This window comes from Hemicordylus capensis, chromosome 6 (assembly GCF_027244095.1).
Source record: "Hemicordylus capensis ecotype Gifberg chromosome 6, rHemCap1.1.pri, whole genome shotgun sequence".
Classification (NCBI taxonomy): Eukaryota; Metazoa; Chordata; class Lepidosauria; order Squamata; family Cordylidae; genus Hemicordylus; species Hemicordylus capensis.
Genome location: NC_069662.1, coordinates 73,253,997 through 73,325,668, shown reverse-complemented (window position 1 = coordinate 73,325,668; position 71,672 = coordinate 73,253,997). Strand labels below are relative to the sequence as shown.

Below are 71,672 nucleotides of genomic sequence, written 5' to 3'. Positions count from 1 at the left end.
GGGTTTGCACGTGTCTTTAGACATTGTAGCTGTTGTGAAGTATCACTAATCACGGCCATTTCTTTACGTATGATGCGTTTTGCTTGCTCAAGGTGTTGCTCAGCTTCGGCCTTGCGTTCAAAAGCCACAGCCCTAGTCCTTATCAATGTCTCTATGTGTTCTGTAACACGTGCCATGCTGGCCAAGAACTCGTTATCTTGGAAATTCAGCTCTTGGACATCACGGAGCCCCGGTTCATGTTCTGAAACAGATAGATCGGGGGGGGGCAGGGGGTCACCATGTATGTCTGGAGTAAATCACCCACAGCTAGTAGGTTTGAACGTGTGTGTGTGTGTGTGTGTGTGTTGTGCCATGGGGGGGGGTAGACTTACCAGGCTTCTGAAAGGGTCTCTGGGTGTCTTGTGGTTTTGCCCGCTCCTAGGGCCTCCGGGTCAGCTGTCGTCAGGTAGTAGAGGGAACGTCTTCAGGAATCCACGCAGACAAGGGGGGGGGGTCCTCCCCAACATGACACATAGGTGTGTGCATGATGTGTGAGCGTGTTTGTGTCATGCGGTGCAGAAATGTCTTACCCCCATGGTACAAACATGTGTGTTACTTAAGTATGTAGCTGTTTGTGTCAGGCAGTGTGGAAATGTCTTACCAGGTTCCAGGATAGCCCTTCTGGATTTTTTGTAGGCTGGCTGCACCTCCACGTTGGAGTCCCTGGGCGCCATGTGTCCGGGTTGATGCTGTTCATGGGATACTACATCTGCAGACAAGGGAATCATACGGTTTTATCAATAAAAGCTATACATAAATAAAATAGTTAAAACATTTCATTCTTTCTTTCTCCTACCCTTACTCTTTGCTTTTCTCTTCAATCTGCTTAGACGTGTGGGGGCTGGTTCAGGTTCTTCTGTAGGGGAAAAAAGGGGGGGCATGTTAGATAGAATTAGTCTGAGGTTTCCACACGGCGTATACATTTGCAGGGATGCTTTTAAAATAAAGCTATTTTACCCTCTAGAGCACTCTCAGTCAGATTCCGCAACCCGTCCTGGGTATTTGTCAGGTCCACTGTGAACAACATAGGCATGTGTTAACCATAATTATTAATAATTCTATTTGTATCCCCCCCCCCGGCCTTCCAAAATAAATAAATAATAAAAATGGCTCAGGGCTGTTTACACAGAGAAATAATACACAATTTGTTGAATTTTAGAATGAGATATTACAGAGAGATTGGGGGGGGGGGCTGTTCTTACCTATGTTATCATCACTTCTCTGCCCTATGCCATCTACAATAAAGAGAGAGAGAGAGACAGAGACAGAGAGAGAGAGAGAGAGAGAGAGTTGGTCTTACTCAGAAAACCCTTCAAAACAGTACTCATCTAGAATTTATTTTAAATTTTTAAAATGTAATTTACCAGATACTGTGTTTCTAACAGCCTGTGATGTGAGAACCTCATCCTTTGGGATGAGATATGGGTCCGAACCCTTTGAGAGCGAAAAAGTGGCTCTCCCAGACCGAGGGGCTTGAACAACATTTTCTGTAGAACATCAAATATAAATCAGTCATGTATATATCTTCATAACAGTTTAAAACAATCTAAAAAAAGGAGGGGGTTTGGGGAGAGTAGAATATAGCCATACCCATATCTTGAGGGATATTGAGAAGATTGCTCATTTCATCATCCCTTATGGTCATCTTCTTTGGTGGTGTTTTTCTTTCTTTGTTTTGCTGAGTGCTGTTGAATATATACAAAAATACCCAACCAGGGACATGCTCAGACATATCCTCCCCAAACAGAACCTAAACGGGCACCAAGATGGAATATCGGCATGTTTACTCTCTTGCTGTGGGCTGTATCCGGCAGGCCTGTGGAAAACCAGAAGCGGTGGGGATAGGCCCCTTGCTGCTTAAAATGGAGGCCGAACTAAGACCCCACATGGACTCTCTTCACCCTAACAGCTTGCTAGATACTGAGAACTATTTCACATCTGTGATGGCTGCAGAATTTGCAGATGGGAAAATCAATAAGGGCAGATTTTTAACTATTTTTCTGTTCGGTGGTTTGCTTACAAAAAGTCTTACAAAGCGTCTATGTCCTGTGGTGAGCCAGCAAATCATGGACAAGATGGCCATTTTTATTACAGATTACATTGTGAGGAGTGGCTGGTATGAACACGTGTGCTGGGTGAGTTTATTTAATTTAAACCATTTACAGGATTGTGAGTTGTGCATGCATAACCCTGTTTTATTTATTTGTTGCAGGAGAGCTGTTTTGCAGAGAACAGAAACTGCCCTTGGAATACTAGATTTCTACAGATGTTGAGGCGTACATCAAAAATGCTGTATATAATACTGCCTGTGTAAATATAGGTTTTAAGAATAAAAATTTAAAAATAACAAGGGTCAGGGTTCTCATTAAAAAAAAAAAAAGGCCCTGTGGGTAAGATTCAAATCATTCCTGACCCTAAAACATGCTCTCCAGATATAAAAATAGACATTTACTAAGGAAGCATGCAGATTCAAAAACAGGCCGCATGGCGTAGAGAGGAAAAAATGAAAGAGAAGGGGGGTAAATTACTAAAGTTACATGCACTTTTAAACCATACAAGGCCCTGAAAACAGGCTCTCCATATATAAAATAAGCATTTGCTAAGGATTCAGGCAGATTCAAAATCAGGCCGCATGGCTTAGAGAAAAAATGAGAGAAAAAGGGGTAAACTGCTAAAGAATCATGCATTTTAAACCAATCCTGGCCCCTAAAACAGGCTCTCCATATATAAAATAAGCATTTACTAAGGATTCAGGCAGATTCAAAATCAGGCCGCATGGCGTAGAGAGGAAAAAATGAGAGAAAAGGGGGTAAATTACTAAAGTTACATGCACTTTTAAACCATACAAGGCCCTGAAAACAGGCTCTCCATATATAAAATAATAGCATACTAAAATATCAAAAGATTCCAAAGATATCAAACAGATTCAAAACCAGGCCCAGCAGCATATTTTAGAAAAAAGCAAGTTATAAAATGGTGGGTAGCCATACCTCAGACTTCTTTCTCTGCAGGGTCCTGCTTCTGGGGAGTGCTTCTGGGTGAAAGAGAAAGACTTCCTGCTTCAAACTAGTTTTATCAACGTGAGTTTTATGCCAACATGGTCTTGCAAGACCTTTCTGATTGGATGTCCACCAGCATACTGGTTAGGGGAGTGGTAAAAGATTCATGATGGCTGATGGGATTATCCCCCAACCTACTACAGAACCCATTGTCTGATGAACGCATCCTCTTGTCGGACCCCAACCTACTACAGAACCCTCAGGGCTGGTGAAGTTCCTTGTAAATATATCTGTAATAGGGTATCCCCAGCAAAAATAAAGCAGTCATTTGTTTAGAGCCAGGGTTATTTTATTTATTTATGAATTGATACATAATAATATAGTATTTTAATAGACATACAAAAACAGTCAGTATTCTAGGAAGAATGTATTAACAACAACAAAAAAAAGCAAAAAACACACACCACTAGAGGGCAGTCGTGTACAACAGTTCCATTAGACTTTTGCGAGGGAATTTATTCAGGTATCTCTGGAACAAGAAACTGTCTGTATCCCCTTTTTTCGAGGACACAGTTCACAAAAGAGAGCATTCTGGAATCGTTCTGTTGTGGGATAGCTTCTAACACAGCCTGCGGGTCATCAGAACCCTTAACCCTGCTGATGAGGTTTAGAGTCTGATTCACGGTATCACTAGATAGCAATAACATTTTCAAGCTGTAAGCAATTATAATAATTATGTGGAGCACTGCTTTCACACACATCCTTGATGACAATGTTCTAATAAATCTGGAAACATTTCTATCGGTCCAAGTAACACATTCATGGGAGTCTTGCCCCCCTGCTTGAACCATACACCCGTAGCATGAATCATACATGTAATTCTTCAGGCAGTATTTTAAAATTCCATATACCCCCGCTCTGACAAGGCCTTTCATAGCAGAACGTCTTTTCCTTGCTGGTATGTAATCTGAATCATCCACTTGTAGTCCTAGGAAATTCTGCATAGTCACATGGCTGGGTTGATGCGTTCTCACAGCGGGAGGATTCTGTAGGATGGGGAAGGTATGCTGTTATTACTATTTCTTTCTATCTTTCTTTTAAAAGAGATATTCCCACCCCTAAATTCTCCATACGCACCCTGATATGCATGTTCCCGGGCTCTGTATAGTTCCATATTGCTAGAGGCAGTGTGTCAAGGCCGCGGTCCTCACCCTCCTGGGAAAACATTAAAGAACACAGTTTTTATGTTGCAGCCCTGGGAACTCTCACATACTCCCCAAGTCTGTAACACCAACAGTGTTTATTTACCTGAGCTCCAAAAGATTCTGCCGCTGCATCTTCCAAGATTCCCTGCCAGATTTCATAAAGTTCTTGGTCTTCTTCTTCGGGACGCTTAGCTGGTGGGAATTTCTCATCATCAGAACTTGTACTAATATACCGCTTTCTCGGGGTAGGGTTTACAATTGTTTCTTGTACAATATCCTCCAAGTATCTCTCTGGGGAACCCATGATCGCTCAAACCGTGGGTCTGCAAAAACAAAGTGGCTCAGAGAGAAACGGGGTATTCCTACTGAATCAGAATGGCCAGACGTGTTCGTAGAGAGCTCACTTGACCCCGATACGGTCAATAAAGTTGCACAAAATGGCCGCCCGACCATTATCACGCCTGCGCACTCGGACCGTTCCGGAGCCTGAAACCTATTCCTATTGGTCCAGGCTGACTAGGCGTGTTCGTAGAGGGGTCACATGTCCACCTTCGGACATGTCTGGACATATTCTGGGGTAGGGGTGGTAGGGTGGGTGCCAGACTTCCGGGGTGAGGGCGTTCCCCTACTTCTGGCCCTTCCCGACCACGTGGGGTCTCCTCTGGGCCTTTTCGACCAATAAAGTTGCACAAAATGCCCGCCCAACCATTATCACACCCGCTCACCCGGACCTTTCCGGAGCCTGAAACCTGTTCCTATTGGTCCAGGGTGGCTAGGCGTGTTCGTAGAGGGGTCACTTGTCCACCTTCGGACATGTCTGGACATATTCTGGGGTAGGGGTGGTAGGGTGGGGGCCAGACTTCCGGGGTGAGGGCGTTCCCCTACTTCTGACCCTTTCCGACCACGTGGGGTCTCCTCTGGGCCTTTTCGACCAATAAAGTTGCACAAAATGGGCACCCGACCATTATCACACCCGCTGACTCGGGCCTCTCCGGAGCCTGAAACCTGTTCCTATTGGTCCAGGGTGGCTAGGCGTGTTCGTAGAGGGGTCACATGCCCACCTTCGGACATGTCTGGACATATTCTGGGGTAGCTATGTTAGGGTAGGTGCCAGACTTCTGGGGGTAAGGGCGTCCCCCACTTCTGACCCTTTCCGGTCACGTGGGGGTCTCCTCAGCCCCTTCTGATGATGTATTTCCGGTGACGTAAGCACATTTTGACAGCTGCAAGCCCCCGCCCCCCGTGACGTCACTGTGTCGTCATCCTCCAGCCACGTGCTTTTGTTTGTAAACAAAAGCACATGGTTTTTGACAGCAGGTATGCCCCTATACTACTAGCCTGGGTAAACTGCTGGGCATGCGAGCTGGGTAGGAAGGCACTCTCTGGCTCAGCTCCTCTCCCCCAGAAATCACTTCTCTCTCTCCAGCCTTTCCCTTGCACACAATCCTAAAACAGGAGCATTGTGTGAACTGCCTTTATATCTCAAGGTTTTGCAGGTCACCATGAGTGACTAGGAATATTTCCGGCAACAATACTGTAGGCGAGCACAAAATGAGAGACTCCTCTCAACTCCTGAGTTCTCCACACACTGGGAATTTGGAGGGAGGAGGAGTCTGGCTTTGTGCTGGGCAAGCAGACATCCCTGGGGAGGAAGTTGGCAACTATGAAGAGCTGGCTACCAAAGCCAATCCACATCCGTAGACCCAATACATTTACAGTGGACAGCTGCTTACATATTAGATCAAACTAGTTCATCACTTTTCCGAGGTAGTGAATTCGCAGACCATTTGGTTATAGAAGTGATTAGCAATTGGCAGACTTCTGTCTACACTCAGCACACAATGAGCTACTGGCTTGCTCTCTCACCTACCCATGAAGGGAAGTCATGACACTTAAATGAAGCATACCTGCAGACTTGGTATGAAAGCTTCTTTTCACTGAAATGACAGTGAAAACAGCAGGTCATCCTTACTGTGATGAGGCAACTAGACCAGCCATTGAAGCCAAGATAGTGACTGGTTACATTTTGCCATTTGTAGCTGTGCAGACTTGCTGTGGAAAGGGCCTCTATCTGGTACAGATGGAGACCTGGATATGAATTAAAAAAGAACTCTCTGTATATAGAACAGGGGTTCCCAACAGGGGGTACTAGTACCCCTAGTGGTACTTGAAGGGCTCTCGGGGCTATGCAGAGACCTCCTGCCACGCGATGTGTTCCTCATCTGAGGACTGCCGGCTGGAAGCCAACATGTTCACAGCGATGTATCTATTGTAGAAGGGGAGGGAGGAGGGTGAAGCCTCTCTCCCTGTGCTTCTGACTGGCTGGCGACGTGCGGAAGCTCAGCGTACTCCTTCCCTCATCCTGACCGACGGAATATTAGTGCCAAGTTTTAATGCTACAGTCATGAGGTAGGCTACTCCAGCCACAGACCTACATCCAGAGAAAGTTAGTCATCAGCAGTCTTCTTGAAATTAGTGGGACAAGTTGATTAATTTCAGTGGGAGTACTCTTGAGTAACTGAGTCTGGATGTAAGCCAGTGACTGGAGTAAGTTGTTTCATAACTGTAACCTTTAGATTTGTGTGTGCATAGATACACAATAAGCTGCGCTACACTGATGACACCACTCTGAGAGCTGAGAATGTGGCTCTAGTAATGAAAGTGAAGGAGCACAGTGAAAATATGGGGCTACAATTACATGTAAAGAAGACTAAACTAAAGACAAGAAAGGGGTACAGCAACCAGCCTCAGAATAGACACTGAAGACACTGAAGTGGTGGATAGCTTCTCCCTTTTAGGATGGACTGTCAACAGTAAAGGATCCAGCAGTCAAGAAATACGCCGCAGACAAGCACTTGGTAGGGTTGCAATGAAGGCCTCAGAAAGGATATTTAGATGCCGTGAGGAGTCTACACCTACAAAGATTAGAATCGTTTGGACAATGGTTTCCCCCATGACATTCTATGGATGTGAAAGGCGGTACTTTGAAGAAACAAGATAGAAAAAAGCATTGACGCTTTTGAACTTTGGTGCGGGAGTAGACTCTTCAGGACACCATGGTCAGCCAGGAAAACAAACCAATGGATCATAGAACAAATCAATCTAGAATTTTCACTCGAGGCACAAATGACGAGACTCAAACTATCGTACTTCAGACAGATTACGCGAAGACCCAGCTCCCTTGAGAAGTCTATAATTCTGGGTGGAGTTGAAGGAAAGAGAAGAGGACAACCAGCAACAAGGTGGATGGACTCGCTTATGACAGCAATGAATGCATCACTGAGAGACCTGAGAGATCACCCTGGAGAGAATCTATCTATGTGGTTGCTAAGAGTTGACGGCACTTAATCAATCAATCCATCCATCCATCCATCCATCAATACACACACACACACACACACAGACAATCATTACAGGGTATCTGAATTGAAGGACTGGTCTGTGAGCAGAAAAGGTATGCTTGTTTTTAAAAAGGTTGGGAATCCTGTATTAGATGATTTGCACAAAGTTCTTCTCCCAGGGGTAGGGATGGAAGGTGAGTCCTGCCTGAAACATGGCATGGATGTGGGTGTGCTTGGGCACACCCATCTGAGATGCTTTGCTTGCATGATTGGAGCTACTGGAGTGTGGCTCCATCTTGTGCTACAGAGGTCATATGAGGCATTACATCAAAGCTGTGTTTGGATCCAGCAGGCCAACCACTCCTCTGCCAGAAGTCTATGTGCTCCCTGATTCTACCGTTGCATTGCACAAGCACAGTATTTTGAAAGAAATTCAATGTCCTGAGACGTTTTCTTCTAAAAGAAGATCTACTGTTCTCAAGGCTGTAATGATGGTCTTGAAAGGTGTGTCTAGTACCTGGTGAAATCTCAGAAGTGTGGGGAGGAAACTGGGGGTGCTGAATAGTAGAGGCTGGCAGGGATGCTGGGTGTTATTTCTGTTTTTAAGTGCTTTTGTTTTGCATCTGAAGATTGGATTGTAGATTAAATTTTCTGTAATTTGAAATTGTAGACTAGGTAGAGAGGCAGGTGGCCAAATGATAAAGAGACCATTTTCATCATCTTAACACAAATGTAAGAATTGCTCTGCTGGGTTGCATAGATGCATCTAGTCCAGCATCCTGTTTCCAACAGTGATCAGCCAGATGATTCATGAAAGCCCACAAGCAGGACATTAAGACCGCAGGCCTGCCCTGTAGTTTGTCCCCAGGACTTGCTATTCAGACTCATGCGGGGAGATATTACTCAATGGCTTTCACTCTTATACAGTTGGAGCTGTACCTGGGGCAGGCTGTGGCAGATGCAAAGGTGGCCTGGGTGTGCTTGTTGCTACCTCTCTACACACATCCTCGAAGCTGCTTCCACCACTCAAACAATATGCTATGGCAGTTTTGATTCAATTTGGCTGCTGCAGTCTGCTGAAAATTAACATCTATCTCTCTCCGATACGGAGGAAGCCTCAGGCTTCCAGTCCCGAGGCAGACGGGCTCCCTCTTATCCGTCTTTCAAAGGACCAAAGCTCAAGTTATGCAGGTCTCTGCTTGAGTCTAATGACCACCAGACTTAATCTCTTCATTCTGAAGGACTCGCTTGAAAATGACCATCTTTCCAACTTCACTTATCTGGTTGGCTCTGGGATGTGTCTGATTGACTACTTTATCGCCTCAGGGAACCTTCTCCCTCTGGTGGAGGGTTTTGAGGGTTGTCTCCAAATTTGACAGTGATCATCTCCCCATCTCGCTCCTTCTAAAGCCTTTCATCTATCAGTCCCTTATGGAGAACCATGATCATCCCACCATATCCTTGGCGGGAGGAGCATATTGCCGTGCTAAATGGTCTCCACAACTGGATCAAGCACTAAGTGAGCTATTCGCCTCTGACCACCTGCAGCGTATTCAATCATCCTCACTAACTAACGACCCTACTTCTCCACCTTTGGTGTCCTACAATGCCCTCGTCCAGGAATAACAGCAGCTCCTCTCTCGCAAGATCTGTCAGCTACGTGCACAGTGCCAACAGGCCTCCAAGCAGTGGTTGGATAAGGACTGTGCTAAAGCCCCAAAAGCCCATCCCTACACCTATCAAGTCTATAAAGCTAGTTCTGGACAGTTGGCCGCACAGAATCTCCTTCTGCAGAAAAGACAGCACAAACTTCTGCTGCTTCGTAAGAAAAGAGATGCCATGAAAGATGCCTGGATGGGTCTCATTCAGGCCATTAGAGCCAAAGATTCTGCCATGTTCTGGCATCTTTACAAAGCACTCTCCCACTTATGAACCAAATCACCTGGACTGTCATCTTCATCCAGAGATCAGGGAGAACTATTTTCATGACCTATACAAAGAGCCTGCTGCTGTTTGCAGAAACTCCACCTGTGCCATTGAAGACACTCCAGCGTGGGCACCAGTGTCAACCTCAAAGATTCACAGTCTAGTCACCCAGTTAAGACTGGGGAAGGCTCCAGGCGAGGACCGTATTCCACCAGTGGCCGTTAAAAATAAGCTAGACTGGTGGGCCCCTATCCTGGCTTCGCACTTCACCAATGTTGACACAAGTGGCCAAATTCCCAAGGACTGGGGGGGCAGTGATCATTGCCTTATATTTAAAAAGGGCAAGAAGGATGATCCGGCCAATTACAGACCCGTCACTTTGCTCAATACCATCAGCAAACCTAATGCGAGACACCTATCCGGGAAGCTTAAAGATGGATTGGAACAGGAAAATCTTCTTGCTGAGGAACAAGCGGGCTTCAGGGAAGGGCGTTCCACCATCGACCAGTGCCTAGTTCTACAGCACCTTATCGGGAAATACGCTTCCTGCCGGGTGACCTCCCTCTATGCCGCCTTCATCGACCTTAAGGCAGCATTCGACTCCATCTCACGAGTCAAATGAAGGGAGAAGCTGGAAGCCTCCTCCATTGACCGGCGCCTGCTATAACTTCATCGCACCCTGCACGCGAAAACATCACTCCAGGTGAGATGTAGCCCTCAAGGCCACCTCACAAGAGCTGAAGGGCATCAAACAAGGATGCATTCTGGCTCCACTCCCCTTCGACTTCTACATTAACTCTATGATGGGCCAGCTTAGCAACCCAGATTTCCACCCTCCAAAGCGCGCTGGGAGATACATTGCCATCCTGTTATACGTGGTTGATGCAGCCATCCTCTCAAGGACCCCCCATTGGCCTTAGAAGAAGACTGAGGGCCCTGACGCTGCACTGCAGGGAGAACTGCCTGGAAATCAATGATCACAAAACTAAAATGATGGCCTTTGTCAGGAGGCCCAAGATCCACTCTTGGCACATTGAGGGGCATAAGATTGAGCAAGCTGCACGCTTCAAAGACTTGGGAGTAGTTTTCCATTCTGGTGGCTCTAGGAAAGGCCATAAAGAACACCTGGCTTTAAATGTCCAGAGAAGTGCCTCTGCCATTCTCAAATGCCTGCCGACAAGAGGAGGCCATTATGTATCAGCGGCCCTTGAACTGTTCACAGCCCAGTCACTAGCTATCTGCTCGATGGTGCCCAATTGGTCCCCTTCCAAAACATTGTGCTCTGGAACTTGTACAATCTAAATTCCTGCAGGCAGAGCTCCAAGTACCGAGATGTGTCTCCAGTGCCACTCTGTTATGCTCAAGTTAGTCACTCAGCGGGCCAGAAACTGGGAAGAAACAAAGCCCTGGTAACAGACAGTCTATTACTGACTTGGCATGATGTAATCCTATCCAACTAGCACGAGAAAGCATGTTTCATGTTTAGCATGTGCCAGGCTCTCCTTTTGATCCTGTGGCAGCAGGGCAAGTCAAGGCATGGCGCTAGGGGATAACTCTGAGGGACAAATTACTCTGCCAGTGGTCAGAGGTGTTGTGAACAGTTGATACCTCTAAGGCAGACCTGCTCAACTTAGGCCCCCCAGCTGTTTTGGGATGACAACTCTCATAATCCCCAGGCACAGTAGCCAATACACAGGGATTATGGGAGTTGTAGCCAACATCTGCAGGAGGACCAGATTTGAGCATCCCTGATCTAAACTCAGCTTACTCTTCCGGGACTTTCTCCCTGCCAAGTAGGAGCAGACCCAGGTTCTTGCTCACCTGAGGAAAGCTATGACAGCCTCACACCCTCCACAGCATTTCAAGGGGCACAGGTTGAGGAGACTGTTTCCTAGTTGGCAGCCTTTTCTCATTACCTTGGCCACCTTTCTGTTGGAAGTGAAGGACTTTGCACAGTCTCTTGTCTCAAAGACAGTGGAGGACAAACTAGTGAGTCAGAGGGCTAGAGGGTCAAGACACTGGTCATCCCTTCTCTACCGCTCTGACACTATCCCATTGGAATGTAGATTGCTACTCTCAGGGACACTTCTTTCCTTCCAGCCACTTCCTTCCTCTCCCCCTTCTCTTCCTTTTCCTTCTACCTTGGAACATGTAAGCTCCTCTCCCTGCACCATGTGTGCAGAGATGCAGAATCCATCTGTATCCAGCTAGCTAGCTAGATTAGAGAGCCTAACTCCTCACTTTCCTATCTAGAATGCAGTTCTTTAATAAATGCCTTTTATATTGATTGGAAACTATGAACTGGCTCCAAGTTACTTTACTCTCAGCATACACGCATGCCTAACCAAATTCCGCTGTGTTGTGCCTCTGTGCACTCTGCTGTAATGAAAAAGGGATTCTCTTACCAGAGAGAATTCCCAACACTTTCAAGACTGGCAACTGGGGGCTGGGCAATGAGAAACTGCTTCCACCAAGCAGCCTCCTCCCCTTAAGCCCGTACACCAAAGCCTTTCACAAGTTACTACCAGAAGCAGTGTTTGGTGGGGTCAGCGGGGGGGGGGGGGGGCCTGCAGCAGAGGCAGCGAAAGGTGGGTGAGCAAGTCCTCAGGCGGATCTACCCCTGCTGCTGCTAGAGTTATGCTGCTAGAGTTATGATTGTCAGGTAACTGAGGGAAAGGAGTATTCTTCCTGCCCTAGAGGCACGCACAGTGCACAGGTGTCCCCATTTCAGAGCAGGAACCAGAATGCCCTACAAAACCTCCGAAGCTTCCAAATGTTGTTCTGTACATAAGCAGAACTCTTGCTGCAGAGACCATGGAGGAAAAGAAGAGGTGTGTCTTTCAGAATAATGTGTTTTTTAATTATAATAATAATCACAGTAAGAATAACAATAATAGTAATAATAATAATATACAAAAATAATCATATTTACAAAGATAACAAATGTTGGTGTTTCACAGATCACCTTCCTCCCTGCTCAGTAGCGCTTCTTCAATCTTCGCTTCCTCCCTCCTCGCTTCCTGCACCCGAACTTCTGAAAATATGAAGTAGATAAAATCATTAAATTAAAATGCACTCAGTAAATTGGGTTTCCCCCAGTGAATCTGGGAGACATTTCTTTGTTGCCATTACAATGGCAAACTAGAAACTGTGGGCTGGTTTTCACAATTGCTTTTCCATAACCTTCAAACCTTGCTTTGTGGTTTGCCAGCACAGCCCAATTCTGGCTCTCACAGATCTTTGACAGGATTGCAGCTACACAGACAAGGTGTCTTGCAGCATTCCCGCTCTAAACCTGGTCTCCTACGGACTGAAATTATTGCAAAACCGTAATTCCTCATAGTGGGCTGGTTTATACAATTCTAATTTGAGTACGAGACGTGCCACGCAGTCTTGTGCCTACAAGCAAGATCTGCTCATGAGCAATCCAAGGGTTTGCTGCCCAAGCCGTAGGGCTAGAGGCAGGAACTCTGGCCATGGACAGGAACTGTCTGTGACTTCCACTGCGCAATGAGAAGTCAAGACTTCCCCAGCCATGGTGCTCTGACTCTCAGACATGCTCTGAGCAAACTGCATGCTTGATCCAAAAGCTCTTGTCTCCAGCCAACAGCTTTTCTCCTTCAGCTGAAAGATCCAATGCTCTCAAGCCTCTGATCCTGGTAATATGCTGCCTCTACAAGCCTTGGATCCTCCCATCCTTTCCCCTTCTTCTCCTTTCCCCTCGTCCCTCTACTAATTCCTGATCTCCCCAAACCATGCCAGTCCTCAGCCTTCCTTAACCCCCCCCCCTTTTTCCATCTCTATCTGAGTTGTATTAGGCTCTAGGAAGATTTAATACACACACATGTGTTAGTTAGGCACACTGGGTGAATATTGTTGCTGGTTAGGGTTGAAATACTGTTAGTAATATTGATAGAATGTTCTGCTTTCTGTTCAGTTAGATTGATGTTGTTATTCTTTTATACTCAATAAAGCCCATTGAATCATTTAGGTTTGGTTTGATCTCCTTTCTTCCTTGCGTCCAGATCCTACATGGTCACTATATAAAAGAACTTGGTCACTTGGTGACACTATGAGACAGGCCTCATTTTGTATGCTAGCTAATTAGCATATTCAGTATATAAATCAGGCCTGGACCACAACAGGAGGAAGCAGAACACAGTGCTACAATCCAAAAGGAAAGAAGAAAGCATTGCAGAGCATCTATAAGTGTCAACAGTTGCACGCTGAGAACGGTTAGTTGCACTAACAGCACTACAGTGGAACAGTGAGGCAAATCAACATTATGCAATAGATGCAGGTACCAGTCACCGCAACTGTTTTGCTTTTTTAATTAAAATCAGCTAGTGAAAAACTATACGTCTGAGCAAAGGGACAAAAAGCAAAGGATCATGATATTTTCCCCCAGCAGTTATTTTTTTCCTCCTTAATGTTGCCCTCTCAAGGCTCCTTTTCCATCCATGTGAGAAAAAAGCAGCCAGAGGTAAAAAACACTCCACCCATTTCTCTGCTGAAACTCGCAACTGCCAGTGGCCATGTGTAATTCGAATCACAACCACCCACACCCGAGAGAGTATTACATGTGTCTGTTGTAGAAGGCACATCTTAGCCCTGAGACTGTTTCTACAGCTAATCTGTGGAATGAAGAAGAAAAAAGTCCTCTAGCATGTCACCATCAACTGTTGACTGTCTGGACACACACAGAAAACACCCAGTGCAAAAAACTAAATACAGTTTTATAATACATCACTAAAGATGAACCATGAACACTACTCGCATAAGAGTTATGCCTTCTACAAAATAATTCAAAGCAATTTATTTTTGCAAATCCCTATTCCACGAAAGCAGACAGCAAAGCTATTACCCATGAGCTGCTGGAAGGGCAAACCAGCACAGCTAAGTACCTACTCTCTTCCGCACCCCTCCCCTCTAACCCCCTCCAACAACAGAGCACAGAGAAAAGCCCAGCCAAAGAAAGGAAGATTGGATTTGAGCTGGATGGGGAGAGGGGTTGCCTGCAAAATTTTGTTTACTGAATAAGGAGCACACCTTGGAATGAAGAGGTGCTTTCACGCAGCAAGCCTACCCTGAAATGCGACAGAAGAGCTCCCTCCGGCTCTTTAGAGCTCTAGGCCACGCCCTTTTGCATGTGAAGTATCACATGATGACATCACATGCAAAGGGGTGTGGCCTTGAGCTCTAAAGAGTTGAAGAGAGCTCTTCAGTCTCATTTCAGGGCAGGCTTGCTGCCTGAAAGCATCTATTTTCCCCCTCTGGAGGAAGAGAAAGCGGAATAGATGCTTTAAGGCAGCAAACGCTCCCTAAAAATAATCGGAAAGTCAGTGCTCTGGGGGGGTAGGGGCAGGGGTGCAGGCTCTCCGCCGGGACTCAGATTTCTGTTGTGCGACTTGCGCGAATGCATGAGTGGGGGTGGCAGCAGGCACCCAGCAGGGGGGGATTTTCCAAAACAAAACAAACCAACCCTGAAAAAAACACACACAACTGTGGTGGTTGGGTGCGGGGCATGGCAAGCACTTGGCGCTCCCCTGCAACTGGCGCCTAGGGCACGTGCCCTGCCTGCCCCACCCTGATTACGTGTCTGCATGGCCCATTCAGTCGGCGAGTGCTTTCTGCGCTGGCCCAGTAGGGTTCTTCCTTCCTCTCCCTGTCAAGCAAGGCAAAGAAGCCCCCAGCTGGGCAAACACAGAATGCACTCTCCAGTTGGATGCGCCACACATGCTGCTCAGCCCCAGAAACGCCTCCTGCATTGGTGTCCTGACACAGGGTGGAAGGGGTATGGCCGGCCGGGGACAGCACAGCCGGGGACAAGCCTGCCATCAGAGGAGGAGGCAGCGGCAGTAGCAGTATGTGTGTAGGGAGACCCGGTGCTGGCAGAGGAGACCTCGTCGGGCGGCGGGGGAACAGGCCTGGCAGCATTGGCAGGAAAAGGGCAGGCGCCTCCCTGTCCAGTGTTGCTGCCAGCCATCCTACGCCCCGGAAAGAGACTGGGAGTGGGTGAAGTACTGAAAACAACTTTCTCTGGCCCACCTTTAACAAGCAGAGATTCCATTTCTTTTCTGACTATGTCTTAGTGGGAACTGATTCATTTGTGATTGTTTTAAGCCTAAGTATATTGCAATGCATGCAGAGCATCCTATATTAAGTCTGCTCAAAGGGGGAGTAGATGGTTCATGTAGGGTAGAGTAAACTGGTATGAGTAAAAGGTTGTGCAAATTAGCTACCTTGAAAAAAATGTATCTGACAATCGTACTTTGTACTAGGCTGTCTTACAGACCAGCTCTAAAATGACGAGGTTAATGAAAGGAAGAAGCAGGCCCAGATTACTCTACATTTACTTACCCCATTTAAAGGCGGAGGTGCAGATGGAGGTACGGCCTGATGTACGGATGGAAGTGCGGATGGAGGTGCAGATAGAGGTACAGGTGGAGGTGCAGATGGAGCTATAGAATGATGTACGGATGGAGGTGAGGATGGAGGTGCAGATGGAGGTACAGACTGATATACGGATGGAGGTGTGGATGGAGGTGCAGATGGAGGTTCAAACAGGGGTGGTGTTGTGGACCTGACAGAATGAAAACAGACATTAAAGAGAATCTACTGCATCTAGGCCAGCCTGAGCACATTTGCTTACAGCACTACACAAACCAACCAGATACACCTTTACTCCAAACAGTCTGTGCTCTATCAGAGGCAAAGGTGCACCTAGGTAATTTTGGAGCCTGGACCTAAAGGTTTCTGGAGCACCCCACCCTGCAAATTAAGCATCATGCCCCTACACACACATACACACATGCAATATTTTTAATACGTGGGTTCTTGAGGGCACAAACAGCAACTGAACTCACAAGAATGTAGGAATATAAAACAGATATACTTATGCAGATATGCACTAGCAGAAATGTTTCAACACACAACTTAACATATTCCCATCCCACATATCTCCCCCCACCACTCCCCCCTCTGTCTCTAAAGCACCTGAAACAGGTCACAGTTATACTTGAGTGCCTGGTCCATTGAGGGCCAGTGGAGACCACACCACCCAAAACAAACTAAAAAGGATTTGGGGGCCCCCAAGGGGTGTGGAGGCCAGTGTTGCCTCTAGCAGGGATTTCCAGATACTGTTCACTACAACTCCCAGCAATACCCTTTGGCTGCAATGGCCTTTGGCTGGGGATTCTGGGAGCTGTGGTCAACAACATCTGGGAATCCCTGTTAGAGAGAACACTGGTGGAGGCCCTGGACTTCGGCCCCAAAGTTCAAAGTGCCTAGCTTCATATGTCCCAACCAGGACCTTAAGTTCTTCTTCAGAGGCCCTCCTCTGAGTGCCCTTGCCAAAGGAGGTGAAGTGGGTGGCTACTAGGGAGAGGGCCTTTTGGGTGGTGACACCCCATTTATGGAATAGCTTCCTGAGTGAGCTTCGCCTGGCTTCCTCACTTTGTTCTTTTAGATGCCACCTAAAGACCTTTTTGTTCTGTCGGGCTTTTAAAATTTTGATTTTCAAATTTGATTTTTTAAAACTGATTTTAAAAGAGTTTTAAAATGTCTTTGTATTGCATTTTGTATTTCCTCTCCCCACCCCCACCCCTGCCCCTTTTGGTCTCTTATGATTTAATGTCTTGTATGTTTTCATTTCATGTTTTAATTTCATGTTGTCAGCCGTCCAGACAACAATTTGTTATGGGATAGCTAACAAAGTTGTTCATCACCATCATCGTTATCGTCATCATCATCATCATCATCATCATCATCATCATCATCGCCACCTTAAATTTATTACAGGCTGATATCCAGAGCAGCAACCAGAAAATCTGCTCCTAACTCAGCCAGATTGTTCCGGAGCGGAGGGCAGAGGCGGATCCAGGGTGGGGCAGCCAGGGCACGTGCTCTGGGCGCCCCCTGAAGGGGGCATAATTTCCATGCCCCACCATCACAAGATTCAACCAGCGGGCGCCGCTGGGGGGTCCCGGTATCTCCGGATCCCAGGTGGCCGGCGAGCGGACCAGTGGCACCCGAACCCCCCCCCACTCACTCGCACAGGCTGCAGCAGCACACTCACACGAGATCTCTGGGCAGCGTGGGATGGGGGCGGCAGGTGGGTGCTCCCATTGGATGGTGGAGAGCGCAGGCCAGGCCCGAGAGCTGTCTGGGCCACCCGCACCAAGCAGGGTCCACGTGGCAGGGAGACTCGCAGCAGCAACTGCTGGGTGTTTTCATGCTGCTGTTCCGTAGTTTGTGTGCTGCTGTTTGTTGCCCAGCAGGCCACACAGCGTCTGCCTGCCCTGCTGGCTGGCTGCATTCTTGCATCAACTGCATAGAGATTCGTCATAGGAAGGTAAAGAGCACTGATGGGGGCAGGAAAGAGCAGCCAGAATTGCTCCCCTCCCCCAGGGGCGTATCTAGGGCAAAGAGCGCCTAAGGCAAGCACTGGAATTGTGCCCCTGGGCTTGCCAGGAGTCAACACTGACTTGACGGCTCACTTTACTTCTCAGCAAGGTTCAGAAGTCACATGAGGGAGAGACATCCATGGATGGCAGAATGTCCATCAAGTGTTTTGAAATATGAATCTCAACGTTGAGACATACCTACAATCCGGAAAGTACATCCTTCCAGAAATCCCTCAGGGACCTCTTTTTGCAAGGCAACGGATACTGACAGAGGCAGGGAGAACAGTGAACATCGCTCCTCCCTCCTGCTGCATGCACACTCTGCTGCTTGGGAACGTTCTGGATGAGTTAGCAGCAGCCTCTTGCTGCTCGGGATGTCAGCCACTCTTTTCCATTCAATTGGCTGCGGTGCCTTCCCACTGCGCCCTCTCCTCCCTCTTAAAGAGAGGCCTAAACATAGTTACATAGGAAGTTGCCTTCCACTGAGTCAGACCATTGGTCCCTCTAGTTCAGAAACTTAATGGGGTTCGAGGCGGCATTCTTCTCCTCCCTCGTCATTTGGTCATCACTTGGCAATTACTTCTCAAAGACAGCAGCTTTTTCAAAGTCGCTCAGCTGTAGCGCTAGATCCAGTGTCAGCTCCAGTGCCGATGCTGCCCGAGGTGAGATCCATGCGCTGCTGGCCACACCCTTGACACTGACCGCAGCATCAGGGGACAAGGCCAGAACTGCCTCTTTCATGCACCCATTCCTCTTCACTGCCATGCGGAGGGACTTTGAACTGCAGATCAGCAGTGTGGGAGGAACCAGCTCCCTTTTCACCCTCCTCACTGCTGAACCTGCAGTTCAAAAACCCATCCCCAATGGGGAAGAGCGAAGGAGGTCATGGAGACAGGGAGGGAGGGTGGCGGGGAGCCAGCAGTGGCTGGCAGGTGAAGTGGCATCTGGCCGGCGAAGGGCAGGGCACTCAAGCGGGACTGTTATTCTGCAAGCAGAAGCCTTTGCTGTCATTATGCTTGAAATGCAGAACTGATTCCAAGTGTGTGAACAGGGCGCTTTCCAGATTACACGCTATCACACTGTCACAAAGGGTCCCTTAAGTGTGCTTCTGTGGAGCCTGTGTTTTGACATCACAGCCCCTGTGTTGTAAGGAAGGTGCCTTTCCTATTTCTGACACCGCCTTTTGGATTTTATTGCTGTGTCACAGCCCTATAATGTTGCATCTGCATTGCAAAAATAAAATAAAATAATAGCTGTGTCTGCCCGTTGTAGGAGGCTTTCCCCCTTATAATGGCTCTCTAATGTCGTTTGAATTTGGCACCACAAAACGTTGCAGTTTACACCGCTTTTTGCGGTGCACGGCTCACAATCTGGAAAGCACCCTGGTGACCAAATGATGGCCAACCTGCACATGACCTGAGAGCCATCATTAGAAGACAAGTGCAACCTGGAAGCAGACCCTTTGGACTCTCAGTCACAGGGGGCCCCAATCTGGGAATGTGTTGTGCAGCGAGGGGCAGAGTCAAGACTTTCCTACTGTGCTCTATCCATGTGAAAATTCGCCCCACCATACCAAAGCGGCCATTTGCCCCCAAAGTGGTGATTTGGCATTCAAAATGTATTCAAAATGGCATTCAAAAGGTAAAGAACAGGGGAGCAGTCTCACAAAAATAAAAGTAAAGTAAAGTGTGCCGTCAAGTCGATTTCGACTTCTGGAGTCCACAGTGTCCTGGGGTTTACTTTGGCTAAAATACAGGAGGGGTGTACCATTGCCTCCTACCACGCCGTATGAGATGATGGCTTTTCAGCAACTTCCTATATTGCTGCTGCCCCATATAGTACCTGCGGGGATTCGAACCAGCAACCTTCTGCTTGTTAGCAGGATGACCCACGCGAGTGTATGGAGGAATCCTGGGGAGACTCCCGGGATCAGAAGGCTTGTTTGAGCCTCCCGGCGGAGGTCTCCTGGTGTGTGGCTGTGGCACGGAGCCATGCCAAGGCGCCACACGATCAGAAAACCCGGGTTAGTGGAGCACTCACTCAGCTGGGTTGAAAGGAGGGCTACATTGGCGGGCTAGCTGCCAGAGAATCACTGGGCTCACCCGCAAGCCTGGTGGGTCTCACGAGGATGGAAAACAGGGCTGGGCTCCTTTCGCCCGGTTTTCCTCCATCATGAGAATAGCCTCATTGGATAGAATACAACCATTACTTACATTCTTCTTGAGCTGGGCCTTCTTGGAGGCGATTGTACTCCCGCTGGCGGGCTTGGTGGACCTGGCGGGCTTGGTGGCGCTGGTGGCACTCTGACAAAGAGAGAAGAGCCAAAGTTATGTGGCGCTTGCAGAGCAGTAATAGGGTCTCCAATGGTTTCACAACTGGGTATCATGTCTCCAAGACTGTTTGGCTGTTATGAACCTGGCTGTATTGGCACAGCGACACTGCACCAATTTGCCCTGCAAAAGTGGTTCCCATCATGGCCAAGATTGTGTTAGTGGTCGAAAAGAGAGAGCCTTAGCAATGAACCGCTTGTATCGAGAACAGGGTACTGGCTACACTTTTAGAAAGAGCAAATCCAAATGGTGTGCTAAGTAAGGTGGAATCCTGCAACAGGAATCAATGACGTACATGAAAGAGTATGGCATCATGTCTTCCCAGGTTTGCACAATTCCTCCGGCTTCTACAAGCCAGGGGGAGGGCACAAAGATCTATGCCCAGTGCCGAAGTCCCACATTTGATTCAGCTTTACAGGTGAATGACAGGCAAACTGTTCCAATGGGGAAGCCATTAACTGTCTCTTGAAGCGAAGAGAATACCAGGGCAAAACAACATGAACGGGGTGGGGGCTTAATTGTTCTTGTCTTCTCGACAGTGTCTCCCGCCCTCTTCCAGCTCCAGATCCAGCCTGGGCAATAGAAGGCAGATAGAATCGCCCCCCTCCCGCAACAGCAGGACAGAGCTCAGCAGCGATCCAAACCATTCTTCTCAGCGACCTCAGCCTGTCGGGGAGGAGGAAGCTTCGCCAAGGGGAAGTTTGCTTCTCTCCCGCCTTCCATGACCTCGGGCTCCCAGCAGCTCCCTCTCGCTCTCGCAGGCACGCTGCATGGGCGAGGAAGCAGGGAAAGCAATGGCAGGCAGGCAGGCAGCTGCCTTTGCGCTCCCTTGCAGGCATGCTGCACGGCAGAATGGAGAGAGCCAGGACTGGCCGGGGGGCCCTCCGAGGCTGTGGGCCAGGAGGCAATTGTCTCCCTTTGCCTCATTAGCGGGATGCCCCTGGACATCAGAAACGAGAACGGCACCTTGCTGACAGCGCAGGGACCGCGATGCCGAATCACAGGCAGGACGGAAGCACACTGAAGGGGCAGTAGTGACACGGTTTTAGCATGTAATCTGGACAGTGCCCAGGCTATGAAAGCGGATATTAAGCACAGCCCATTCCCACGCACGTCTACTCAGATTGAAGTCAATCCCCTTGCGTTCGATGGCATGGACTCCTACATATATGTAGGGAGGGGATTAATGCAGAGGGCAGCTGTTTAAATTCAGCATGAGTTCGGGAGTCAGGAAAAGCTCATTTGCAGGCTCATTCTGGGAAATGGTGGGAGAGAGGCATGGCAATCCACCCTATCAACCCCATCATTTTGTCCTCCATTTCCCAAGTTTATTTATGTTCTTGCACATTAGACAAAGGTTTCATTTAAAAAACAAAAAATAAAACAATACCAAGCTGCCCAAGGAGTCCCTCAATGCAACTTCCCACATCAGCACCTCAAAGCTGGCAAACCTCTATTGAAAAACAATTGTGGAAGAGACATTGCAGGACATATAGTGGCCACCAGGGCCAGGAAATGGCAGAGCATCATAATCAACCACGTTGTCATCAAACCACTCCTCATGTGCCTCAATAATGCAATGCCTGTCCACCGGGGGGAGGAAAGACAGGAGGGGGATGCTGAAAACATCGGAACGCAACAGGCTAGCAATGACGTCGTCTAGATTCTCTGTAACAAGTGAGTGACTGAAAGAGAGTGATTCTGAAGGAAAGGGCTAGTGTGGGAGCAATCAGAGATAGGATGTTCTGTAACCCATGCAGATCTGAGAATATTCCTTTCATTTATACCTCTCCCGGCTGAATATAGCCTTGTCTCCTGAGGAGTCCTCATCATGCTGTTTCTTTCCCCCGACTTTATCCACACTCTCCTTGAGCCGAAGAGGCTTACCGAGCACTGGAGAACCTGCACTGGAAGACTGAGCAGAAGAAGGGGTCCGTGGGTCACAATCTCGTGACAATGAGTCACAACAAACCAACTTCAGGGTTTGGGGTGGCTATCATGCCATTATTTAGAGGTTTTCTAGATGACAGTAAAATATGCTACAAACGGAGCTTGCCAATGAATATCAGCTGAGAGTGCACAGAGAATCCAGAGCCTCCTGCAGATGGTTGCTTTTTTCTTCTGGCATCTGATGGGGAGGTCACATGGGAAGGAGGCTGCTGGTGCGATTTTCACTGCGCCCCCTGCTGGCCACCTCTTGCTTCTCGTTATTAACCCACCCCTTTTCAAATTCATTTGCTGGTGAATGTGAGCTAATCACCAAAAGCAAGGAGTGGCCAACAGGGGGGTGCAGCAAACATTGCACCAAGGGCCTTTTCCCCACGTGACCTCCCCATCAGATCCCAGGAGAAAAATCAGCACCAATCTTGGGGAGGGTCTGGATTCTCTGTAAACTCTCAGCTTGTATTGATTTGCAAGTTCTATACAGAGCATCTTTGACTGCCGTCTAGAAAACATCCTGGATATATGATCGTAATGCCCACCATTTCTTGACATTAGAATGCCAAAGGGAAGAACCCAGATTGGGGCCATACAGAGGAAGAAATGTGCCTCTGTGGGCAGGAGGAGGAGTCTTCATCGCGGGGACAAGGAGCAGCTTTAGTTCTCGTCATCAAATAGTTTCTAAGTGGACATAACATTCACTTTCACAGAAAAGTGAATGGAAGATCGCCTCCTTCAGAAAAAAGGTCAAGTGAAGAATACTGCTGTGGTGAGGACAAAAATGTCTATTTCTAAAATTTCTGTTTGGATACTTGAAAATCATATGAGGTACAATGAAGGGAAGTTAAGATGGTGTAGAGTGGTTGGTTTTTTAAATCAAGAACTTGCATAATCAGATCAAATAACTTGCAAAATGAGATCTCAGTCTATTTAGGGAATCAGGAAAATTTCTACAGTATTTATTGGCTTTTGGGGCAAAACCACCTCCACAAATATTCAGCAAATGAGGAGAAATTTGCTTGGGAAATTTTTTCAGATGAATTGCCAACAAAGGTTTCCAGAAAATCCATATCTCTGTTGACGATGGGAGAACATAAGCTATCTCCTTACCTGTTTTGCACCTTTCTTCTTTCTGCCTAGAAAGGGCCTTTGAATGAGAATAAAAAGAAGAAATTGACACCCAGGCCTGATCATTGCCTTGGAATGCTTATTTATTTAGTTATTATTCATTTGATTTCTATACTGCCCTTCCAAAAATGGCTCAGGGCGGTTTACGCAGAGATATAACAAACAAATAAGATAGATCCCTATCCCCAAAGGGCTCACCATCTAAAAGAAACATAAGACAAAGACCAGCTACAGTCACTGGAGGCACTGTGCTGGGGGTGGATAGGGCCAGTTACTCTCCCCCTGCTAAATAAAGAGAACCATCATGTTAAAAGGTGCCTCTTTGCCAAGTTAGCAGGGGAGATGGAGGAGGGAGAGAATGGAACAAACTGAATGAAACGTTCTCTCAAAGAAATGGGTGATATGTGTTTTTTAGTGGTAGTCACAGCTGGCGTACCAATTTTCCCCTACATGAAAAGGGTTGTGCAAATGGGGCACATGGGATAGATTTGTACCCTGAAATGTCAAAAATGGAGAAGGCATAATGACACTAGGAGGAGAGGTTTTGGAATATGAAGTCTGGGAGTGTGTGGGTAGCTGAAGAACATGGCCAGAGACTTCTGCAGCACACAGAAGTTCTGCCCACTGAACACTGGAGGATCTGACAGACACTGTTTGCATCCTTTCAACTTTTCATCCACTGCCTTAAGGCCTAAAAAATGGTTTTCTTTTTTTAACATGGAAGTGGACACCCAAATCCTGAGCTTGAGACCAGGTCCTGTGCGTAGAGTCCCAAGACTGCAGAATCACAGAAGACCAGGCATTCCTGAGCAAGGCTTACCGTTTCCTTTGAGGGGTGCCATCCTTAATTGCAGAAAGCTGAGAACAGATCTGTTTGTCAAGAAAAAGAGAGGAAAGACCATGAGCAACCAACCACCACGTAAAGATTTCCTGCAGCTGGCCAGAGCCAATGATTTGGGTGGTCAACCAAGAAATTGGTTTGTTAGCATTCCTGTCATGATAGTGCTCCTAAAAAAGAGAGGTGTTGGAGCTCATTGTTGATTGGATCTTCCAACTCTAATCCCTGTTGTGAGGAAATGCCTGTGTGTATTCAGGGGTGAGGGAAAGACACTGAACGTGCTCAGAGACCCTGCAGTCTTTGCACGCTTCAGGTCCGAGCTCTGGGATTAGAAACAGCAGCTGAGTTCACCAGAGGTAGAGGCAGGATGAACTCTGGCACAAATGAAAGCTCTCTACAAAGCATGAGTATTTGGCATATCCCGTGTGAAAGTAGTTCTTCCTCAGTTGGGGGGGACTGTGTCTTTGTGGGACATTCGCTTCCCACCCCAAGCCCTTGGATATGGCAGTTCATAAATCCAACTTAAAAATGCATTTTAGCTTACCTCAAACAGGCAAATTACTGCCATGATCATCGTTATCACTGCAGTCACTGAAATAGCAAACAGCCTTTTGCCATAGCCATATTCTGAGATTCCCTGGCTTGCAATCTGCAAGGTGGGACAAAGGAAAGGGAAAGGGAAAACAGGCTTTTTTGTCTTTCTACCTTTTTCTCCCCCCACCCCGCTCAGAATAAAAAACACCACTTGTACTGCTCTCTATTGAACTTGCTCTCATATGGACATATGCAATTGTCTTCTACCAAGTCAAACATTGGTCCATTCAGCCCAGTACTCTCTACTCCTTTTTACAGCTGCTCTCAGCCCTGAAGCCTTAACTAAGAGGCTAGAGATTAAGCCTGGACTCTCCTGAATGCAAGACATGGGGTATATTGCCAAAGAGAGAACAACTCTATTTGAAAATGGAAGTTTACACAATTTCTCCAAGGGGTGATCTGACGGGTTTGTTGGCCATTGTGAAATTTGACAGCATTACCTGCTGACCATTTGCTACCAATCCATGATGGGAATCAAGTCTTTTGAGACCATCAGAGATTGATAGCAAATGGCCAGCAGATGGTGCTGTGTAATTGTGTGATGGTTAGTGACATCATCCGAATGCATCACGGAGAAATGGTAACAACCTCCATTCACATCACAGATTGGTAGCAAATGGCCAGCAGATGGTTTCACCTCATCACCTCCATTCCCTCCCAACCTTGCCATTCATCTCCCCACCCACATGATTGCCACTGCGATGAGCAGCAGCGCAGCAATCTGGAGGCTGGGGAAGCAAAGCCTGGCCTCCAGGAATCCCACAATGCAGCACCACACCAGCAGCATTGTGCATGGAGAAACCCTAGAGGCTGGGTTGCTCTTTCCCTTGGCATCTATCATTAAAATGGTTGCCAGCAGCCTGAAGGGAGCTGCCAGCACCCCAGCTGCCCACATGACCAGATGGTGAGGGAGGAGGCTGCATGTACACCCTCCTACCTCACCTGGACTACCCAGTCAAGGAGTGCCGGGATTGGGACCGATCCCGGCAGTTCTCATGAGCAGCTCTACCCAGGTGGGGCTGCACTAGCATGGCTAGTGCTGGTCGTGAGAACGAATGCATTGTCGTTCTCAAGTGCAATGGATATCGTGGTACTTATTTTACAGACAGAAGTGAGAGATTGATATTATTCTGCATGAAATATATTCTGCAAAAGAGTGTGATCTTTTCTGTGTGAAATATATTTAAATTAATTCAAAACCAATTCAAATGGCCTGAATCGGTTACCCAACCACTTTTTAAAGGCCATGTCTCAATCGGAACAGAGTTTATTGCAATTTGAAAAGAAAGCATGAACGACAAACCCAAATGTTTCATGGGTTGACTCTATGCTTTCAAGAAGCCAGTGCCAGGTGAACTCCCATTGCCTCCCCTTGTTCACGCCCAGTGAGCCACATCCAGGTCAGCTGATTGTTGCCCAAGCTCCTCCTGACAATGCATTAGTAGGCTTGACAACCCCTCAGGCTTGACAAGCTTTGCCCCTTACCTCAGGATTCACCCGTTTTCTTGGATTTCCTGTGGCCAGGTTGGCGACATTCTTCATAGGCCGGCAGTATGACTTCCACAGGGAGGACGTCTCCTTGACGTATTCTCTCTCACTGAAGAGGTTCAGCAGCATCGTGAGCCTGGAAATCATCTTAGCACAGGCCAGCTGGACCTTGGACTCTGTGCAGTCTACTTTGAGCCTACGGATCACGTGGGCTAAGCGGCTCCTCACTAGCGTGACTGGGATAAGGGAAGAGCTCCACTTGTTGAGGTCAGCCTCATCATGGTCGCCCTCAAGCCAGGGAGTTTCACCATGAGCTCCGCCATCCAGGATGATGGTAGCTGTCGACCAGGGGATGCTAGGTGTGGACTGCATAACAGCTTGGTCGGACCTGTGCAGCGACGCTGTCCTTGGCCTGCCCCGTGTACTGCTGGTCTTCAGCTTCCTGATTCCCAACACCCTCATTACTTCTTTTTGCATCCTATTCAAAGCCTCATCTTTCTCTGCTCAGAAGCAAGAAGAAAAGAACAGGATCATCCAATGTCCAAAAGCACCTGATGCTCAGATCATTAGCAAGTTGCAAGAAGAGAAGTTGTAAAGGGACAAATGTGTGACTGCATTTCATCCTGTCAAGGACATGCAGAGCAAAGATGCACCAGTTAGCAAGATAGCAACCTAAGGTGGCGCTGAGAAAATAGCACAAGGTCTCTGATCAGTGCGTGGCCAGAGAAGAAGCAGCAGCATGGAAGCCGATGGGAGTCTGTGTAAGCAAGACTCCACTGAAAGTTGCACAATTTATTGCTGCTGGAAGCACCATACATCTCGGCTTTATTTTTTTAAAGGAAGTTTCTAGCTGTTTGAAAGTCTAGAAGTGTGACTGACAAAATCACAGCAACAAAGAGCCTTGTAGCTCCATTAACACAATGTCCTGAGTTTTTGTAGGCAAGAATCTACTTCATCGGAGGCATGAGGTGGAGGCTGAAGGATATTTGGCAACACTGTGTTGAAGGACTAATTACAGTCTCCAGTAGAGGCATTTCCTGATCTATCCCCAAGGCTTTCTCCTCGTGACAAACTTGTATCCGTTTGTACCACCTGAACTGTCGATTAGAGACCCTTAGCTTCCACCCACTTTTCAAAATTCTATCAGGGTTCCCTCAGAAGGGGGAAAGTGACTCTGCTTGAAACCACTTTAAAGTTGTGCCGTCGAGTCGGTGTCGACTCTTGGTGACCGCATAGCCCTGTGGTTTTCTTTGGTAGAATACAGGAGGGGTTGACCATTGCCATCTCCCGCGCAGGATGAGATGATGCCTTTCAGCATCTTCCTCTCTCGCTGCTGCCCGATATAGGTCTTTCCCATAGTCTGGGAAACATACCAGCGGGGATTCACACCTGCAACCTCTTGCTCCCGAGGCAAGTTGCCTACCCGCTGCGCCATTAGGTGGCTTGAAACCACTTTAAAAGTGTAGACCAATAAAATAGAATAAGCAAGCTTAGACCACGTTAAAGGCACAATGAGCCTCTTTTTATAATAAGTACATGGGCCTGTAGTAGAGCAGTGAATCACACACAGGTCTATCCCTCTTGCTCCACTGGCAAGCAATCCGATCGCCTCTGCCCCCTCCTCTCCCTCTTTCAGGGCCATGAATTCATCTCAGGCACTTGGCTGCAGAGTCCCTTTCTTCTCTCTCCCCACTCCTGTCCCTTGCTTTCCCAGCAGGCAGAAAAGGAGGCAGCAGCAAAAGGAGGCAGGTGAGCCAAGGTGAGCCCAAACTGCACCAAGTGTCCCCGAGAGAGAAGCAGTCCAGCCTTCCTTCCCGCTGCATCTCAGGCAAGGGGCTGCAGCAGGTGGTTTAGTCCCTACGCAGGAGGAGGGAAGGAGGAAGTGGCAGTGGCAGGACTGCCAGCCAGCGCAGAGGAGCAGGATGATAGACCAGTATTCTGGCATGCTCCTTCCACACATACATTAAGAAGAGGAACCCGTTTAGAAATTGCCTCTGTATGGCTCCCGCTCTGTTGTGTGGTTATGCCTGAAAGTCAAGAGCAGTCAGAGCCACCTTAAGTGGCGCAGCGGGGAAATGCTTGACTGACAAGCAGAAGGTTGCCGGTTCGGATCCCCGCTGCTACTATATTGGGCAGCAGCGAGAGAGGAAGATGCTGAAAGGCTTCATCTCACACTCCACTTTCTACCAAAGAAAACCAGGAGTCAAAAAAGTGGCACACTTTACCTTTAAACGACAGTTACTGATATGCATTTCTTCAGGTTCCCCACAAACATCTTTTGCTCTAGGGATGGGATCTTCCTCCTGTAACCCTTTTAGGCAGCTCTCATTCCAGTAAACCAATGAGGGAGCTAGAATGTGAGCTGGAATTTGAAAAGAGCCCACCTTCCATGGGAGGGGGCCAAATAAAATTCCGAGGCACTTGAGGGGGAGAGTGAGAAAGAAATGAGGCTGTTGCTTAACAGTCTCAGTGACAAACTGTACGCTATGTTTTCTGCAGGAAAGGCATGCGTGCTGCTCTGAGAGTGCTCTTACGAAGGCTTTCCTAACAAGGACGGGGGCAGGGCTGCCGCCCCAAAATCTTCACTTAATGCTACAGCGCCGGAGGGGGGAGAGCGGTGGGAGGGGTAAGTTCTACCCCCCCCGCACTTAAAGGGAGACCCCCCCTCGGTGCCGGACCGCCTCTTACATGGCCTCCGGACCGGTTCGTGCACACCCCTATGAGCAAGTAGCTTGTAACCAGGCAAAGGCGTTTCACTCAAGCTCTTTTTGAAAGATGACTAATGATTGCCCCTGAAGAGCTCTGAGGCTGAAAGGCATTGGGCTTCAATCAATGCTACACAGCGAGCCCCGTGAGATGCGGTCTCCTTTTTTGCTTGTGTGTCCCAATAGCCACACTCCTCCTCAGAGGGCAGGCAAGGAAAGGAGGCAGCCTCTCCTGACTCTGGAGAATGGGGGCCGTGCTGTCTCCTGGAGCTTGTTGGTCCTCTCTGTCTCTCCAAGATGCCTGACAGGGAGTCTTCAACCCCATGGAACTGCTCAGAAAACGCAAGCCGAGTCACCGCTGTCCATTCGCTCGCCCTCCCTCCTCTCTGGGTGGTGCAGCAGGAGAACATGGGGACTTTGGAAGCTGCCTTTGAGGGAGTCAGACCCTTGGCCCATCTAGCTCAGTATTGTCTACACTGACTGGCAGCAGCTCTCTGAGGATTCAGGCAGGAGTCTTTCCCAGACCTATCTGGAGAAGCCAGGAAGTGAACCTGAGCATGCAGATGCTCTTCCACTGAGCTATGACCCCATTCCCTAAGGGGAAGATCTCACCGTGCTCACATGTAGTCACCCAACCAAGTCCAAGCCCTTCTTAACAATGGGGACAATTCATGCTCACTACCTGAAAACCAGCTCTCCTCCCCCATCCCTACCACTGTGATGACCAAAGATGGAGTGTGCAAGTGGCCTGCTCATGCAAGGAGCTGTTGCCTCGATTGCTTGCCTGCTCCCTCTCCCTCTCGATGAAGCCCCATTTCTCCTACTGCATGAAAGATAGAGAGAGAGAGAACAGGAACAGGAACAAGCAGAGGCGATCTCTGCCATCCGCCCCAGCTTCCTTTCGGTCAGTTGTTCATTCAATCTGTGAGGGAGCAGATAGAGCCTTCAAGAGGGAAAGCGTAAGTGAGTGCTTGGAAGCAGCGGTGGCTGCTCATTCGCTTGCCTGCCATGCTGCTTAGAGACAGCGTGGCAGGAAGGCACTCCTGATGGCTGCTCCTGCAAGGTGATTGTTACCAAGAGCAGCTGCCATAGTTTCTGATCCGAGGGAGAGTACACAAGAGTGGGTGAAAAGATGAGGTTGCTCCTTCTACAAGTAGCTGCCTCTATTGCAGGGCTGCTCACCTTTGGGCCTCCTGCAGGTGTTGGCCTACAAATCCCATAATCCCTGACTCTTGACCACTGTGGCTGGGGATTATGGGAGTTGTAGTCCAAAAACAGCTGAGGGCCTAAGTTGAGCAGGCCTGATCTATTGGTATATCTGTCTTTTCTCTCTAGACAACATGTGGCGGGGATTGGGTCCAGCAAGCCCAATCTTCCCCACTGCCCCACCCAACAGGCAAGGGGGTAGAATTTGGTAGCTTGCATTCTCTCTAGGGGCAGCGCCAGTAGTCCAATCCTTCTCACCATCACAGAGAGAGAGAGAGCGCCACCTGCCATCTCTTCCCCAGTTGCTCAGTCTCTCTCTCAACAGCATAGTGGGGAAGACGGTTTTCTCTCCGGGAAAAGAGAGGGCAGGAGTGTGGTCAAAGGAACCTACTCTTACTCTCTGCAGTACAATTCCTGGTTTGGCAATCAAAGCTGAAAAATAATGAGAGTCCCAGGAAGCTGACCCCCCCCCCCCCGAAAAGGATAGTAAGGGCCTCTAGAAAGTATTACCCTTACACTTTCAGAGGTCACTCTGCACAAATTAGAATCATGGAGGAAGGATACATATTTTGGACCAAGGGAAGGACTCCAGAAATCAAAGCAAAGGTCCAAAAATCACTTTATCCCCAAAAGGAGACATTTGCAGACCTACTTTGATTTCTGTGCAGTTTGCATCATTGCCATTTGAGGTCTTCTTTCTTAGTACATTCTGCCGATGAGCTCATTTTGCAACAGGTTTTCCCCTGCTTAGAGGGGAAATTGTGAAATGCTCTTTAACATTCAAAACAATACAGAATTTCATCAAACTACTACTAGCCTACCGCAGAGAGTTTCCTTTGTGGTACACGTGTCGGTGCAGTCCAACTTCATCGTATCAGACAAAACTTCAATGTCATCCTTCAGATGGCAAAGACAGCAGAACACCTTGTTAGGCAAGATGCTGTGAAGGAAAAAGACAGAACTCCTCACAGCTTCTTGGCATTTCTTGCAGGAGAGGACAGTAACTGGCAACCCCCACAACCAATCCAGTCCTTTCAGGAGGGTGCCATGCCGACCCACACTTTGGGGGCTCTCCACATATCCCCCACATCTCTTCAGAAAATGTTTCTAACTCAAAACTGTCCTATGAAGGGATATTCCCATCTCCATATACTGAGGAAGATTGAGCTGACTTTGCTGTGAGGGAGATAATGGAGATTATCTTCCTCCCTTTGCTGTGAGGGAGATCATAGTCTCCCTTTGCTGTGAGGGATAATAATTTCTGATGAAATTATTACTTGCCGAAGAAGTAGGAAGCTGCTTGATACTGTGGCAAATCCTTGGCCCCTTGAGTTCAGTGCTTTCTAACTCTAACTGGCAATGGTTTTTCAGTGCTTCAGAGGGAGGTCTTTCCTAGCTCTGTTCCCTGAGATTATTTTAACTGGAAATGCCAGAGAGTGAATCTGGGACCCTGCATGTGCAGAGCACTGTCATTAAGCTATGGCCCCACTCCATTTGTGTTTGAGTGCTGGTGAGGGAAAGCATACAGCCTGTGAAGGAAAAGAAGGAAGAAAGAAAACCTTTTTTAATGAAGGGCTATTTCCGGAGAAGATGGAACTGGGAGATGTCTCAAAATGATGCCCAAAGATACTCATGACTCTAGCTCAGTGGTTTTCAGACTTTTTACCATCAGGGAATCTTTTCCGTGTTTTTGGTCTCCTGCAGACTCCCTGCATATCTGCCACTTCCTGTCTCTTGCAGAGGATTCTGGGGAATGTTCCTGCACTCCTTCAACCCACACAGGGGGCATGCCCTCACCATTGGTCCACACGAACTGAGCGTACAGCTTGGAACACACCCAACAGTCCTGTAGCTCCATATTTCAGTGGGAAGTTGGGTAGTGGTAGACAAGCTTCAGGCAGTGATGTCACTGCAAATGCAGAAGTGCAGCCACTCTCCATGGCAGCCCCCATGGCCATGCACACCCCAACAGTCAGAGAAGCCGAGAAGTACCTGCGCTCCGTCCCTGCGCTCCATCCCCTCCTTGTCTGTCATTTCTGACCACCTCGCTGAGAAGCCCCTGTAACGGGTCTGAGGAATGCCTGTTCCCTCAACCACCACTCTAGCATGACTTCCATTCCCACAGCAAAGCCTGATAACATGTTGGGCAAGAAGTGTGGATTGGCTAACAACTTGGTAGCAGTGTGAGTATTGGTCAACCGTCCTCCTGTCCTCCTCGCAGGGAAAACTACAGCCTCTGAAGTTGCCCCTATCGACCTACTTAGAGGGCTGAGGAGGAGGAGGGGGTTAGAACAAGGCTGACTCCCCGTTTCCACTTGTCTCTTTTCTTCTCTCCTTTGGCAACCAGCAAAAGGAAAAGGGTGTACATAGTACTTACAGAGTCTTCAATTGCAGGGAGGTCTGGATCAGGTCCTCCAATATCTTTGGGGTCATTTCTGTAGAACGAAGGTTTCTGAAATAAGGAGAGAGACTTTTTGCAATGCAAGATACCAAAGAGAAAGAGAAAGCCAGTGTGGTGTAGCAGAAATAATGTCTAGGGAGACCCGATTTCATGAAGCTTGTTGGGTTTGCTGCTTTCGAACCACACAACTCCACATCAGGCAGAATAGAAAAGGGAGAAAGCATCATGGCTTAGCTCTGGAGTCTTAGCTCTGGAGTACTGTTTATGTTGGAAAGTTAAAGGACTTTGCGCTGTCTCTTGCCTCAGACAGTGGAGGACAGACTAGTAAGTCAGAGGTCTAGAGGGTCAAGACATTTGTCATCACTTCTCCACTGCTCTGATGCTATCCCTTTGATGTGTAGATTGCTAATCTCAGGGACTTCCTCCTTCCTCTCTCTCTTGCTACCTGCCCGCCTACCTTGCAACATGGCAAGGTTCTCTCCCTGCACCATCACCTCCCTGCAGAGAGGATGCAGAATCCATTTGCATCTAGTTAGATAGATAGATTAGAGATCCTAAATCCTCACTTTCCTATCTAGAATGGAGTTCCTTAATAAATGCCTTTTATATTAATTTGAAACTATGAATTGGCTCCAAGTTACTTTACTCTCAGCACATACGCATGCCTAACTAATCTACCGCTGTGTTGTGCCTCTGTGCACTCTGCTATATTGAGAAAGGGATTCTCTCACCACAAGAGAATCTCCAACAGTTTAGTCAACAGTACAGTTTAGTCAACAGTGTATTTTTCTCACCACTGAGTAACTAGCTTCAGCCTGCCCTGAAATCATGCCTCCGACCAGCAAGCTGGACCTCCAGTACCAAATGCATGAGGACTGATCAAGTTTATTCAGTGATGACACAAAAGCAGCCTGCACATGATCAAAGGAGCTTAATTCGTTATCATTCATTCTTATCTTGCAGGCACAAAATCTTGGCTCAAAACACACTTGGCAATCTGCACATACTCCAAGAAATTCTCTTCTTCTTCTTCTAATTCTATCATGCATTTTAGAGTTGAAGCCCTGCATTAAAAACAGGATACAGGGAAATGCCCTATACTCTGCATATACTCAGAGGCACTTTCACATAGTCAGAAATGTACCCTCAGAGTTTACCATCACCAAAAAAAAAAAGAAGAAGAAGAAGAAGAAGAAGACGAAGAAGAGGAAGAAGAGGAAGAAGAAAAGGGGAAAGTCTGATGAGTTCTTCTGGACCACCCAGTGGCCCTGAAGAAGAGTGTCCGTCTAAGATGCAGAAAAAACCAGTGATCACGGTAATAACTAATTCATTTCAGGTATTTACAGAAGCTTCAGTGAGGGAAGCCTGTAAAAACTGGCATCATCAGTGACTTTCAGCGGATGATGGTCGAGAAGCCTGCCGTGGGGAGGAATTAGACCCACTGGTTACAAGCTGAGCAAAATGCAGGAAGAAGCTCCAGGAGGCAGGGGCGGATTAAGCTATTTGCCACCCCCTCCTTCCGCGCAGGAGAGAGGAAGAAAGCACCCAGCTGACAAAGAAAGTGCAGCCTGGGAGCAGGCAAGGCACCACATGCCCTCCCCACCAGCCACATGCCCCCGCCCTTCCCAGAGCTAGCATGGTCCCTGTGTCAGTGTGCATCTGACGCTGATACAGGGGGCAGGGCTGGCACATGTGCAAGGGCAGCAGCCTGTCCCTGAGCCACCAGCAAGCTTCCAGCTCTACTGATCGTCCCAATCTGGATTGCACTATACACACACAAACACACACATGGTATTTGCCTCCCAGTGTCTCTGAAGACACTGAGGAGAGATGTTTGACCTGCACAGTGCATCAAATTTCCAGCCCTGGCATCAGCGGTTAATAACTTCTCAAAAGAGAGAAGCACTGGAGGAAGCCTCCTTCAAAGCCGTAGCTTCTTTTCATTACACGCCACCTAGAGATAGACATATCTCTATCTTATCTATCTATCTATCTAATATCTGTATACCTGGAGATATACATATCAGGCAGTATAAAAATATGATAGATGAATGAATGAATGGATGGATGAATGAATGAATGAATATAACCATATGCTACATCTTCTAGGGTTGAACTCTGCCATTCAAAAGAGTTGGGGGGCGGGTTGAACCTTCCCGGGGGTCAAAGAAAGTACCTTACTCTGCAATAACAGGTTGACTCTTTTCACATTTGCATTCACTTACGTCTTGATAAACTGTGTTCCATTCCTGACCTCGAATGACCCATGAGTGAGATTCTCAGTGAGATTGCTGCTGAGGTCTCTGGAAACAAGCATTGTGCACAGGATTTTGCAGGGTACAAAATAAGCATTACATTTTAATATGTTTTTTAAAGGTAGATGGGATAGGAAAAACTATCTTTCCTTTGAGATTCCTGTCTGATGGTGGGAGTCGAATTGCCACATGAAGCCCCTGCAGCAAAGTATGAAGGTGGTGTCCTTTCCAGTGGGGCAGCTGTTTCCAGGATGTTATTCAAACAGCAAGCTTTACCATGAGGCTTTACTGTGAGTTTAAGGTTGCCCCTCAAAAGGTGCAAAAAGTGGATTCATTTTTTCATGTCCAAAGACTCTTTCCTATCTCCCTCATCTAGCGGTGCTAATTCATCTCTTGTCTGAAGCTCCAGTGCCTATTTCTAAGATGAAGAAGAGTGCCATTGTTTAAGCTGGCCTGGAAGCCACGCTCTCAGACTCTGGCAATCTTGGGCTCACGCCACGCTCTTTCAACCCTATCTTGGAGATGCCAGGGAGGGAACTTGGAAGCTTCTGCTCTTCCCAGAGCGGCTCCATCCCCTGAGGGGAATCTCTTACAGTGCACACACTTCTAGTCTCCCATGCATATCCAACCCTGCTTAGCTAAAGGGGACAGGTCATGCTTGCTACCACGAGACCAGGTACCAAGTGAGCCTTCTTGCAGAGAGATTTCTAGAAACAAGGCATCACATATGAGAATCGATTCCAGGACTGAGATCTGGCTCAGCCTTGCTTTGAGAACTCTGTGTGCAGTCCAGAAAAATGGAAAACAGTTCTAAAGAAGCACATGCACAGTACACATCGCTCAGCAATGAATAACCCAACCCCATACAGACCCGGAATTATGGGTCAAAGCTCCCACACTCAGAAACGGTGGCCCGTAGCAGCAGGCCTGACTCCCAGAACCCTCTTGGAGGGAAACTGCTTCTAGGGCAGAAGCTTGGGAGATATAGGACCAGAACCACAGGGTGGAAACTTAACCCATCCGTGCTCCCCCACCCCATCCCCATTGATGGTTTTGATGCTTAATGACTTACATAAACTGCACAAACAGGACAGCTTCACATGACTTCGTCTCAATGGTCTGGATTGTATTACTTGACAAGTCCCTGCTTAAAAGAGCACATAGCAATGATGAAATTAGGGAGACTACAAAGGTGTGTCCAACCCCACCTTTCTCTCTCAGCTTATCTGTTTTGTCCTTTCTCAAGCTTGGGAGATGTAGGGTCAGAACCACAGGGTGGAAACCGAATCCATCTGTGCTCCCCCACCCCATCCCCATTTATGGTTTTTATCATGGACGTAATTGGGGGCGGGGGCAGCCAGGGCACGTGCCCTAGGCGCCACTGGGGTGTGCCATGCCAGTGCCCGCAACTCCCACCCCATTGCCCACCTGCCCCGCCCCAAGGCCCCTCAGCCACTGGCCATCTTGCTTGCCTTGCCCTCCGGCCTAGGATCGGCCATAGGGCTTGGATATAGGAGGTGGGGGGGAGACTGAGAAGTCTCTGAATATTTAATTTTTAAAAGATTGGAAAATTTGCTGGCTTTGAAAACAAAAACTATCTAAAAAGGCCTATAAGTGGCTTGTTTCAGGGCAGAGAATTACAAAAGCTTCTGGAACAATACTACATTCATTTATTCATTCATGCATGCATGCATTCATTCATAAATGCATTTATGTTCAAGTTGTTTTTCAACCCTGGAAGGGGCGGAGCCACCACTGGGCCAACGGGTTCAAAGGAGGCAGGGAAGAGTCGCTCCTGGCTGCGCGCTGCAAACGCAGGGCCAGCATCACTAGCTCCCGAAGGGGCTGCGCGGCCCTTTCAGGAGCTAAGACTGGTGCTGCGTTCGCAACACAGCCCAGGAGCAGCTCTTCCCTGCAGGGAAAGAGAAAGCAGCACCAGCCTTCTTCTAACTGCCGAAGGGGCCGCGCGCCCTATCTAGAATGGAGTTGTCTAATCAATGCCTTATATATTGATTGGAAACTATGAACTGGCTCCAAGTTACTTTCCTCTCAGCATACACGTATGTCTAACTAAATCCGCTGTGTGGTGCCTCTGTGCACTCTGCTAGAATGAAAAAGAGTTTCTCTACCAGAGAGAATTCCCAACACCCCATCATAAGCCCAGAGTCATCACAAGACAAAGACTGAGAGGAATCATTCACTGGTTTATAGGCTCCCCCACCCCCACCCTGTCATCTTCTTCTCTCCCCCCCCCCCCATTTTGCTAGTGCCTATTTGAGCAGGTGATCCTCTAGGACAAAGTCATGTTTTTTAAAAAGCATGAGATGAGAGGGAGAAAATGACACTTGGAATCTTCACATAACTCCTGACTGTTGTTCTAAGTCTTGAATAGAGATGGCTCATGTTTTCAGGTTTGGATCAACAACCATGTCTAGATGGTACAGTGTTCCTTTTCAGAGGGATTTCCAGATATTGTTGACTACAAGTCCCATCATCCCTGTTTGGATAGGGGCACAATTTCAGTGCTTGCCCTAGGCGCCAATTTCCCTAGATAAGCCTCTGGTTTGGATGCTTAGTGACTTACATAAACTGCACAAACAGGACAGCTTCACATGAATTCGTCTCAATGGCCTGGATTGCATTACTTGACAAGTCCCTGTTTAAAAGAGCACATAGCAATGATGAAACTAGGGAGACTACAAAGGTGTGTCCAACTCCACCTTTTGCACTCAGCTTCTCTGTTTTGTCTTTTCTCATCCAGTGCCCCTGGCCTGGCCTGGCCAGCTTGAAGAGAAGACAAAAATCTACCAGCAATGGCTCGTGAAGCGCCATTGGGGGGAAGGCGGGAGGCGTCTTTAAGGGGAAAGAAAGTCACTGCTTCCCTCCACAGTGTGCCTCCCAGCAGCCCCTGCGGCAGGGAATCGCCACCACCACTCACCTGGCTGCTGGCGGGGGCGCGGCTCCATTTACGCCAGGTGAGTGGTGGCGGCGATTCCCCGCCGCAGGCCGTGATTACCCTGCTGGGAGGCACGCTGCCGAGGTAAGCAGCAACTTTTTCCCTTAAAGATGCCTCCCACCTCCCCCCTGCCAGGGGCGCATTCACGAGCCGCTACTGGAATCTACACAACCCCAAACGGAACAGATCTTCCATGCTCCTGCTCAGAACTGCATGTATGGGTGTCCAGTTTGGCTCTGAGGCTCAGCAAACAAGGCATTGCTAGAAACTTGGGAGCTTGGCGTGAGAATGTAATTCTCCCTGAGTTTGTTTCCATTCTGCTCTGTAGCCTCAATCCAAATAAAACGATTTGCACACCTCAGTAGTGCTGAAATCCTCACTGCCAACTGACCTTGGCCTCCTCTCATAATCTCAATAGCAGCTTGGTCTGCAGAAATTAGCAGGTGAAGCATTTAATGGCATGGGGACAAACAGCATTACCTGCAAGGTCAGCAGTGCAAGCACTGAGGCTCTTCACACGGGCTGGTGAGTTCGGGGGCCACGTGGCCCCTGGAAGCTCCAGCATGCCCGGCGCGAGCTGGCAGGGCATGCTGGAGGGACCCCCGAGCCGGGAGACTGCTTTTCAGCTTCCCGGTCGGGGATCTACTCACGATTTTAAAAACCGGGTTTGCGGAGCACTCGCTCCGCAAACTCGGTTGAAGGGGGGGCGTTGTTTTGGTGGGTTAACCTCCTGGAGGCCACCGGGCTCGCCTGCCCACCTGGTGGTAATCGCGGTCAGGAGAAATCGGGCTAAGTTCCCCTAGCCCGATTTCTCCTGATCCTGGGAATAGCCTCACTGTTCAAGGCATAGGAGCAAGGGCCACCAAGAAAGCTGTGCACTCTCTCGGATATCATTTGGAGTAGAGTTAGACCCACTGTTTTCAAATAGCCCCCGCACTGGCGGGGGTAGTCCTTTAAGGGTGGGGGAGGGTGCACTCACCCCTCCCACCGCATTTCCCTCACCGGCAGTGTTCCTCCCTGCCGTCCCGTTGTCGTCGTCGGCCGGAAATGGCCGGAAGTAGCAAGCGCGTGTGCGCACGCACCCATCTGCCATGTACCCGTGCGCACACAACAGGCGTACATACACTTGCTACTTCGGGCCACTTCCGGTCCATGACGACAACGGGGCGGCAGGGACGAACGCTGCTGCCCCGATGGGCTTAAAAATAATGGAGCGCCTGTGGGGGAAATGCAGTGGGAGGGGTGAGTGCACCCTCCCCCGCCCTTAAAGGATTACCCCCGCCGGTGCTGAAGCAACTTTGTGCACAAGCCTTGTATGTATGGTCTCATTTACCCTCATGATGACCATGTCAGGGTGGGTCTCTGGCAATCCCATTTGCTGACTCCATTGAACTAGCAGGAAAAGCCAAGCCAAGAGTAACTTGCCCAAGGTCAAACAGTTCTTTCTGCCAGAGCTGCATTTTCTAGATGGAAATCCAGAGTTCTACAATGCAGGATTACCCTGTCTAAGCGGGAAGGGACCAACTTCTATATTCTCAAGGGCCAATCTATTCTCCAGGTGGCAGTCAGTATGGTCGGGGAAAATATGAAAGTTGGAGTGTATTTTCCTGCACAACCTGATCCCATCATGAGTGGGCAGACTCCAAAATAAAGCTGATGTATCTATCAGAAGAGGCTCCCTAGTTATGAAACCGATACATTCAGACACAATCTTGCAATCTAACACCTTGCAATGTAACATTCATGCACACAAGAACTGCACAAAGGTAGTTGCACAAAGTGGAAAGAATGGTTGTCAATTGCACAACCGTGTTTGCACAATTCATGCATTTAGTGCTCAAGTGCTCTTGTGAAACTGCTCAAACATTACACAGGAAAAGCACATAAATCAAATTAATAATAATAATAATAATAATAATAATAATAATAATAATAATAATAACAACCTTGTGCAGTATGTCAACTACTAACGTGTTCTAGACATGCTACATCCAAGATCAGAGACAGATGTAATTGCATAGAAGAATTCTGTTCCTTATGAGTTGGAAATATTGTTATTTTCGTTATACACGAAACTGTCAGCAAACCTTTTATCACCCATTGATTAAAATATTGTAAGGCCACATAAAAATTGCCCTGGGAACTGGCAAGAGTTCCAGTTGGCCATCCTTGGTCTAATAAGTATAGTCAACATATTAGCCACTTTACATGACATTTTGAAATAGCTGTGTCCTGAGCTGGATCAAGACCACAGTAAGGGAGGGGGCTTAGCCCATTCCCCCTATGCTGACAAAGATCTGCCCCGCCGCCATTCACCCCGGGGAGAAAATGACATATGGGTGCGCAGTTTTGACCCAGAGAGTCAGCAATCACCGTACTCCTAGAAACGAGAACTTACCGCCGATGCGTAAGTGAAAGTGAGCCCTCCTGAAGTTTGCTCAAACTGTTGCCATGGAAAGTCCTGGAGAGGTGAAGGGAAGTTTGAGAACATCGCACAGCCAGGATCACAGCCTCTCTTTCTGTCTTAATGGATTGGGCATAAGCATGATACTTTCATCCTGCACTCCAATTCCAGTCCAGCTGCAGTCATGAGCAACAAGTCTGGACAGAGATGTGCATCCCCTTCCACAGACAACAAAAGGCATCTAACCAGTACCAGTTCAATATCCAGCCTGAGTAAGTGTCACAGTGTGAATGCACACCTCCTTCCATGTCAATTACGCATGCAGAAGGCTGCTTACAGGGATCAATCTCCTTTGCTGAATTGTGATGACAATCTTTACCACCCATCCATATATCTGAGGTCTTGGAAATTGCATGCTTACATAATAACACCCCATACAAAATCTGAGATTTAAGCTTCTCCATCTCATCTTGAAGTCCCTACCCCTGTCCCATTCTGAATGTATATCTAATTCAAAATGACCAAAGATATTTAAGAATCGGCATTCATTCTTACGGTATTACCAAATGTATCCCCCACCCCAAGCTCAAACTCTCTGTCTTGCCCATGCTTTGAAAACTTTATCAATCTACTTGGCAGATGTAGATCTAGTCATCTCCTCAGCAATCTGGCAAGAAAATATTAGTTCTGAGCTATCTGCCCACTTAGGTTTAGCAAAAGTTATCATGGTGAACTTACAAAATTGTTGATAATATAAAAGGAGTTCTCCAAGCAGTCCAGCTTTGTTTTCCAATCGAAACAAGGTTCCCAGTGGAATCCCTAGGGGGGAGAAACAGACGGGGGCAAGGGAATGATGTTGAAATCGATATTTCTAAGTGGGATGCCTTCAAGTGGTGATTCCCAAGAGTCAGACAAAGTTTGATTTTCTGCTTCTGTGCATCTTATGTGTTTCCACCAGCCTCTAACAGCCCCGCATTCCTCTTGAGGAAGGTCATCTGTGCCAAGGGGTCTCCACCCTTAGGTCTCTAGATGTTGTTTGACTACAACTCCATTGTGTTGGCCATAATGGCCTTCACCATGGTGGCCTGGGGACGATGGGAGACAACATCTGGGGACCCAAGGGTGGGAACCCCTCGATTTAGGCTGCCCTGGTTTGTTTTCTCTTGGAGGATTCTGGGAAGGAAGCCCTCATAAGGCACGGACACCATAAGCCAGGGCTCTTCAATTTTGGCCCTCCAGCAGATGCTGGCCTACAATTCCCATATCCCTTGGCTATTGGCCACTGTACCTTGGGATGATGGGAACTGTAGTCCAAAAACAACGGGCGGGGGGTGGGGCCCTAAGGCCGACCATAATCCAAGCGGCCACCACAAGGTTGAGGGATGAGAGTGCTGAAGTAACATCTGAGAGACTCCCTCCCTCCCCACCATCTCCAGCAACTGCAACTGCCAGCACCAGCTTCTCAGTGTTCTCCCCCAGGCCCTAACAGCCACACAATCCCTCTTGAGAGGAATGATCTGTGCTGCCTAGTTCATTTTGTGTAGCAGTGTGTGTGACCCCAAATGGCAAAGCAGCTAGCACCCACCACCAGCTAGAAGACTGGCACGAGAGTGGTGGACTAAAATGTGTAGACCAAACAAGGCAAGGCATTCAATGTGTCTTCATCAAGTTAGGGGCTTACATCTATTCACAAAGAGCAGCTTTGTGGAGCTGCAAATTGTATCAGGACCATGGCTCAGAGCTAGGGGTGTTTCACCTATTCTTTCTGCACTAACAAAAATGCACCCCCATGGCTATCTAACTCTGAAAACAGCCACTGAGATATATCATTTTAGACCAGAAAAGGGCACAGAAAGGGTTAGACACCCTCTACATCCACATCCTGGTCCCAATACACATTATGGCCCTGCAGAGCTGCTACTTGTGAGTAAATTCAAGCCCCTATCTAGACAACGATGCCTTAAAGGACATCAAGCTGATAAAGTCCTGAACGTTGCCCCCTCCCCTCATCGCACGCACACACACACAAACACACACACACACAATTACAATGACTTATGTTGTATCTTCTGATGGATTTTTCACATTAAGCTGTTTTTGCGGGGTAAAAAACAAAAAATAAAATAAAAATAAAATCAAGCCTAGGGCTACAGTAATGCAAAGAAGTTCCCGTCAAGATTTCTACCAGTTGCAGCTGTTAAAAGGCAGTGGACTCCTGCCGGGGGTGGGGGGACAAAACACACGGCAACCCTACTGTGCAGCCTCCCCAAAGTTCTGCAAAGGTTGCCTGGTTTCTCTGTGCTGGTCAGGATAGGGGGTGCCAGAGAGCCTAAGCGACACACGGAGCAGCAGCACCAGCTCCATTGGTTGTCATTCCAGGCAGGGCAAGGCAGGACATCTTGATGTGGCAGCGTATTCGGGGTCATGCTGCTCTCACTCTGTGCAGGAGGCTGGCCACCTCAGAAACAAGACAAGAGCCCTGGTTTGTACACTTCTTCCTGTGCAGGCACAATGCAAGTCGTGCTGCTCTAGGCGCATAGGCAGAACTGGGGGGGGGGCAGGCAGGGCAGGTGCCCTGGGCGCCACTGAGGTGGGGGCGCCACACCAGTTCCTGCCACCCCCACCCCATTGCCCCCCTGCCCAGCCCCAGGGCCCCCCAGCCACTTGCCTCCAGCTCCGGCCTAGGATCGGCAAGGCCTGCAAACTGCAGAGCTCTTCTCTCCCCGCCTCTCAGCTGATCGGCGGGTGGGCGGGGCTTCCAGAGAGGCCTCTCAGTAGGCCTCCCTGAAGCCTGAACTCAAGTAGGCTCCAAGCAAGGAAGGAGGAAGCAGGCAGAGCTCTCTGCAGCAGCAGCAGCCCCCCTGCCCAGACCATCCAGAACAGCTATTGCTAGGTAGGCTGTGAATTCCTTTTTGGGGTCCCCCCACCCCTATAGGAATCTGCTTGCCATAGGGCTTTGATATGGGGGTGGGTGGGGCGAGACTGAGAAGTCTCTGAATATTTAATTGAAAGCAGACTGGAAAATGTGCTGGCTTTAAAAACAAAAACTATCTAAAAAGGCCTATAAGTGGCTTGTTTCAGGGCAGAAAATTACAAAAACTTCTGGAACAAGTATATTTTATTTATTTTCATTCAACCATTCATAAATGCACTTATGTTCAAGTTGTTTTGCAACGCAGAAGGTCTGAGTGAGAACTGTGAAGCATGTGTTGTGTTTTTATTTTATTTTTCTTGTGTGTGAACTGCTCCCCATAAACTTGCAGCGACTTCAGGGTAAATCTGGCCAACATGTGAATGCAGCACCTCTATTCCAGAGGAGATGTGTGTTAAAGGGCTTTAATAGCCTGGTGTGAAAAACCTCCTGGAATCAAACTTTTCTGAATTTGTTCAGAATTCTGAGAAAACAAACATAGGCTCACCCTGCAGGGTTGAAAGTCTCCTTTGCTAATCTGCAGCGAGGGGGCCATTTTAATCATTAGCGTTGCTAGTGTGTTCTAGGCATTAAAAGTAGCACAAATATATAGTACTCGATGTATATCACTATATACTGTGAAGTGTGCATGTGTGTATTCAGTGAAATGTATTTCCAGGCAGCATACTTATTTTGAAAGACGTGACTTAAATCCTTGGGGGCCTGTGGTGTGTGGAGGCCCTGGACTTTGAGGGGCTGGGGGCCCATTTTAAAATCTCATCTTGGCCCATTCCAACCTTGCTATGCCCCTGGCGGTCACTACACATGGGTTTCTGCACAGCACCTGCACAGAAGAAACTTCCATGTAGAAAATGTGTCTCTTGTAAATTGACCCTGAATTTTCCATCCATGACTGGGATATCTGAGAGTTAGAGTCAATAATAGAGTCAACAGCACACTGCTTGTGACAGGAAGGGGCAAATTACAAGGATTTCTTAGTCTGGCAGGGGCTGGTTTGGGCCCTGGCAGAACTTGTCTGTTGCACATTCCTCTGTCTAGTGTGGCAAACTAATGTATCCTCCTCCCTCTTGGTGTCAAAGTAAGCACTAGTGTGGTGAATGCACACATACCCCATCATGAGCCAACAGTCATCATAAGACAAAGGCTGCCCGGAATCATTCACTGGTTTATATATATATACACACACACACACACACACACACCACCACCACCACCACCACCACCAGCTTCTTCTTCCCCTATTTTGCTAGTGGCTATTTGGGTAGGTGATCCTCTAGGACAAAGTCATGTTTTTTAAAAAGCATGAGATGAGACAGAGAAAATGACACTTGGAATCCTCGCATAACTCCCGACTGTTGTTTGAAGTCTTTTCCTGAGATGGCTCATGTTTTCAGGTTTGGGTCAACAACCATGTCTAGATGGTACAGTGTTCCTTTTCAGAGGGATTTCCAGATATTGTTGACTACAAGTCCCATCATCCCTGTTTGGATAGGGGCGCAATTTCAGTGCTTGCCCTAGGCGCCATTTTCCCTAGTTACGCCTCTGTCTAGGCGAGTGCCTAGTCAACGTGTATGCCTGAATCAACCTGGGCAAAGGAAGCGGTGACGTTACTTGTTAGAATCCCTGTTGTACCTTTTTCCCCATTGCCTGCTCGTTTGGCTATATGGTTCTGCTGAATGCTCTTTCGGGACACATCTGAAGTGCCTGTTCAGTGGCTATGAAACGCTCTAGGCATTGGGTCCTTTCCCCCCTTTTTAAACAGAGCAGTGGGATCCCTGTTTCCTTCACCCCTTTGGCTCCCCTTCCCCATCTATGGCCCTTTTTGTGCTTCATACCATTTATACGGCTGTTCCCATTTCTTTCTTTTTCGAAATTGTTATTATTGAGTTGTAAACTGCTCTGGTTCCTTTGGATGAAAAGAGGGGTATCAAATCTTTTTTTAAAAGGCATCAGCTAAGCTACCTCGAAATAAGAAGTATCTTATCCCACCTACATCACTCCTAATGAAAGGCTCTCCCTAAAAGGGTTCGATCCTCCGAGTTCTGGAAGTGAGGTTGAAGTACTCACAGGTGGAAAGCCGCACTGGGAGGTGGCACACGGTGGAGTCTAGGAGGTCTGGTGACTTTCCAAAGCTTGAGGACTTCTACGGTGCTACGGCACGGGTTGGAGTAATTCCCTATGGCTGCTGCACCCAACCTATGGCTGCGGTGCCCAACTCCCATAAATAAATCCAAAAAGATCATGAGCAGCAAATTGCAGTTGCTGTTGCTGTTGCTTGCAACAGGGACCATACTACAGAGCTGATCCATTCCTGCCATCTTTTGATCTCCAACGTCGGTTGGACATCAGAGTCTGCACCCTGAGCATTCCACGGCAGTGACATCATTTTTGCAGAACTCCGAGCATGACTGCTATGGCAACAATGTAGGCCCAAATGCACAGACAATCAGTTGATGGGCTTGAGCTATTTGGAGCTGTTGGCTCTGTGGAGAACTGAATGTGAAACTAACACTTGTTGACTGACATACAGGGATCTGGATTGCATAAAGTGATTAGTGCGGTTGCCATAAAGTGATTAGTGTGGTTGCCTGTGGAGCTGGTTTTGAGAATGCAGATTTCCTAGGCAATTCTGGTCAACCCACTGTGGTTAACTCACATTGAACCAGGATCTGACAGCGGGAGACCAGTGAGTCCTCTCTCTGTGGCTCCAAGCATCTAACATTCAGCCCAGCTATCTCTGCCTATCTTCAGTCTACCCGCCCCCGAGGAACCTGTCCGTCCTTGGTCTAAGCACCTGACGGGAGAGGAGAGCTGGTCTTGTGGTAGCAAGCATGACTTGTCTTCATAGCTAAGCCGGGTCTGCTCTGGTTGCATCTGAATGGGAGACTAGAAGTGTAAAGCACTGTAAGGTATTCCCCTCAGGGGATGGAGCCGCTCTGGGAAGAGCAGAAGGTTTCAAGTTCCCTCCCTGGCTTCTCCAAGATAGGGCTGAGAGAGGCTCCTGCCTGCAACCTTGGAGAAGCCGCTGCCAGTCTGTGAAGACAATACTGAGATAGATAGACCAATGGTCTGACTCAGTATATGGCAGTTTCCTATGTTTCCTATGTTTCCTATAAACATACAGGTAGCCCATTGAATTTAAAAGTCCATGCATTGAAATGAGAGAGAATGCTCATTCCCTACTCACTCCTCCCAACTCATGAAGCTAAGATGTTCAAGAGCTGAGCTTGCTAGGTCATAGCAACATGAGGCTCATCTGTGAATGATGAGATGAGGCTTCAATTTACCTGGATGAGACCTTTCAGTTCCTCTTCTGCTAAACAGTCAATGGGGTCTTCCTGGGGAGAGCTATACTCCACTGCCACTTTCCCATTCTCTGAAACAGACAAGTTAACAAGGCCAAGTTTTAACAAAGGAATAATTAGAAGTAAAATCCTTTTGTCTATTATTTTGTAACATTCCTCACCTTTATTCAAGGTTTGGAATGAAATGATGATTTTAATGTTAGTCTTTCTAAAGAGTCCATGACAGCTATTTGGTGTTCTACATGCAGCAAAAAGAAGACACGTGCCCTGATCTCAGGCTTACAATCCAGAGTCCAACTAGATAGGACACAAGAGATCTGGCAGCAGGAACTCCTATATCACATCTGGCTTGGCCCTCAGGAAGGCTAGGCACACAAGGGAAGGGGAGTGGAGGAGGGCAAAGGCAAACGTGCAACAACCATTACAAAATGTCGGTGTAGTCAAGAGTTTTTATTAGGAAGAAGGGCAGTCAGGAGGGCAGGAGTTTGAATAATAGGGTAGAACACAAGTTGATGGGCAGAGTCCTAGGAAGATAGGGAGTTGCCTCTACCCGACCATTCTCCATCTAGCTCAATATTTTCTACACTGACTTGCAGCCACTTTCCAAGGTTCCAGGCAGGAGTCTTACCCACCTCTACCTGGAGATGCCAGGGATTCAACTTGGGAACTTGTACATTTAAATTCTTCCTTTAAATGGGAAAGCATTTCTACAGAGCAGATGCTCTGTAGAGATGTAGACGGATGATCTACCACAGGACTACAGCCCCAACCCAAAGGGGAGAATTTGACCCTTACTAGGAAGCTGCCATATACTGAGTCAGACCATTGCTCTATCTAGCTCATTATTGTCTTTGCAGTCTGGCAGCGGCTTCTGCAAGGTTGCAGGCAGGAATCTCTCTCAGACCTATCTTGGAGAAGCCAGGGAGGGAACTGGGAACCTTCTGCTCTTCCCAGAGCGGCTCCATCCCCTGAGGGGAATATCTTACAGTGCTCACACTTCTAGTCTCCCATTCATATGCGACCAGGGTGGACACTGCTTAGCTAAGGGGACAAGTCATGCTTGCTACCACAAGACCAGTTCTCCTCTCATAATGCTCACTCATCCAAATACAAACCAAGGTCAACCCTGCTTAGCAAACAGGACAATTCATGCACGCTACCACAGGACCAGCTTTCTACCCCAAAGAGTTGGGGCATGGGGGATTTTATGGAGACTGAAGGTATCAGATGAGTGAAGAGAGCATGGAGGGGCATGGAGGGAGAACAAGCAACTGAAGGCATCTGAAAGTCAAGTCAATGTTCGTTTGTTTCCCCCCCCCAGACAGTTTAGAACATCATCTCTTGTCACTTCTATCTGACTCAGTTCTTTAGCCTCCATCCCCGAAAAGCCTGGTTCAAGAACAGCTATATGTTCAGTATCCTCTACCATGAAGACAGACGCAAAGAACTCATTGAGCTTCTCTGAAACCTCCATATCCTCCTTAATCATCCTTTTCACTCCCTCATTGTCCAACCGCCTCCCTGGCAGGTTTCCCGCTTCTGATGTATTGAAAGACATTTTTCCTATCCCCCTTGATACTTCTAGCTAAATGTTCCTCAAACTCTCTTTTTGCCTCCCTTATTGTCACCTTGCATCTCTTTTGCCAGAGTTTGTGTTCCTTTCTGTCCTCTTCGTTTGGACAGGCCTTCCAATTTCAAAAGGAAGTCTTCTTCCCTTTGATGGCTTCCTTGACAGTACCTGTTAGCCATGCTGGCATCCTCCTGGACTTAGTGGTACCTTTCCTCCTTTGGGATATACAATCTAACTGGGCTTAAAGTATTGTGGATTTCAGTAAACTCCATGCATTCTGGAGCAAAGTGACTCTCCTGATTTTCCCTTTCAGTTTTCTTTTCACCATACTCCTCATTTGGGAGAAGTTTCCTCTTCTGAAATGCAAAATGTCTGGCACGTAGGCTGAATTTGATGGCACTATGGTCACTGTTCCCTAAAGGGTCGATGACACTGACATCACGCACCAGGTCCTGGGTGCCACTCAGGATTAAGTCCAAGGTCGCCTTCTCTCTGATTGGTTTCAAGACCAACTGTTCTAGGGCACAGTCATTGAGTGTATCTAGAAATTTGACCTCTCTGTCATTACCTGACTGAATTTAGCCAGTCTATGTGTGGGTAATTGAAGTCACCCATTATTACAGCCCTGCCTTTTCTTGACGACTCCCTGATTTCCCCCTGCAACTCCCAGTCACTGTCAGCGTTTTGATCGGGAGGGCAATAGCATGCCCCCAGTAGCACGTTTCCTTTCATGCCTTGTATTGTCACCCACAGGGTTTTGTGGAGGACTCCAGTCCACCTCGGTTTTCTAGCTTGTTAGATTCTATCCCTAACATACAGTGCTACTCCACCTCCAAGGCGCCCCTCCCTGTCCTTTCTATCAAGGATGGGATGGCATTTGCCAAACCAGATACTGCCCAGCTCCCATCAGCATCACGATGTGTGATGTACGCAACCTTCACACCAGGCAGGCAAGTCACCGTGCAGTCAACACATGGTCACAAACCCATCTATCTATACCTCTAATGATTGAATCACCCACTACAAAGAGGCCCCGCCCCGCAGGAGTATCCCCTGTGCGAAAGGATATGAGCTCATGTTCCAATGAAGGGGTCCCTCCTAAAGGAGCATTTCCCTCTTCCTCAGACCAATGTCTTCCTTGCCAGAGACCTTCATTCTCCCTGACAGCAGAGGAGCTATCAGCCCTGGAGTGGGATGTCTTGACTGCGTCCCTGAAGGTCTCGTCCGCATGCCTCTCTGTCTCTCGGAGCTTCTCCAGATTCACCACCTTGGTCTCAAGGGAACAAATTTGTTCCCTGAGAGCCAGGAGCTCATTGCACCGAGCACACACCCATGACTTCGGCCCATGGGGCAAATAGTCATACATGTGGCACTCTGTGCAATACACTGGGAAGTGCCCCCTCCCCTGCTGACTTTCTGTCTCCGTACCGCTTTTGTTGGCTGTTTGCAGTATTTAGAGATAGTTTATTAGGATAGGTCTCAGCTCTACTGGTCAGCTATTTAACTGTCCAAACAGCCTTTCTCAAGAATATGATGGAGGGATTCGTACTTACATTCTCTTCGCCTCTGCGCTCCTTGTGATCACGGGGGCTTGTTCCAGGCTCCTCCGCACACTTCCCGCTAAACAACTGCAAAATGCCAACGTCCTGTTTGCTATCCCTGTTTACTATGCTCTGTTCGCTATGTTCTTGGGCCTTCACTTCTTATGTCGGGAGTAGGCTTCCAACTGAGGCAGAGGATGTGGGTCCAAGAAATGTCAAAGGAATGTGGGGTCTCCCACAGCCCTAGCTGACTATGCCCCCTCCAGGTCGGGACAAACAAAAACACTGGGGTTTGCTAGCCTTGGCAAATGCTAGTTCTGGCAAATCACACACACACACACACACACACACACACACACACACACACACTCCTTAAAGAGAAACCAGCCCCTCAAAATCTCCCCTCCTCCTGTTAGTTGGTTTGAAGGGGGGAAGGCTAGTTGTTCTGTTTAGAAAAGCCTGCTCACCTCCTCAAGCTGTGTCTGCTCCTCACAGAGTAGGCTTCTGACTGTTTGTTGCCACTGCTTCTCTTTCTCCAGTAGCTGGATCTGTTTCCTTCTTGTTCTCTCCTTCCTATGCACAAGTCTCCCCTGCTTATGGGGTTGGGGGTAGAGAAGCAGCTACTGTAGCTAGCAAAGCAGAAGCAATGAGGAGAGGCCACCACTCTATGCTAGAAGCACCATTTTCTCTGTCTCCACTGCTGACTTGCAGTTTCATACAGTGACATGCCCAGAAGAGCCAGCAGAGTGTAGTGTTTAGAGTGTTGGACTAGTACCAGGAAGACCCGAGTTCGAATCCCCTTTCCACCATGAAACTCACTGGGTGACTCTGGGCCAGTCATATATCTCTCAGCCTAAACTACCTCACAGGGTTGTCGTGAGGATAAAAAAAGGCATGTACACCATGCTGAGCTGCTTGGAGGAAGAGCGGGATCTAAATGTCAAAATCAATTAAAATAGATTAAATAATTTTTCAAAAGATAAGGCAGCTGGGCAATGGAGAAGAGGTAGAGACCACTGTCTGCATCAGGAGCGGGGCCAGGATAAAGGGGAGGACACCTGAAAGGAGGGTGACAGAGTGTAGAGGAGCTGGTGGGAGGCGGTGGTAGCAGGCAGGTGAGACTACACCTGCAAGGGGGCAGGGTGCCTACACTTGCCATCCTAGGGCATAAGTGCCGCCTGAGACTGTCACCTCACCTTGCCTCATGGGGGAGCCATCTCATCTGGATGAAGAATGCCTTAGCCCACTCTTTGCTGCCCTTGGCCTTCGTCACCGTGCATGTCTGGATGGTGAGTCTCCTCCTCGACAATTCCCACCATCGTTGGAGAAGATCCCAAGCTTTAAAGCCAGTAACTTGTGTCTCTGCTCTTCCACCTAGGACTCAGAAAATGGTCGGGGAGAAACTCAGCTAAGCAGGTGAGGATCTGATCCGTCCTGTGGATGGAAACCACTTGGAACCCCAGGTAAGAGTGGGAGAGAAGCAGGATTTTAAAAATGTGTTTTTATTTTTAAAAGGAAAAGGCCTTGCCTAGAACAACAAGCAGGATCTTTCGAAATGCGTCCGAGAGTGCTTGATGTGCTGCAAGCTTCTGGGATTTCTTGGCGGCCATAAGAAACTCTGAAAGACAATATCTTTCTGTTATAAGAAAAAGAGATTGGTCTGAGATATATAGGCATGTCTTAGTTTTAGTTGAGTTGAGTTTATTACTGTCAATGCATATAAAGATAGCTGTTATCCAACATCCTAACCGAGCCAAGAATCTAGAAGACTGGACAGGAAGATCTAGGCATGTCAATTTGTTGCTGAAAATGATTGAGCTAATAATCAATGCTAGCTGGGTGAATGTCTAAAGAATGCTGTATCTTGGGCCTGAGAATCAATGGGACTGTTCTCATGACCAGCCTAACGCGGGCAAGGGCAGCCCAGCTGATGTTAGGCCGGGATCCCTGTGGATCCCGATGCTTCTCGCCTACCTAACCCTTCAAACCAACCCAGCTGTTAGCTAAGATTTTGCAAGCGCAACCTTAACCTGGCTGCCGGTTATTGTGTGTCTCATTGGGCTGAGTTCAGCCCTAGGAGATACAGAATCTAACAGGCAAATCCCCCATTGCATTGTGCATGTAGTGCATTGTGGGGGGGAGATATATCTATCTATCTATCTATCTATCTATCTATCTATCTATCTATCTATCTATAACACATTTGTGTTAAATAGACAGGATACTTCAGACACTGGCTCCTGAGTGAAGACCTCACTTCCTCCTCTTTGTTCTCCTCCTCTTCAAAACTAGATATATTCTGAAATTGTTCAAATTGGGATTTTGAGAGCAATAGAGGGAAAGGCAGAGCCAGCGTGATGTAGTGCTTAGAGTGCTGGACTAGGACTGGGGAGACCCGAGTTCAAATCCCCATTCAGCCATGAAACCAGCTGGGTAACTCTGACTTCCGGTTGGGACCGCCAACGCAGTGGCTGCCTCTCTGACAAGGGAGGACTGAGCAGGAAGAAAAAGAGGATTTTGAGGCTTCAAAATCCTCCCTTCATCATCCTAGATCAAAGGCTTGATTCAATATAACCCACGTCTTCTCATATGCTGGTAATTTGATATGTGGATCGGGCTGAAGAGCATGATTTATTGTCTCAAGTTCACCAGCAGGGAAAAGGGGGTCCATCTTTGCTAATCTCCTGCTCAGGAATTTTAAAGCTGCCGAGCGGACAATCTCTTTGTCTTGGATATAATTAACGTGAAAAGTTCAAAGAAGTTCACCTCTTTAGTGACTCAGTGATTGATGAATTCTCCTGCGTTTCTGGGAAAGCCGTCGCAGATAAGCCTGTAAGTTCTCTTTTGGATTACAATTAAATAAAGGACTTTCTCTCTTCCCCCCCCCTTCTCCTTCCTTCTTCTTCTGTTTGTTAACTACTAAGATTGGAAACTTCAGTTGCTGGTTTTAATATCTGGAAAGAATTCTATCAGTGGGGATTGTTGTTCTTCAAGTTTAAAGAAGAGACGTTCTGCTGTCTTTTTTTTTTTTTTTTTTGATACTCCACGCTACCGTGAGAAAGTTTTGACGGCCACTGATATGCTGCAGAATTGTTTATATTTGAGTACAAGCTCAGGTTTTTACTTTCTGTTTTGAGATCAAGGACAAACATACTTGGGCAAAGGATTTTCTTCTTTAACTCCTTCATGTCATTATGAAAGGCAGGGAGAAACCTCATCTAAGCCAGACACATCTACAAGCAAGGAAACTTTCACTTCCAGATACAAGTGCAGGGGAAGTTAAAGTAGCTGCAGCCATGGACCAGACGTTGATTGAGATGAAACAAATTTTGCAGTCAAACGCAATTGCCTTGGCATCAAATGCCACCGACCTCAAACAGGTCATTTCTGATGTAACCCAAATGAAGCAAAATATGGCTGAGATAAATGATAGGACCTCAAATATTGATGAGACTGTCAAAAAATTGGCACAGGACAATAAAGAATTTAAATTAAGGGTTGATGTTGTAGAAAAAGATGTGCAATCACTGAAAGATGACAGAGAAAAATTACTGGATCAAATGGCTTTGTTAGAATTAAGACAAAAAGAGAGATTTTTAAGGTTCAGAGGAATTCCTGAAATTCCTAATGAGAACATTAGGAAATTACTTGGAGTGGAACTTGCATCACTTTTGGGAATTATGGTTGTTGAAATGGATGCCCAGATTGAGACAGCCTTTCGTGTAAACTCGGATTTTGCAACAAGAAATAAATTAATCAAAGACTGCATAGTACATTTTCCCACCAAATCAATATCAGAGAGGATCATTCAGGCTCACTTTACGACAACCTTAACAATTCAAACTCATCAGATAAAATTTTTGAAAGAGATTCAAGCCAGAATGCTAAGAAAACGTAAGGATTACAAATTTTTGGTTGATGCATTAAATGCTAAAGGAATACGTTTTAGATGGGAATTACCAGAGGGAATCTCCTTCTTCTACAAGAGCAAGAGGAATAGATTCACTGAGCTCCTGAAAGCACAAGAATTCTGGCGGAAATACAAAAAAGACTTATCTTCTGAACATTCTGCTTCATAATCATATAACTTAAGTCACTCTATATAGATTATAAACAAACTTACAGATTTTTATCTTGGAATATAAATGGTCTGAATTCAAAAATTAAGAGAAACAGGGTTTTCCACTTTCTTAAGAAACAAAATTTGGATATAGTGTGTTTACAAGAGACTCATATTAGAAAACATGATCGGAAATTTTTGGTAAATAGAGCCCTGGGACAAGAATTTGTTTCTTCAGATAAGAAAAAAAAAGAGGAGTAGTATTTTATGTCAAACAACAATTTGAACCTAAATTGATTTTTAAAGATGAAGAAGGTAGGATATTAGCATTGGAAGTTTTAATATCTGGAATTAAAACAGTGATAATTGGAATCTATGCCCCTAATGAAAGGAAAGTTGAATTTTATAACAATTTGGATCAAAAGATGGCAGATCTATCAAATGCTAATTTTATTTTATTGGGAGATTTTAATGGAGTTGTCTCGACAGTTTTGGACAGAAAATCTGATTTATCGGAAAAGAATTTGCAAGGTAAACTTTCTAAAGCATTTTTTGAATTAGTAGATCATATGGATCTCTATGATCTATGGAGAATTAAAAATTCAAATGCAAAAGAATATACCTACTTTTTGGAAAGATATCAGTCACATTCCAGGATAGATATGGTCTGGACATCCCAAACCATTATAACTCATATGAAAACAATGGACATTCTACCTAGGACATTTTCAGATCATAATCCGATTTGTTTTGCATGGAAGAAGGAAGGAGCGACCTCATTTAGGTGGAGACTAAATCAATATCTTTTGAAAAAACCAGATGTGGTTGAGAAAGCCAAAAAGAAGTTAAAGGATTATTTTGAATTGAATTTAAATCAAGGATTGGACAACAAAATTGTTTGGGATGCAAGCAAAGCGGTTATGAGAGGTTTTTTCATACAGCAAAATGCATATTTTAAAAAACAAAGAGGATTGAAAAGAGAGGTACTACTGATGCAGATTTCCAAAAAGGAAAGAGAATTGATATGGACTAAAGATAAGAAGAAGATCTCTCAAGCTATTAAGATCTTACAACAACAACTCTCTATGCTAATAGCAAATGAACTTGAGCAAAATCTGAAGTATATCAAGCAAAGATCATTTGAATTTGCAAATAAACCAGGCAAGTTGCTGGCTTGGAAAATTAGACTGGAGAGGAAGAAAAATTTTTTATCTAAACTATTTACTAAAAATGGGCTATGTTATAATGGAAAGGAAATCATGAGAGCCCCTGGTGGCGCAGTGGTAAAACTGCCGCCCTGTAACCAGAAGGTTACAAGTTCGATCCTGACCAGGGGCTCAAGGTTGACTCAGCTTTCCATCCTTCCGAGGTCGGTAAAATGAGTACCAAGAATGTTGGGGGCAATATGCTAAATCATTGTAAACCGCTTAGAGAGCTTTGGCTATAGAGCGGTATATAAATGTAAGTGCTATTGCTATTGCTATTGCTATTGCTATTGCTAAATAAAGATGGAATTTTTAAAATATTACTCGGAATTATATCAAGGCAAAATAGTAGAAGATAAAAAAATTAAGCAGTTTCTTAGAACTAAAAATATTCCAAAACTTTCTCTTCAACAAATAGAAATCATGAATGCTCCAATAACAGTTATGGAAATAATAGAAGCAATAAATCAAGCTAAATCCAACAAGGCCCCTGGGCCAGATGGACTCTCAGCTTTGTATTACAAGTCACTCAAAGATCAAATTTTACAACCTCTTCAATGGACTATGAATGACATTTTACAAAAAGGGATTATGCCAGATTCGTGGAAATATGCAAATATTACAATAATCCCAAAGCCAGATCAAGACTTAACATTAGTCAAAAATTATAGGCCAATATCACTTTTAAATAATGATTATAAACTTTTTGCTGCGGTTTTGGCAAGAAGACTGAAAGTGGTACTACGAGACTTTATTCATGAGGATCAAGCTGGCTTTTTGCCAAAGAGACAACTGAGAGACAATGTTAGAACAGTTTTGAATGTATTGGAGTATTATGAAAAACATAATGAAAAACAGATGGCGATGATTTTTTTGGATGCAGAGAAAGCTTTTGACAATATTTCGTGGCAGTTTATGTGGGGTTTATTAGAGGAAATAACGGCCAGTGAACATTTCATTAGAGCAATTAAAACTATCTACTCGGAACAATATGCCAAGATTATTGTAAATGGAGAATTATCAGACAATTGTAGAATACAAAAAGGGACTAGACAAGGTTGTCCACTTTCTCCGTTGCTTTTTATATTGGTTTTAGAAGTGCTTTGTAGATCTGTTAGGGAAGATGATGAATTACATGGTCCCAAAATCGGGAGACAAGAATACAAACTGAGAGCCTTTGCAGACGACGTTGTGTTATTTTTAGAGAATCCAGTCGATAAGATTGAAAGACTTTTGGACAAGATACAGCAATTTGGCCAGTTGGCAGGATTTTACATAAACAAGACTAAAACTAAGGTTCTGACTAAAAATATTGATCAGGAAAGTAAAGATAGATTTGGTGAAATAAGTGAGTTAAAAGTGGAGAAGAAAGTGAAATATTTGGGAGTTTGGTTAACAAATAATAACTCTGTGCTGTTTTCAAATAATTATGTTCAAACATGGAACTCAATGAAAAGAGATTTGCAAAGATGGTCTAAAATGAATTTATCTTTGATGGGAAGAATTTCAGTGGTGAAGATGAATGTTTTGCCTAAAATGTTATTTCTCTTTCAGACTATTCCTATAATTAATAACTTGACTTGTTTTAGGCAATGGCAGAAGGATATAGCTAAATTTGTTTGGCAGGGGAAAAGACCAAGAATAAATTTTAAGAATTTAACAGATGCAAAGGAAAGGGGTGGTCTTACCTTGCCAGACTTAAGGTTGTATTTTGATGCTGTATGTTTGACATGGCTAAAGGAATGGATAACATTGAGAAACCCTAGAGTCCTTGATCTGGAGGGATTTGATAGAAGGTTTGGATGGCATGCTTATCTATGGTATGAAAAAACTAAAGCACATAAAGATTTTTTGAATCACTGTGTAAGAAGGAGTTTAATGAGGGTATGGTTAAAATATAAAAATTGGTTGGAACCAAAAACTCCGTTATGGATATCCCCGATTGAAGCTTTATCACGTAAAGAAGTAAATATGCAGATGTCTGGGGGTACATATAGAGATCTGTTGTATTTTCAGGGAAACGATTGTAAGTTAAAATCTTTAACTGAATTACAAAACTTGGTTAGAGATTGGTTTCAGTACTATCAGTTAAATGAGGTGTATAAGAAAGACCCTAAAGTTGGATTTGAAGATCAGATTTCGAATTTTGAGAAGGGATTATGTCAAGACGATGAAAAATTAATCTCTAAAATGTATAAATTACGACTTTTGGAGGAGACTAGAGAGGAATTGGTTAAAACAACTATGATAAAATGGGCTCAAGATGTTGGACTTAATATAGAAATGGCAGCGTGGGAGAAGCTATGGAAAAGTGATTTAAAATTTACTGCTTGTTATGCTTTGAAGGAAAATTATTACAAAACGATGTATAGATGGTATCTAACGCCTAAAAAACTGGCATTAATGTATAAAGATGTTTCAAATAAATGTTGGAAGTGTGGGCATACTGAAGGTACTTTTTTTCATATGTGGTGGACCTGTGGGAGGGCCAAGGCCTATTGGGACATGATATATAATGAATTGAAGAAGATATTTAAAGTGACATTCCCTAAGAAGCCAGAATTCTTCCTGCTAGGAATAACACAAGGAGCAATTTCTACAAATAATTTAACTTTTTTTATGTATGCTTCTACGGCGGCCAGAATATTATATGCACAGAAATGGAAGACTAACGAACTGCCTTCAAAAGAAGATTGGCTGATAAAAACTTTAGAATATGCAGAAATGGCAAAACTTACAACACTGATCAGAGACCAAAGTTTAGAACGCTTCAAGGAAGATTGGAAACCTTTTTTGGTTTATTTAAAGAATTATTTTCCTACTATGGATCTTACAGCAGGATTTGAAATTTGAAATGCAGGTTGGGCAGATTAATGGTGGTGGAAGGTTTAAATTTGTGTTTTTCCTTTTTAATTAATATTACAATAAGGGTAAAATTTATAGTTGGTATCACGAAAAGAGGTGCGCGGGAAGTCAACTTGTAACTGTGTTTATTATGATTGTTATGGTTACTATTATTGTTAAAAGTTAATTAAAAAAATTGAAATGAAAAAAGAAAGAAAGAAACTAGCTGGGTAACTCTAAGCCAGTCACTTCTCTCTCAGCCTAACCTACTTCACAGGGTTGTTGTGAAAGAGAAACTCAAGTATGTAGTTCACCGCTCTGGGCTCCTTGGAGGAAGAGCGGGATATAAGTGTAGTAATAATAATAATAATAATAATAATAATAATAATAATAATAATAATAGAAGTCCCACTACTTCCATCCATCCCATGCTTCCTTTTCAAACCTCATCCCCCTCAAGGTACTCTGTGAGGCAGTTCACATGGCTCTGATTAGAACAGACATATGTTTCTACCTGCCTGGGTAAACTGCTGGGCATGCGAGCTGGGTAGGAAGGCACTCTCTGGCTCAGCTCCTCACCCCCAGAAATCACTTCTCTCTCTCCAGCCTTTCCCTTGTACACAATCCTAAAACAGGAGCATTGTGTGAACTGCCTTTATATCTCAACGTTTTGCAGGTCACCATGAGTGACTAGGAATATTTCCGGCAACAATACTGTAGGCGAGCACAAAATGAGAGACTCCTCTCAACTCCTGAGTTCTCCACACACTGGGAATTTGGAGGGAGGAGGAGTCTGGCTTTGTGCTGGGCAAGCAGACATCCCTGGGGAGGAAGTTGGCAACTATGAAGAGCTGGCTACCAAAGCCAATCCACATCCGTAGACCCAATACATTTATAGTGGAGAGCTGCTTACATATTAGATCAAACTAGTTCATCACTTCTCCGAGGTAGTGAATTCCCAGACCATTTGGTTATAGAAGTGATTAGCAATTGGCAGACTTCTGTCTACGCTCAGCACACAATGAGCTACTGGCTTGCTCTCTCACCTACCCATGAAGGGAAGTCATGACACTTAAATGAAGCATACCTGCAGACTTGGTATGAAAGCTTCTTTTCACTGAAATGACAGTGAAAACAGCAGGTCATCCTTACCGTGATGAGGCAACTAGACCAGCCATTGAAGCCAAGATAGTGATTGGCTACGTTTTGCCATTTGTAGCTGTGCAGACTTGCTGTGGAAAGGGCCTCTCTCTGGTACAGATGGAGACCTGGATATGAATTAAAAAAGAACTCTCTGTATATAGAACAGGGGTTCCCAACAGGGGGTACTAGTACCCCTAGTGGTACTTGAAGGGCTCTCGGGGCGATGCAGAGACCTCCTGCCACGCGATGTGTTCCTCATCTGAGGACTGCCGGCTGGAAGCCAACATGTTCTCAGTGATGTATCTATTGTAGAAGGGGAGGGAGGAGGGTGAAGCCTCTCTTCCTGTGCTTCTGACTGGCTGGCTACGTGCGGAAGCTCAGCGTACCCCTTCACTCATTCTGACCGACGGAATATCAGCGCCAAGTTTGAGTAACTGAGTCTGGATGTAAAGCCAGTGACTGGAGTAAGCTGTTTCATAACTGTAACCTTTAGATTTGTGTGTGCATAGATACACAATAAGCTGCGCTACACTGATGACACCACTCTGAGAGCTGAGAATGGGGCTCTAGTAATGAAAGTGAAGGAGCACAGTGAAAAAATGGGACTACAATTACATGTAAAGAAGACTAAACTAAAGACAAGAAAGGGGTACAGCAACCAGCCTCAGAATAGATACTGAAGACACTGAAGTGGTGGATAGCTTCTCCCTTTTAGGATCGACTGACAACAGTAAAGGATCCAGCAGTCAAGAAATACGCCGCAGACAAGCACTTGGTAGGGTTGCAATGAAGGCCTCAGAAAGGATATTTAGATACCGTGAGGAGTCTACACCTACAAAGATTAGAATCGTTTGGACAATGGTTTCCCCCATGACATTCTATGGATGTGAAAGGCGGACTTTGAAGAAACAAAATAGAAAAAGCATTGACGCTTTTGAACTTTGGTGCGGGAGTAGACTCTTGAGGACACCATGGTCAGCCAGGAAAACAAACCAATGGATCATAGAACAAATCAATCTGGAATTTTCACTCGAGGCACAAATGACGAGACTCAAACTACCGTACTTCAGACAGATTATGCAAAGACCCAGCTCCCTTGAGAAGTCTATAATTTTGGGGGGAGTTGAAGGAAAGAGAAGAGGACAACCAGCAACAAGGTGGATGGACTCGCTTATGACAGCAATGAATGCATCACTGAGAGACCTGAGAGATCACCCTGGAGAGAATCTATCTATGTGGTTGCTAAGAGGTGACACCGACTTGATGGCACTTAATCAATCCATCCATCCATCCATCAATACACACACACACACACAGACACACACAGACAGACACAGACAATCTCTACAGGGTATCTGAATTGAAGGACTGGTCTGTGAGCAGAAAAGGTATGCTTGTTTTTAAAAAGGTTGGGAATCCTGTATTAGAAGATTTGCACAAACTTCTTCTCCCAGGGGTAGGGATGGAAGGTGAGCTTGAATCCTGCCTGGAACATGGCATGGATGTGGGTGTGCTTGGGCACACCCATCGGAGATGCTTTGCTTGCATGATTGGAGCTACTGGAGTGTGGCTCCATCTTGTGCTACAGAGGTCATATGAGGCATTACATCAAAGCTGTGTTTGGATCCAGCAGGCCAACCACTCCTCTGCCAGAAGTCTATGTGCTCCCTGATTCTACCGTTGCATTGCACAAGCACAGTATTCTGAAAGAAATTCAATGTCCTGAGACGTTTTCTTCTAAAAGAAATCTACCGTCCTCAAGGCTGTAATGATGGTCTTGAAAGGTGTGTCTAGTACCTGGTGAAATCTCAGAAGTGTGGGGAGGAAACTGGGGGTGCTGAATAGTAGAGGCTGACAGGGATGCTGGGTGTTATTTCTGTTTTTAAGTGCTTTTGTTTTGCATCTGAAGATTGGATTGTAGATTAAATTTTCTGTAATTTGAAATGGTAGACTAGGTAGAGAGGCAGGTGGCCAAATGATAAAGAGACCATTTTCATCATCTTAACACAAATGTAAGAATTGCTCTGCTGGGTTGCATAGATGCATCTAGTCCAGTATCCTGTTTCCAACAGTGATCAGCCAGATGATTCACGAAAGCCCACAAGCAGGACATTAAGACCGCAGGCCTGCCCTGTTGTTTGTCCCCAGGACTTGCTATTCAGACTCATCCAGGGAGATATTACTCAATGGCTTTCACTTTTATACAGTTGGAGCTGTACCTGGGGCAGGCTGTGGCAGATGCAAAGGTGGCCTGGGTGCTTGTTGCTACCTGTCTACACGCATCCTCGAAGCTGCTTCCACCGCTCAAACAATATGCTATGGCAGTTTTGATTCAATTCGGCTGCTGCAGTCTGCTGAAAATTAACATCTATCTCTCTCCGATACGGAGGAAGCCTCAGGCTTCCAGTCCCGAGGCAGACGGGCTCCCTCTTATCCGTCTTTCAAAGGACCAAAGGTCAAGTTATACAGGTCTCTGCTTGAGTCTAATGACCACCAGACTTAATCTCTGCATTCTGAAGGATTCGCTTGAAAATGACCACCTTTCCAGCTTCACTTATCTGGCCGGCTCTGGGATGTGTCTGATTGACTACTTTATCGCCTCAGGGAACCTTCTCCCTCTGGTGGATGGTTTTGAGGTTGTCCCCAAATTTGACAGTGATCATCTCCCCATCTCCCTCCTTCTAAAGCCTTTCATCTATCAGTCCCTTATGGAGAACCATGATCATCCCACCATATCCTTGGCGGGAGGAGCATATTGCCGTGCTAAATGGTCTCCACAACTGGATCAAGCACTAAGTGAGCTATTCGCCTCTGACCACCTGAGCGTATTCAATCATCCTCACTAACTAACGACCCTACTTCTCCACCTTTGGTGTCCTACAATGCCCTCGTCCAGGAATAACAGCAGCTCCTCTCTCGCAAGATCTGTCAGCTACGTGCACAGTGCCAACAGGCCTCCAAGCAGTGGTTGGATAAGGACTGTGCTAAAGCCCCAAAAGCCCATCCCTACACCTATCAAGTCTATAAAGCTAGTTCTGGACAGTTGGCCGCACAGAATCTCCTTCTGCAGAAAAGACAGCACAAACTTCTGCTGCTTCGTAAGAAAAGAGATGCCATGAAAGATGCCTGGATTAGTCTCATTCAGGCCATTAGAGCCAAAGATTCTGCCATGTTCTGGCTTCTTTACAAAGCACTCTCCCACTTATGATCCAAATCACCTGGACTGTCATCTTCATCCAGAGATCTGGGAGAACTATTTTCATGACCTATACAAAGAGCCTGCTGCTGTTTGCAGAAACTCCACCTGTGCTATTGAAGACACTCCAGCGTGGGCACCAGTGTCAACCTCTAAGATTCACAGTCTAGTCACCCAGTTAAGACTGGGGAAGGCTCCAGGCGAGGACCTTATTCCACCAGAGGCCGTAAAAAATAAGCTAGACTGGTGGGCCCCTGTCCTGGCTATGCACTTCACCAATGTTGACACGAGTGCCCAAATTCCCAAGGACTGGGGGGGCAGTGATCATTGCCTTATATTTAAAAGGGGCAAGAAGGATGACCCTGCCAATTACAGACCCGTCACTTTGCTCAATACCATCAGCAAACCTAATGCGAGACACCTATCCGGGAAGCTTAAAGATGGATTGGAACAGGAAAATCTTCTTGCTGAGGAACAAGCGGGCTTCAGGGAAGGGTGTTCCACCATCGACCAGTGCCTAGTTCTACAGCACCTTATCGGGAAATACGCTTCCTGCCGGGTGACCTCCCTCTATGCCGCCTTCATCGACCTTAAGGCAGCATTCGACTCCATCTCACGAGTCAAATGAAGGGAGAAGCTGGAAGCCTCCTCCATTGACCGGCGCCTGCTATAACTTCATCGCACCCTGCACGCGAACACATCACTCCAGGTGAGATGTAGCCCCCAAGGCCACCTCACAAGAGCTGAAGGGCATCAAACAAGGATGCATTCTGGCTCCACTCCCCTTCAACTTCTACATTAACTCTATGATGGGCCAGCTCAGCAACCCAGATTTCCACCCTCCAAAGCACGCTGGGAGATACATTGCCATCCTGTTCTACGTGGCTGATGCAGCCATCCTCTCAAGGACCCCCCATTGGCCTTAGAAGAAGACTGAGGGCCCTGATGCTGCACTGCAGGGAGAACTGCCTGGAAATCAATGATCACAAAACTAAAATGATGGCCTTTTTCAGGAGGCCCAAGATCCACTCTTGGCACATTGAGGGGCATAAGATTGAGCAAGCTGCACGCTTCAAAGACTTGGGAGTAGTTTTCCATTCTGGTGGCTCTAGGAAAGGCCATGAAGAACACCTGGCTTTAAATGTCCAGAGAAGTGCCTCTGCCATTCTCAAATGCCTGCCGACAAGAGGAGGCCATTATGTATCCGCGGCCCTTGAACTGTTCACAGCCAAGTCACTAGCTAGCTTCTCGATGGTGCCCAATTGGGCCCCTTCCCCAACATTGTGGCTCTGGAACTTGTACAGTCTAAATTCCTGCGGGCAGCGCTCCAAGTACCGAGATGTGTCTCCAGTGCCACTCTGTTATGCTCAAGTTAGTCACTCAGTGGGCCAGAAACTGGGAAGAAACAAAGCCCTGGTAACAGACAGTCTATTACTGACTTGGCATCAGGAAGTCCTATCCAACTAGCACGAGAAAGCATGTTTCATGTTTAGCATGTGCCAGGCTCTCCTTTTGACCCTGTGGCAGCATCGCAAGTCAAGGCATGGCGCTATGGGATAACTCTGAGGGACAAATTACTCTGCCAGTGGTCAGAGGTGTTGTGAACACTTGATACCTCTAAGGCAGACCTGCTCAACTTAGGCCCCCCAGCTGTTTTGGGATGACAACTCTCATAATCCACAGGCACAGTAGCCAATAGACAGGGATTATTGAAATTGGAAGCCAATATCTGCAGGAGGACCAGAGTTGAGCATCCCTGATCTAAACTCAGCTTACTCCTCCGGGACTTTCTCCCTGCCAAGTAGGAGCAGACCCAGGTTCTTGCTCACCTGAGGAAAGCTATGACAGCCTCACACCTTCCACAGCATTTAAAGGGGCACAGATTGAGGAGACTGTTTCCTAGTTGGCAGCCTTTTCTCATTACCTTGGCCACCTTTCTGCTGGAAGTGAAGAACTTTGCACAGTCTCTTGTCTCAAAGACAGTGGAGGACAGACTAGTGAGTCAGAGGGCTAGAGGGTCAAGACACTGGTCATCCCTTCTCTACCGCTCTGACACTATCCCATTGGAATGTAGATTGCTACTCTCAGGGACACTTCTTTCCTTCCAGCCACTTCCTTCCTCTCCCCCTTCTCTTCCTTTTCCTTCTACCTTGGAACATGTAAGCTCCTCTCCCTGCACCATGTGTGCAGAGATGCAGAATCCATCTGTATCCAGCTAGCTAGCTAGATTAGAGAGCCTAACTCCTCACTTTCCTATCTAGAATGGAGTTCTTTAATAAATGGCTTTCATATTGATTTGAAACTATGAACTGGCTCCAAGTTACTTTACTCTTAGCATACATGCATGCCTAACCAAATTCCGCTGTGTTGTGCCTCTGTGCACTCTGCTGTAATGAAAAAGGGATTCTCTTACCAGAGAGAATTCCCAACACTTTCAAGACTGGCAACTGGGGGCTGGGCAAGAAACTTCTGCCACCAAGCAGCCTCCTCCCCTTAGGCCCGTACACCAAAGCCTTTCACAAGTTACTACCAGAGGCAGTGGTTGGTGGGATCAGTGGGGGGCCTGCAGCAGAGGCAGCGAAAGGTGGGTGAGCAAGTCCTCAGGCGGATCTGCCCCTGCTGCTGCTAGAGTTATGCTGCTAGAGTTATGATTGTCAAGTAACTGAGGGACAGGAGTATTCTTCCTGCCCTAGAGGCACGCACGGTGCACAGGTCTCCCCATTTCAGAGCAGGAACCAGAATGCCCTACAAAACCTCCGAAGCTTCCAAATGTTGTTCTGTACATAAGCAGAACTCTTGCTGCAGAGACCATGGAGGAGAAGAAGAGGTGTGTCTTTCAGAATAATGTGTTTTTAATTATAATAATAATAACAGTAACAATAACAATAATAGAAATAATAATAATATACAAAAATAATCATATTTACAAAAAAAACAAAGGTTGGTGTTTTACAGATCACCTTCCTCCCCGCTCAGTAGCGCTTCTTCAGTCTTCGCTTTCTCCCCCCTCGCTTCCTGCACCCGAACTTCTGAAAAAATGAAGTAGATAAAATCATTAAATTAAAATGCACTCAGTAAATTGGGTTTCCCCCAGTGAATCTGGGAGACATTTCTTTGTTGCCATTACAATGGCAAACTAGAAACTGTGGTCTGGTTTTCACAATTGCTTTTCCATAACCTTCAAACCTTGCTTTGTGGTTTGCCAGCACAGCCCAATTCTGGCTCTCACAGATCTTTGACAGGATTGCAGGTACACAGACAAGGTGTCTTGCAGCATTCCCGCTCTAAACCTGGTCTCCTACGGACTGAAATTACTGCAAAACCGTAATTCCTCATAGTGGGCTGGTTTATACAATTCTAATTCGAGTACGAGACGTGCCACGAAGTCTTGTGCCTAAAAGCAAGATCTGCTCATGAGCAATCCAAGGGTTTGCTGCCCAAGCCGTAGGGCTAGAGGCAGGAACTCTGGCCATGGACAGGAACTGTCTGTGACTTCCACTGCGCAATGAGAAGTCAAGACTTCCCCAGCCATGGTGCTCTGACTCTCAGACATGCTCTGAGCAAACTGCATGCTTGATCCAAAAGCTCTTGTCTCCAGCCAACAGCTTTTCTCCTTCAGCTGAAAGATCCACTGCTCTCAAGCCTCTGATCCTGGTAATATCCTGCCTCTCCAAGCCTTGGATCCTTCCATCCTTTCCCCTTCTTCTCCTTTCCCCTTGTCCCTCTACTAATTCCTGATCTCCCCAAACCATGCCAGTCCTCAGCCTTCCTTACCCCCCCCCCCCTTTTTCCATCTCTATCTGAGTTGTATTAGGCTCTAGGAAGATTTAATACACACACATGTGTTAGTTAGGAACACTGGGTGAATATTGTTGCTGGTTAGGGTTGAAATACTGTTAGTAATATTGATAGAATGTTCTGCTTTCTGCTCAGTTAGATTGATGTTGTTATTCTTTTATACTCAATAAAGCCCATTGAATCATTTAGGTTTGGTTTGATCTCCTTTCTTCCTTGCGTCCAGATCCTACATGGTCACTATATAAAAGAACTTGGTCACTTGGTGACACTATGAGACAGGCCTCATTTTGTATGCTAGCTAATGAGCATATTCAGTATATAAATCAGGCCTGGACCACAACAGGAGGAAGCAGAACACAGTGCTACAATCCAAAAGGAAAAAAGAAAGCGTTGCAGAGCATCTATAAGTGTCAAAAGTTGCATGCTGAGAACGGTTAGTTGCACTAACAGCACTACAGTGGAACAGTGAGGCAAATCAACATTATGCAATAGATGCAGGTACCAGTCACCTCAACTGTTTTGCTTTTTTAATTAAAATCAGCTAGTGAAAAACTATACGTCTGAGCAAAGGGACAAAAAGCAAAGGATCATGATATTTTCCCCCAGCAGTTATTTTTTTCCTCCTTAATGTTGCCCTCTCAAGGCTCCTTTTCCATCCATGTGAGAAAAAAGCAGCCAGAGGTAAAAACACTCCACCCATTTCTCTGCTGAAACTCGCAACTGCCAGTGGCCATGTGTAATTCGAATCACAACCACCCACACCCGAGAGAGTATTACATGTGTCTGTTGTAGAAGGCACATCTTAGCCCTGAAACAGCTTCTACAGCTAATCTGTGGAATGAAGAAGAAAAAAGCCCACTAGCATCACTAAAGATGAACCATGAACACTACTGGCATAAGAGTTATGCCTTCTACAAAATAATTCAAAGCAATTTATTTCGGCAAATCCCTATTCCACGAAAGCAGACAGCAAAGCTATTACCCATGAGCTGCTGGAAGGGCAAACCAGCTCAGCTAAGTACCTACTGTCTTCCGCACCCCTCCCCTCTAACCCCCTCCAACAACAGAGCACAGAGAAAAGCCCACCCAAAGAATGGAAGATTGGATTTGAGCTGGATGGTGAGAGGGGTTGCCTGCAAAATTTTGTTTACTGAATAAGAAGCACACCTTGGAGTGAAGAGGTGCTTTCACGCAGCAAGCCTACCCTGAAATGCGACAGAAGAGCTCCCTCCGGCTCTTTAGAGCTCTAGGCCACGCCCTTTTGCATGTGAAGTATCACATGATGACATCACACGCAAAGGGGTGTGGCCTTGAGCTCTAAAGAGTTGAAGAGAGCTCTTCAGTCTCATTTCAGGGCAGGCTTGCTGCCTGAAAGCATCTATTTTCCCCCTCTGGAGGAAGAGAAAGGGGAATAGATGCTTTAAGGCAGCAAACGCTCCCTAAAAATAATCGGAAAGTCAGTGCTCTGGGGGGGTAGGGGCGGGGGCGCAGGCTCTCCGCCGGGACTCAGATTTCTGTTGTGCGACTTGCGCGGCTGCGTGAGTGGTGGTGGCAGCAGGCACCCAGCAGGGGGGGATTTTCCAAAACAAACCAACCAACCCTGAAAAAAACACACACAACTGTGGTGGTTGGGTGCGGGGCATGGCAAGCACTTGGCGCTCCCCTGCAACTGGCGCCTAGGGCACGTGCCCTGCCTGCCCCACCCTGATTACGTGTCTGCATGGCCCATTCAGTCAGCGAGTGCTTTCTGCGCCGGCCCAGTAGGGTTCTTCCTTCCTCTCCCTGTCAAGCAAGGCAAAGAAGCCCCCAGCTGGGCCAACACAGAATGCACTCTCCAGTTGGATGCGCCACACATGCTGCTCAGCCCCAGAAACGCCTCCTGCATTGGTGTCCTGACACAGGGTGGAAGGGGTATGGCCGGCAGGGGACAGCACAGCCGGGAAAAGCCTGCCATCAGAGGAGGAGGCAGCGGCAGTAGCAGTATGTGTGTAGGGAGACCTGGTGCTGGCAGAGGAGACCTCGTTGGGTGGCGGGGGGTCCGGCCTGGCAGCATTGGCAGGAAAAAGGCAGGCACCTGCCTGTCCAGGATTGCTGCCAGCCATCCTACGCCCCGGAAAGAGACTGGGAGTGGGTGTTGTACTGAAAACAACTTTCTCTGGCCCACCTTTAACAAGCAGAGATTCCATTTCTTTTCTGACTATGTCTTAGTGGGAACTGATTCATTTGTGATTGTTTTAAGCCTAAGTATATTGCAATGCATGCAGAGCATCCTATATTAAGTCTGCTCAAAGGGGGAGTGGATGGTTCATGTAGGGTATAGTCAACTGGCATGAGTAAAAGGTTGTGCAAATTAGCTACCTTGAAAAAAATGTATCTGACAATCGTACTTTGTACTAGGCTGTCTTACAGACCAGCTCTAAAATGACGAGGTTAATGAAAGGAAGAAGCAGGCCCAGATTACTCTACATTTACTTACCCCATGTAAAGGCGGAGGTGCAGATGGAGGTACGGACTGATGTACGGATGGAAGTGCGGATGGAGGGGCAGATAGAGGTACAGGTGGAGGTGCAGATGGAGCTATAGACTGATGTATGGATGGAGGTGAGGATGGAGGTGCAGATGGAGGTACAGACTGATATACGGATGGAGGTGTGGATGGAGGTTCAAACAGGGGTGGTGTTGTGGACCTGACAGAATGAAAACAGACATTAAAGAAAATCTGCTGCATCTAGGCCAGCCTGAGCACATTTGCTTACAGCACTACACAAACCAACCAGATACACCTTTACTCCAAACAGTCTGTGCTCTATCAGAGGCAAAGGTGCACCTAGGTAATTTTGGAGCCTGGACCTAAAGGTTTCTGGAGCACCCCACCCTGCAACTTAAGCATCATGCCCCTACACACGCATACACACATGCAATATTTTTAATACGTGGGTTCTTGAGGGCACAAACAGCAACTGAACTCACAAGAATGTTAGAATATAAAACAGATGTACACTTATGCAGATATGCACTAGCAGAAATGTTTCAACACACAACATAACATATTCCCATCCCACATATCTCCCCCCACCACTCCCCCCTCTGTCTCTAAAGCAGCTGAAACAGGTCACAGTTATACTTGAGTGCCTGGTCCATTGAGGGCCAGTGGAGACCACACCACCCAAAACAAACTAAAAAGGATTTGGGGGCCCCCAAGGGGTGTGGAGGCCAGTGTTGCCTCTAGCAGGGATTTCCGGATACTGTTCACTACAACTCCCAGCAATAGCCTTTGGCTGCAATGGCCTTTGGCTGGGGATTCCGGGAGCTGTGGTCAACAACATCTGGGAATCCCTGTTAGAGAGAACACTGGTGGAGGCCCTGGACTTCGGCCCCAAAGTTCAAAGTGCCTTGCTCCATATGTCCCAACCAGGACCTTAAGTTCTTCTTCAGAGGCCCTCCTCTGAGTGCCCTTGCCAAAGGAGGTGAAGTGGGTGGCTACTAGGGAGAGGGCCTTTTGGGTGCTGACACCCCATTTATTGCATTTTGTATTTCCTCTCACCACCCCCACCCCTGCCCCTTTTGGTCTCTTATGATTTAATGTGTTGTATGTTTTCATTTCATCTATTAATTTCATGTTGTCAGCCATCCAGACAACAATTTGTTATGGGATAGCTAACAAAGTTGTTCATCACCATCATCGTTATCGTCATCATCATCATCATCATCGCCACCTTAAATTTATTACAGGCTGATATCCAGAGCAGCAAACAGAAAATCTGCTCCTAACTCAGCCAGATTGTTCCGGAGCAGAGGGCAGAGGCGGATCCAGGGTGGGGCAGCCAGGGCACGTGCTCTGGGCGCCCCCTGAAGGGGGCATAATTTCCATGCCCCACCATCACAAGATTCAACCAGCGGGCGCCGCCGGAAGGTCCCGGTATCTCCGGATCCCAGGTGGCCGGCGAGCGGACCAGTGGCACCTGAACCCCCCCCCCACTCACTTGCACAGGCTGAAGCAGCACACTCACACGAGATCTCTGGGCAGCGTGGGACGGGGGCGGCGGGTGGGTGCTCCTATTGGATGGTGGAGAGCGCAGGCCAGGCCCGAGAGCTTGTTGGGCCACCCGCACCAAGCAGGGTCCACGTGGCAGGGAGACTCGCAGCAGCAACCGCTGGGTGTTTTCATGCTGCTGTTCCGTAGTTTGTGTGCTGCTGTTTGTTGCCCAGCAGGCCACACAGCGTCTGCCTGCCCTGCTGGCTGGCTGCATTCTTGCATCAACTGCATACAGATTAGTCATAGGAAGGTAAAGAGCACTGATGGGGGCAGGAAAGAGCAGCCAGAATTGCTCCCCTCCCCCAGGGGCGTATCTAGGGCAAAGAGCGCCTAGGGCAAGCACTGGAATTGCGCCCCTGGGGTTGCCAGGAGTCAACACCGACTTGACAGCACACTTTACTTCTCAGCAAGGTTCAGAAGTCACATGAGGGAGAGACATCCATGGATGGCAGAATGTCCATCAAGTGTTTTGAAATCTCAATCTCAAAGTTGAGACATACCTACAATCCGGAAAGTACATCCTTCCAGAAATCCCTCAGGGACCTCTTTTTGCAGGCAATGGATAATGACAGAGGCAGGGAGAACAGTGAACATCGCTCCTCCCTCCTGCTGCATGCACACTCTGCTGCTTGGGAACGTTCTGGATGAGTTAGGAGCAGCCTCTTGCTGCTCGGGATGTCAGCCACTCTTTTCCATTCGATTGGCTGCGGTGCCTTCCCACTGCGCCCTCTCCTCCCTCTTAAAGAGAGGCCTAAACATAGTTACATAGGAAGTTGCCTTCCACTGAGTCAGACCATTGGTCCCTCTAGTTCAGAAACTTAATGGGGTTTGAGGCGGCATTCTTCTCCTCCCTCGTCATTTGGTCATCACTTGGCAATTATTTCTCAAAGACAGCAGCTTTTTCAAAGTCGCTCAGCTGTAGCGCTAGATCCAGTGTCAGCTCCAGTGCCGATGCTGCCCGAGGTGAGGTCCATGCGCTGCCGGCCACACCCTTGACACTGACAGCAGCATCCGGGGACAAGGCCAGAACTGCCTCTTTCATGCCCCCATTCCTCTTCACTGCCATGCGGAGGGACTTTGAACTGCAGATCAGCAGTGTGGGAGGAACCAGCTCCCTTTTCACCCTCCTCACTGCTGAACCTGCAGTTCAAAAACCCATCCCCAATGGGGAAGAGCGAAGGAGGTCATGGAGACAGGGAGGGAGGGTGGCGGGGAGCCAGAAGTGGCTGGCAGGTGAAGTGGCATCTGGCCGGCGAAGGGCAGGGCACTCAAGTGGGACTGTTATTCTGCAAGCAGAAGCGTTTGCTCTCATTGTGCTTGAAATGCAGAACTGATTCCAAGTGTGTGAACAGGGCGCTTTCCGGATTGCACGCTATCACACTGTCACAAAGGGTCCCTTCAGTGTGCTTCTGTGGAGCCTGTGTTTTGACATCACAGCCCCTGTGTTGTAAGGAAGGTGCCTTTCCTATTTCCGACGCCGCCTTTTGGATTTTATTGCTGTGTCACAGCCCTATAATGTTGCATCTGCATTGCAAAAATAAAATAAAATAATAGCTGTGTCTGCCCGTTGTAGGAGGCTTTCCCCCTTATAATGGCTCTCTAATGTCGGTTGAATTTGGCACCACAAATCGTTGCAGTTTACACCGCTTTTTGCGGTGCACGGCTCACAATCTGGAAAGCGCCCTGGTGACCAAATGATGGCCAACCTGCACATGACCTGAGAGCCATCATTAGAAGACAAGTGCAACCTGGAAGCAGACCCTTTGGACTCTCAGTCACAGGGGGCCCCAATCTGGGAATGTGTTGTGCAGCGAGGGGCAGAGTCAAGACTTTCCTACTGTGCTCTATCCATGTGAAAATTCGCCCCACCATACCAAAGCG

The 71,672-nt window shown here is 47.0% G+C and overlaps 1 protein-coding gene and 2 long non-coding RNA genes across 7 annotated transcripts in view; all 3 read right to left on the bottom strand.

The window, feature by feature from the left end:
* The window catches only part of LOC128331625 (uncharacterized), a 7,842-nt gene extending 4,400 nt beyond the window's left edge, over positions 1-3,442 (bottom strand). The window contains exons 1-8 of one of the 5 annotated variants that reach the window (XM_053265241.1): positions 3,030-3,442; positions 1,630-1,724; positions 1,404-1,526; positions 1,242-1,274; positions 997-1,053; positions 836-895; positions 641-748; positions 1-241 (exon numbers count right to left, since the gene is read on the bottom strand). The exon at positions 1-241 is cut by the window's left edge and continues 4,400 nt beyond it. In XM_053265241.1, coding sequence (XP_053121216.1) covers positions 1-241; positions 641-748; positions 836-895; positions 997-1,053; positions 1,242-1,274; positions 1,404-1,526; positions 1,630-1,684 — 677 coding nt within the window. In that variant the 5' untranslated portion in view covers positions 1,685-1,724; positions 3,030-3,442. Of the gene's footprint in view, positions 242-640; positions 896-996; positions 1,054-1,241; positions 1,275-1,403; positions 1,527-1,629; positions 2,072-3,029 lie in introns of those variants that run through there. The other 4 variants (XM_053265237.1, XM_053265238.1, XM_053265240.1 and 1 more) reach the window with 4 other exon arrangements.
* Positions 3,443-12,344: 8,902 nt separating this feature from the next.
* On the bottom strand, positions 12,345-20,161 carry LOC128331922 (uncharacterized). The gene is made up of 3 exons (XR_008310470.1): positions 20,129-20,161; positions 15,871-16,093; positions 12,345-12,544 (listed from the first exon to the last, which is right to left on the bottom strand). It is a non-coding gene; the product is annotated as an uncharacterized LOC128331922 (long non-coding RNA).
* A 44,630-nt stretch (positions 20,162-64,791) lies between these two features.
* On the bottom strand, positions 64,792-68,436 carry LOC128331835 (uncharacterized). The gene is made up of 2 exons (XR_008310453.1): positions 68,232-68,436; positions 64,792-64,986 (listed from the first exon to the last, which is right to left on the bottom strand). It is a non-coding gene; the product is annotated as an uncharacterized LOC128331835 (long non-coding RNA).
* Positions 68,437-71,672: the final 3,236 nt, after the last annotated feature.